This window comes from Oryzias latipes, chromosome 1 (assembly GCF_002234675.1).
Source record: "Oryzias latipes chromosome 1, ASM223467v1".
Lineage (NCBI taxonomy): Eukaryota > Metazoa > Chordata > Actinopteri > Beloniformes > Adrianichthyidae > Oryzias > Oryzias latipes.
In genome coordinates this window covers 17,739,607-17,793,253 of record NC_019859.2, presented here as the reverse complement: position 1 = coordinate 17,793,253, position 53,647 = coordinate 17,739,607, and the positions used below count along the sequence as shown (strand labels likewise).

At 38.6% G+C, this 53,647-nt stretch overlaps 4 protein-coding genes across 6 annotated transcripts; 3 read left to right on the top strand and 1 right to left on the bottom strand.

Annotated features, from left to right (window-relative positions):
• The first annotated feature begins 7,178 nt into the window (after positions 1 to 7,178).
• Positions 7,179 to 28,994, top strand: tbc1d9 (TBC1 domain family member 9). Its single transcript, XM_023957501.1, has 21 exons — positions 7,179 to 7,814; positions 15,080 to 15,190; positions 16,729 to 16,847; positions 17,089 to 17,317; positions 17,606 to 17,867; positions 17,956 to 18,163; positions 18,350 to 18,556; positions 18,643 to 18,807; positions 18,890 to 19,040; positions 21,364 to 21,578; positions 21,666 to 21,783; positions 21,855 to 22,140; positions 22,233 to 22,362; positions 23,191 to 23,289; positions 23,384 to 23,452; positions 23,534 to 23,774; positions 23,863 to 23,928; positions 25,354 to 25,437; positions 26,024 to 26,092; positions 27,251 to 27,354; positions 27,437 to 28,994. The coding sequence occupies exons 1-21, from the start codon at positions 7,694 to 7,696 to the stop codon at positions 28,205 to 28,207; spliced, it is 3,825 nt and encodes a 1,274-aa protein (XP_023813269.1). The 5' UTR covers positions 7,179 to 7,693; the 3' UTR covers positions 28,208 to 28,994.
• A 2,793-nt stretch (positions 28,995 to 31,787) lies between these two features.
• LOC101167272 (mitochondrial uncoupling protein 2) lies at positions 31,788 to 34,361 on the top strand. Of its 2 annotated transcripts, none has more exons than XM_023957492.1 (7): positions 31,788 to 31,921; positions 32,039 to 32,175; positions 32,267 to 32,465; positions 32,793 to 32,990; positions 33,067 to 33,168; positions 33,778 to 33,958; positions 34,037 to 34,361. In XM_023957492.1, the coding sequence occupies exons 2-7, from the start codon at positions 32,050 to 32,052 to the stop codon at positions 34,149 to 34,151; spliced, it is 921 nt and encodes a 306-aa protein (XP_023813260.1). In that variant the 5' UTR covers positions 31,788 to 31,921; positions 32,039 to 32,049; the 3' UTR covers positions 34,152 to 34,361. The 2 variants fall into 2 exon arrangements, with proteins under 2 accessions (XP_023813260.1, XP_023813263.1); XM_023957495.1 differs by having other exon boundaries at positions 31,810 to 31,895.
• A 45-nt stretch (positions 34,362 to 34,406) lies between these two features.
• elmod2 (ELMO domain containing 2) lies at positions 34,407 to 41,940 on the bottom strand. 2 transcript variants are annotated; one of them, XM_023957498.1, is made up of 9 exons: positions 41,813 to 41,940; positions 38,894 to 39,038; positions 38,783 to 38,811; positions 38,046 to 38,143; positions 37,815 to 37,944; positions 37,570 to 37,703; positions 35,445 to 35,513; positions 35,236 to 35,369; positions 34,407 to 35,153 (listed from the first exon to the last, which is right to left on the bottom strand). In XM_023957498.1, exons 2-9 carry the CDS (start codon positions 39,036 to 39,038, stop codon positions 34,999 to 35,001), a joined length of 894 nt encoding a protein of 297 aa, XP_023813266.1. In that variant the 5' UTR covers positions 41,813 to 41,940; the 3' UTR covers positions 34,407 to 34,998. The 2 variants fall into 2 exon arrangements, with proteins under 2 accessions (XP_023813266.1, XP_023813265.1); XM_023957497.1 differs by lacking the exon at positions 41,813 to 41,940 and adding an exon at positions 41,272 to 41,357.
• Positions 41,941 to 45,939: 3,999 nt separating this feature from the next.
• LOC105354446 (G protein-regulated inducer of neurite outgrowth 3-like) lies at positions 45,940 to 50,856 on the top strand. Its single transcript, XM_011477611.3, has 2 exons — positions 45,940 to 46,495; positions 48,005 to 50,856. Exon 2 carries the CDS (start codon positions 48,089 to 48,091, stop codon positions 50,168 to 50,170), a length of 2,082 nt encoding a protein of 693 aa, XP_011475913.1. The 5' UTR covers positions 45,940 to 46,495; positions 48,005 to 48,088; the 3' UTR covers positions 50,171 to 50,856.
• Positions 50,857 to 53,647: the final 2,791 nt, after the last annotated feature.

Sequence of the window (53,647 nt, the reverse complement as noted above, 5' to 3'; positions counted from 1 at the left end):
AATGATTGTACATTTTCCAAATTAATACTTTTGGTTATTTTATAGCAAATAGTCTACATGGAATTTTAAGTTGTCTTAAATTTCCAAGGAGCACTGCTTTGTTCAAATTTTTCCTTTTTTGAGTGTGTCTTCAAAACTCCATCCTCACATCTTTGGAGAAGAAAGCTTACATTCGATTTTGTGATTCTTAAGAAACTTTATGAATGAGGACCAGAGTACTGAACACAGTATGAGTCCTAAGTTGAACTGTTCAAGATGCCAGTCAAATGTATAACCAGCGGAAAGGACAAGTTGTTTTCTTATATAAAAACGTGATCAACACTTTATAGTTTCGCTTTGTTAACTCATAATGCATGTGTTTGTCTATATGCGTATGACAATAAAGTTGAATCTATTTTTTTTCAACATTTGAATTTGTTGCTTTGTTGCAAGTTTTGTCATGTTTGATTGTGTAAGTGTTACGCTATGTATATACCAGGGGTGTGATAAGCGTTCAAGAAAGCGCCAACTGCGTACAGTGCACACAGTGTTCACACTGGACTGTCATGGGTTGGGTTAATAAAATCAATTAATCTATCTGAATCGATCCAAGCTTAATAGAACAATAATTAATCCATTAAAGTAGAGATCACTCTTTTATGGCTTTGCTTTTCCGGTGAACTTCTTCTTCTTCTTTGGATACTTTATTTATCCCTCAATGGGGAAATTCTTCTCCGCATTTGACCCATTCCCTGGGGGAGCGGTGAGCTGCAGCTGAACTGCGCTCGGGAGGCAGTAGCGTTAAGGGCCTTGCCTAAGTGATGTTAACTGCTCGCCATTGATATGGTAATTGCCCCCAGTATAATTGTTTCTTCCCCTCCGGGAATCAAACCCTGGATTCCTGCATGTTAGCCGCTCACCTAACCGGGAATCGAACCCTGGATTCCTGTTGCATGGTAGCCGCTCACCTAACGCATAACAGTGGTAAATCCAAAGTACGTCAGTTTAATAACGTATAATAGAATTTCCCATTGGACAACTAAGTCCTCACAGTTGAAAGAGGCTTCCGTGTGAAATGTCGAAATGTTGCAAATCTCACAAATAGAATGTTGTTGTTTTTTTTGTATCACTCCTTTGTCTTGTTTGACCCTTTCTTGCTGCTGACCAAGTCTTAGAATATCTATTCAAGAAGAAAAAGCATCATATGGTTAAGTTTTAGTGCAGGGGTGTCAAACTCATTTTCCCTGAGGGCCACATCAGCATAGTGGCTGTCCTCAAAGGGCCAGATATAACTTATACATGTAACCAAATGTAATGAAAAGTAAATGCACCTACTCCTTGATGTTAAATAAGTACCGGTGATTGTTTGTTTTTTATAACTAAGTGACAATTACAGTTTGCTAATTACTCTAGCATAAATCCTTTTACATTTGATTCTGTCAGGTTAGGTTATATGGACAGTGTTTAAGTCTGTTTGTGTATGTTAGAGCACTGGGCTACCAGTTGTTTGGCAGTTAGCCTTGTATTGAAGCATCCATTCATTCCGCATTCTCTGCATGTAACCCCTCTGGGTGGGATTACTTGAGTAGTAGCATTCTAACAGCACCTTGTTCTCATGGGGTTCATTGTCTCTCAAGTTGTGAGGTAGGCTTTAGCGTTAAGGGTCTCGCCCAAGGTTTCCATTACCATTAATTGTTTGTTCCGCCCTGGGAATCGAACCCGGGTTTCCTGCATGACAGTCCTGCACCTTACCAACCGAGCTACCGGTATTCAAAAATAAACACTTTATTTCTTATGGAGTAAAAAGAGGGAAATTTGAAGCTTAATATAGTCACAGGAAATTTGAAATCGCTTATTTTTTCACTACTTTTTTGCGTTCTTTCGTCATTTTCTTTGACTAATTCTTGTAAAGAATGAATACAGTTAGTTGAACCTCCACAAAATAAGAATCATATAAAAAGGGTAGAATTGTCATTTTTTCTAATTAGATCTTATAAAAAAAACTACCTGATACAGTCAGTTAAACATTCACAAAATAAGCAAATGAGCATTTAAAATAAACGAGTTTGTGGCGTGAGAAGAATGTTTGGCACTTAAGTGCAACAAAATCAGGGGTAAATTAATTATTTGTCATTTTAAAACACCAACATTCATATCTGGTTAAAATACTTTAAAATAGAAAAGACAAACAGGACCTTGCCCTGGTTTTTTTTTATCTGTGCAAAACTTCACTAATTTATAAAAGAAAATATAATTAAAAGATTTTAAGAGTAACTAATTACAATTTTTCTGCAACTTGGACATAGCGGACAAACAACGTATTAATTATTTTCAAATATTAGAGAAGCTGTGACTTGTGGGGTGTTTCCTTCTCAAGTCAAGTCAAGAGTTTGGGTTTTTGCTAGAAACTGCCTTTCGTTTCACAAGTTACCACCATTTCTTAAGGTTTTGCATTTTTAGGACAGACTGTTGTCTTACTAAATGATCAACTAAAGTGTTCTTTAGGAAATGATCATTTAAATTTATTGAAGATTTGATGTCCCCACAGACCTATTTATAGTATCATGAGAGACTGTCCTTAAAGTAACGTATCATATTTACCCAATTAAACCTCCAGAGTTTTGATAAACCTTTTGGAAGTTACGAAATAGCTGATTAAAATAGGACTGGTTACTAATGTATTGTCTTTTTCAAATTGTAATTAATTACACTTACATTGTTTACATCAGACAGGGAAGTAAACCCCCTCTCAAAAGAGGGGCAAAAATCTAGGGGGATTTCAGAACAGATCATAAAATCTTCAAACTACACTCTCCAGAAATGTGGTGCAAATGTGTCTCCAAAGAATGAATGTCCACATACTTTAATTATTGCATCTACCGCACAGACTTAAAAACAACTTGCTTTTCATCCAAAGTGAAAAAGTAAAACTTGTTTCGATTATGACCTGCAGGGGGCGCTTGTTGTTGCACTTTGTTGTGTGCTGTTTTGATGAGCTCAAAAACAGTGTGGAGAACATTATTTACCATAGTAATAATGAAAAGGGAAGTCCTTTCAAGGAGCCCCAACGTCTGGAAAATTTCTGGTAAAATTTCTTGGTAAAGTGTTAATATTCTCCCGAAAGACAGTGATTTCATTTCCACTTAAGTTTGGACAAAACTTACTTTAAGCCCCTGTTAAAAGGAATGTTTTTTTACATTAATTATTGAATTTGGTCTCTTAAAATTGTAAATTTTAAACATAATGATGACATTTTCAGTAATTTTTGAAGTTACATTTTTGTTTTTTAACCCATAAAGCTCACAACATCAAAGAACTGACAGAAAATTCAATTGTGGGAGGGAGTCTGACCCTTTGATGAAATCCACAAAAAAAACAGCAATATAATTTTTTTCAGTGAGTTTAAGAGAGTATAAATTATGATACGTTGGATGATTTGGTAAGTTTTTGTTCAAAACAATATTAGTTTAAAATTCAAAAATATTCACGCGTCTTCAGAAAAAAAACACCTTCTTTTGCCCACTGACTCAAATTTGATCCAGATACAGATTTTGAGGCAGCAAGTGGTTATTTACAAAAACGAATAACAATAGATTAGTTACTCTCATCAAAAGGTTTAGCAACTCAGCATAACTTTTCCCGCTAAAAGAGCTTTTTACGTTTAAGGGAAGCAGCCGTTTTGAAATAAGCAGGAAGACCCCTTCTACTGCCTCTAGAGGAATGATGATGAACTACGGGGAAGAAAGCATGGACCAAGTTATTTATAATGTTTTCAGAGAAGTTTGGATTATACTAAAAAGAAAGGGGTTTCCGAAATTAGTGTATCAAACATCAGCCTCTTTGGAATATTTCATGACTTAGATTCTTTTGTCTTTTAAATCTTTTCTTTTTATATCTACTCTGTTTTTAGGGGGTGTTTTTTTATAGTTTTGGACTTTTATTATTAATAATTTTATTTTATTATGACCTAATACTGGGTTTTTTGGCTCTCTTTATGTTTAGAATGACCAGGAAGCGTGGGAAGAGAAAAAGAAGATAAAGTCGTTTTTGAAACGCACACTCTGCCCTGGGTTAAATCAATAAAATTAAACAAGAGTGGGAGGTTTTTCTTCCCTTTTCTAGTAACAGAATTCCTCCAGTGCATGCAAAGAAAGAGGATGTGTTTGAGGAACTAACATGTGGGACAAGTTGTCTACACTGTTTGTGTTGTTTTTGTTAAAGAGTACAGGATGTCCAATAGGGGATGTCAGACATTTGATGAAGAAGACGTCAGTCTGTTATATTTCAAGGAATACGATGGAGGGAAGTTCCCATCCCAAACCTTATTTTTCACACTGTTTTAAACTGGGACGTTTTCTTTTACTCTCTTAATTGTGTCTGTAGAAATCCATAAAAGCTCTTAACTTAAAGATTTTGTAAAGTGTAGCAGCACTGAAAGAATTTTCTTATCTTTTACTTCAGCTTTTTTACATTTTTGCAACTAAGTATAACAAAACAATTTGACCTGTCAAAGATTAAAAGGTCAAAGAGGGGTATAAATGTTGCCCCTGCTCACCCTGCAGCATAGATTAGTCCAACTCCTCAATGTGGGGGAAACCAAAATCAATGTAAATAAAGAAGTTCATAAGTCATTTCTGCCCCAGCCTTTGCGGTAAAGTGCAGTAAACAAGCCGCCTCTGACAGTGTGCAACACATTGAAACTGTGTTTCACTGCAAGGGAAAGTTTGCAATCAACCACCTGAAACCAAAGCTGAGTAAGGCTGTGAAAGTCATGCTGCTAAACCACTTTCTGTATCCTATTTTTGAAGGCTACAGACGACTGGAAACACTGTAGAAACATCATTGTAGAGGCGTCAACATAATTTCAGTTCTTGTGGGATGTTTGTGTGTGTCTTCCCCTAACATCCTGTGTTTTTCAGTACTGTTACAGTCATTTTCAATCTAATTTAAACTGTATGTCCACATATGAAAGGAAAAGGGGGAGTTCAAGGCCTGCAAATTACCCAAAAAGACACATTTGTTGGTACTTCCCTTGTTAATAGAAGAAAATCCCACTCTCTCCCTAATTTTAATGACCCACAAGGGGTTGTGTAAAACTGATGAAACTAATAATAAATAGGCTGTGTAAGAAAAATACTGGGAATCAACTAATTCAAAACGTTTACTTTGGCTGTACGTATTGTACAACCAACTTGATGAAACAGGCCTAGTTTAAAAATCTTACCATATCAACATTAATATCTAAAAAGCATCAAGAGTGTCTTCAACTTTATTTTTTGAATAACAATAGTAGTCACGGTGCAGTTCAGTGACACTGAAAGAGAACCACTCTGCACATGCGGCACTACAGAAAGAGAAGAGTTTTCAGGAGAATGAGAAGAAATTTAATGTATAAAAAAAACCCTGCATAACCCCAAAAAACCTCCAAAGACATTAAAGAGATGTCAATCAGTGCCAGATCACTCCCTCCAGTGCCTTTGAGTCGCAGTGGACTTCATGAGACCACCAAAGAGAACAATCAAGTTGAAAGCAATTTGTCAAAAAAAAACAACAACTGTGATTTACCACAGTACCTCCTGCAGACCTTTTTCCTTTTCATGTCTTTCTTCTCCATTTTTATTCCCCAATTAATGTTCTTGGTCATATCAGCATGAATTATTGTAACCCACAATGTGCAGAATAAGATGTAGAATGTTTACTAACTTCAACATGCTCTTTATTTTTAATGCATCAAACATTTAGCTCTGGTTAGTGTGACCCTGAGTTCTGGCTGGATGTTTAACAGACTCCCTTTTCTTATCTCTTTTTGTATTTTAGCTCTATTACTGCACCAGGCAATCTTGATCATGCTAGATATCCCCAGCTCCAGGTCTGTGTGTTATTTAACGGCTTTTACATGTTTAACTACCAATTTGTTAATGAAGGCAGAATCTCGACGCGTTAGATGATGTGTATCATTTGACGTTATTTTTGGTTATGAAGTTCTTGTAGACCAATGTCCTTTATGCTGTTGCTCAATGAACAATAATTCAGACCCACACGTCTATTTTAGGACTGATTTCCTCTTTTTGTCTACTTAATCGAAATCAGCACAGCCTGCTTTCTCTGGCAAACCAAGTTCTAAGACTGAAGAATGACTGTTTTATGGGTCTTTGTAGGTAATGTTTAACCAAAAAGAAACTCATCTTTACTCTTTTCTTTGTCTCACACATATTTAAGTACAGTTGATCTACATAATACATTTGTTTGTATGTAAATTCTATGCACCACTTTCTTGAGTTTACGGAAAAAAATAAAGGCAACATTGATATTTAACATGAATGGGTGGTTGTTGAGAAACAGGCACAAGATCTGTTTATGCAAGAGCTCTTTTTCTGTCTTTTTTCTACTGTCCTTAGAGGCATTTCAAAGAAAGCTTGGATCAACAATTAAGCAAGAAGACCCACTCAGATGAAAATCCTGTTGTTTGGTGTTTGTAACATCTTGTGGCATTTTTCTGATGATGGAGGGCATGTGTAAAGAAAATTAAGCTTAAAACTGCGTTTTTTGCGTGTACACAACATGCATCTACTCTGATGTATCTCATAGATGACAAGATCCATGTATGTCTTTGTTTTCCTCGTCCGAAATGGCATTTATCTGGCTTAAACCCCGTTTTCTATTGCACCGACAATGTTACGTTATCTAAGCAAGAGATTGTGTAAACAGAGAGCTCTCAGCAACAGAGAGGGGAAAGGGAGTGGGGTTGCGCCCACATTTAAAAGGGCAGATCTTAATGAACCACTGCAGCTATCCAAAAACCAAGCTATGTCCTAGAAAACAACACAGATTTGGGGGATTTGACTAAAATGGCAAAATCATAATTAATTAAGACCACTGTGGAAACACTTTACAATAGATCGAAAAATGATCAGAGTGGATGGATGGATGGATTTGATTTAAGCACAAAAATACCCAAACAGTTTCCGACGTCCCTGTAGATAAATACAAATATTGGTGATTCATAAAAAATAATTTCTAAAATAAAAATAAAATCACGCAAACATAAACATGTTATGGATGAGACAGGTGTTTTTTTATGGTAAAACAAATGCGGGGGAGCGAGGACCGACTCCACACAAAGTCCCCCCCCCCCCCCCCCGCGCTCCCGCGCCTCCACTGTCTGACGCGCTGACGTCACAAGCCTTACGTGGTTTATTTTTGCATGCGGCAGCAGGAGAGGCGCTTCTGCTGGAGCGAAGGAGGCGTCCGAAGCGTGTTTATCGGCTGTCAGTGTGTCATATGCGGCTACGGCGCGGGTTCAGCAACACCTTTGACCGCGCGAGCTCACCTGCGGTGCGGCTGCGTTGAACAGCGACCCCAACGAGCGTGACGGACGTCGTCGCACCTGCCGGTGGATCATGAACAAAGACGCCGTCTCCTGCATCGTTGTGTGCCGCAGCGAACCGAACCAAGCCGCGTGCGGTTCCGCTCCCAAACGGGGGGGCTGTTTCTAAAGCTTGCGGTGCTAACAGAAGCGTTACTGAAACGCAGGGCATTTGGACTTGTCTGTTACGGACCGAACCGAACCTTCCTTCATTTTTTACTTATTTATTTGTGTTATCGGACAATAAAAAAAAAAAACAATAGGCAAACGCACTTCCAATTATAGCCATGATGAATATTAAAATGTTTATGTGAGAACATTCCCATTGGAGCAGCGTTAAAACGAAAGATGTGGGTCAGTCCTGAAGATGTGCTGCTGGCAGGCGCGTTATGGATCACCGAGAGAGCGAATCCATACTTTATCCTCCAGAAACGGAAGGGGCACGGGGATGGAGGCGGGGGGCTGGCTGGTGAGTCCTGCTGTTTGTTTTTTAAATAATATTCTGTGATAAAAAAAAAAAAAAAAGTTATGTCTCAGAAAAACCTGGAAGGTGAAAGTCACGTGACCAGTTCATTGCAATGGCCTTTCACCTTTATTACTTTTGCAAATTGATTTAGTCACACTTTGACATCAAGCCAATCTGCTCAAAGGCCAAAGAGCAGGCGCGCAGCAACTGCCTGATGAAATGACACGGATGAGGCCGGCCTAGAAGAAGTATTGGTTGTATTCTCTGCTTTGGATTTCAGCCTGCAGACAATGCCAGTTGCTTGCTGCTGCTGACAGGCCAGTGTGTTTCTCCTCCAACCAGAAATGCTCTCTTGTTTGCTTGTTCATGCTGAATCATTCCCCTTCCTCCTCCTCCTCTCCGTCCTTCCTCCTTACTCTGGCCTGCTCCTTCTAAAATGGGTCGAGCAGTTGGAAGAAGATGAGGAGGGCGATGGAACTGAAATGGCTGGCCAAGGTTCTAGCTGTAAAGCCTCAAACCCCCACCAACCCCTCTTTAATTTGGTGAAATTTAGTTTATTTTTGACCTGAATTGCACAAACCGGTGCTGAACAGGTAGCTGAACATCTGACAGATAATGAGTTTATCATACTGATGAGATTAGAGCGGTACAACATTAACATGATTTCTCTTCCTGGCTGTTTTATTCATATAAATTGCATTGTCTTTTTGTTGAGATTCATATGAGCCAGACCTCTGTCTGTGCTTTTTTTTTTTTTAAAGATCACACTCAGTCTTTTGTTATGAATACTTAGACTAAAGCTCAAGTTTTGATTTGATGGAGAACAAGTTTGGAACCTTTGGCACAGGTTAAGTTAAAGACCCACTCCAATGAAAATGTTTTTTTTGGTGTTTTTTAACTTGTTCTTGTGGCTTTTTTTTTTTTTAACGTCTGCGGATATTAAAGGAAGCAAAATTTATAATTGTATTTTCTAGTGTTTCTTTATTCAGTTCATTTTGAAACAGGAGCAGACAAAAAAAATGCTGTTTGAAAAAGATGGCTGTTGGTCGTGCCCTCAACTTGGCAAATTTCTAATGACCTACTGCTGCACTGCAGACACTATGTCCTAGAAAACAACGCAGGCTTTTGAGTTGGGCTAAAAACAGCATAATCATAATTAAAAGACCACTAGGAACAATTAAAATAAACTAAAAGATGATGTCTTTAAACCCAAAAATGTAGGATTAGTCACTAAGAACCTACTTAGACTTGGTCCAAACGTTTTGTTTTGCTCTTTTTCAGAGTTTGTGTAGGACTACAATCTGCTGTCCTCTTAAGATGAATAAGGAGATGCGTTTCAGACCTGACATTTTCCAGACATGACACTGGGATGTGTGGCATTTGAGAAAACAGATGTCTTCAACAGTCAAAACACAACATTGTCCATGCTGACTCCAGAATGTAAAATCCAGATAACAAACAGCTTAGCTTGAGGGCTAAAGAGCTTGTGCCTTCTCTTCAGCTTGTTGGACCTCCATCTGACATAATAATGGCGCTTATAGTAACATATATTTATATTGTCTTCATTGTTAAAAATGAACAGTCTAATATGGGTAGGCTTATTTAATGGAATAAAATCCAAGTGATCTCATCTTGGAAAATACAATTTGGAATAATTCAACCATGAATCGATTTACATACAAACAAATTTAATATTTTCAGCCAAAAGCTACGTTTTTGTCTTTTTTTAATAGAAGAGTTCAACATTTTTCCCTTTTTTGTTTTGGTTTGTTTGAGGCACATTTGGAAGAAAATCGGACGAATCTATTTTATTCAGCTAATTGATGCCGAATCAAAAGTTTGTTACAATTGTGATTGATGCTTGTCAATGTGACACCCAGCCCTACCTTTGAGAGGGAAGTTTTGACATTATATCATGGTGTGTTTGTTTGACACTGAAGAAACTCAGTCTCCGTAGAATCTGCAGGAGCTCGCAAGGTATGAATTTTTTGCAGTTTGCGTTTATCTATGTTGCAGTCTAAAGGGTACAGATCCTTGCAATTTTCACAAATGTGTGTATATCGCTATTTACCTTCTGCTCCTCCGTCTCTGCTGAGTTAGTTGCAGTGGGGAAACAAAGTGTGCTTAGTACTGTTGGGGGTGATGTCATTGTTATGTAAAAAGCTAAGCTTGCTGACTTGCCTTATGTGCCAGTTGGCACTAAACTGGTGCTGCCTCCCTGCATCCCAGAAGGGTTGCCACCATGGGAACCATGATGGAGGTGGTTCTACTGTCCTATGGATTCTGAAGTGACAAAAATGTAACATTTATTTTGCTGGATGTAGAACAGCCGTGGAACACTTTTGCAGCAGCTTTCAGGTCGTCATTTAACGCGATACCTATAAACTATTCTATTTTAAATGTTGGTTGTAAAGAGAACAGACATTTTGCGTCACTTCCATACATTTGAGTATATACGTCTGGTTTATAGATCATTTTTTCCAACATTCCATGACAGAAATGTGAAGTCTTCTCAACGGTTTTTGTATAATTAGCTGCTGCTAGGTTTGCTTATCTTTCTGTGGTGTTTACTTTAACGTTATGTTGTTGAACCACAGTTTTTGTTGCTGTTGTTTTGTGCCCAAAGTATTAAAATATTCCTGATTGAATAGAGATGCACAACAACCCAACAAACCCTCTATTCATGTGACTATAAATATCAGACAAGAGTCAGGCGGATTTCTCTTTTTGCAAAGAGTAAGACAAGTTATTTTATGGGGTTAAATAAGGCAATAATGTGTTATGTAGAAATGGAGAGTTGTGTTTTAAAGTCTTTTTATAGGCTTTATCTCATGCGTAAATATCCGCTGTAAATGGTTGAGTGCTGTTGGGATGAAGAGTTTATTGTACACTCGCTGGTGATGATCACCATCAGGCTTCCTCTGGAATTCCTTCTCCATATTTTCTTTTTTCGTGGGAAGCATCTTGTTATTGCTCATGCTGATTGATTGTGAGAAGGGGGAGAGCATCACATCGGCATGAAGATTGTCTGCTTTCTCATTCAACCACCTAATGGAAAAAACTCTTAATAAGCTCAGAGAACGAGATCTGTTCTGCTCTAACAATGGAGATGCCTGTTGTCATTGTTTTGGAGGGGAAACGCACAAAACATCATCACATGATTTCGCAGCTTGTCAGCAGCTGATGGCTCACTGTGACAAACTTTCCACCCTTTCAAAGTTGTTATGTGGAACTTGTGTTCTTTGAAACGCTTTGTAAGTTGTCTATTGTTGTTATAAATGGCACAGCCACTCAAGTTTAGCAGGAAAAGGCCTTTGCTGAGGGGAACGCTGAAACAAATGCCTGCATGTCTAGGGTTGCAGGGTCCCATCTGTTGGTACCGTATTTTTCAGACTATCAGCTGCGTTTGATTATAAATCACCGCAGCCAAAAAATGCATAATAAAGAAGAAAAAAATTATAGTTAAGTCACATTTTTGGGACAAAAGTGCAAAGCTTCTGAAGAAAGGCCAGTTTCATGCTGCTCTCACACCGAACGTCCAGTTGACATCCGCTCCATCTTCATTGATGCTCGTCCAAAAATCGTGTTTATAAACTTGACATTCCTGCCGTGTGTGGGAGAAACTAGCCTCAAGTTTTAGCCACATCGCTCCATAGAAGCATTGGCTGTATATCGCATTTACGATACATGGAAGACACGGATGATGTTGGGAGATCAGATTTATTGTAAAAGAACAGATTCTCTTCCTTGTTTGTTTTGGATGGCGCTTTTTCTGCACTGCTGTCATTTGTTTGTAGGAAAATAATGACTATATGAGGCATTTTTTTTCTTTATTCACAAATAAGTCCATCCTAAGTATAAGTCACACCCCTTGCCAAATGATGTAAAAAAACGCGACTTCTACTCAGAAAAACAGTAATTATTATTTCCTAATTTGTCAATACACCCCAACCTGCATCTTTTGTTCTGCTTTGGATTCACAGCTGTCACATTTGACTAAACTGTTGAGCCAAACTGTCCTTGTGTGAATCCTCTTCAACATGGTTTAATGCTTGACTTGTTTTATCTTTATTTTAATAAAATAATGCTTTTGAAGTAGAATTACAGCCTTGAATGTGAACTGTCTGGCAATCTATAAAACAAGTACTTTGGTTCTCTTACAAATGGTCACATGTATAACAGTCACACCACATATCATGCTCTCTTGGGTAATAGTTGACTAGACGAAATTATCTGAAGTCTGAATCTTCCAAAAGTGCTTGCTAGTGGACATGTTTGTGATTTTGGGGGGGGGGGGGGGGGGGGGGGGGTTTGTTGCCAACTTTCTCATGTGGGGTTTTACCTAATGCTGGGTGACGACGACAGGGAGGTGGTACATAAAACAGACGGGGCTAGCCAGTTCCTGTGTGAAACCGCAACAAACAGGTATAAAATACACCCACACAAAGCTCTGCAATCCAAACATCTGTACCACGATGCCGTCATGGATCAGTCTTTACACTCTTGGTCTTTCTTTTGCTGTGGAGGATCAATAGATGATCATCTTTTCATCTCACCTTTTAAGCTTTTGTTTGTTGTTGTTTCAGATCTTGTGACTATATTTCGTCAATGAGAAAGTTTCATATTCACAACTGATGGTTGTTGTCAAAGTGCTAAAACAAGAGAGTAAAATGTTGTTTTATAACTATGTTTGTCAAATCCAAAATGAACTATTTTTTATTTTATTTTGAAAAATGGATGCAATGGATACAGTAAATGCATTTATATGAGCACTAACGGGTCATTGTAGCAATTAACGTGACAACAGTTTTCTACTTCTGCTGTCACAAACTTTCACAGCTTTATTATTTTATACATAAGTTCCATTAATGCTTAATTTTTATTCCCTGCATTCATCCAGCATTGTTTATAGCCTTACTACATATTACAAAGCAAAGCTTGTTCAGTGACTATGGATTTATGAAGACAACAGGCAGCAACAATTAAAATAAACAAGAAAATAATGCTTTTCTTTGCAGATCTCATAGAGAATAAGAAAATACTTGAGTTTCTACTACTTGTCTTGTCTCGTCTTTCTCTTTTTACCCCCCACCCCCACTTTTGGGGTGAGTCACACTGTTTACTGCAAAGAGCTGCAGAACTAAAATAACCTGTCTCCAGTGGCAGTAGCCTGAATGTATTCCTGATGCAAGGCGGGAAGAGAAGATTGGATCTTATATCTGATATTCAACGTGAATTTGCCCTGACATGGATACGCTGAAATAGCCACAAATATCCCTCTTTTGTGCAAAAAATAAAATAAAATTGGATGTTCTCATTCAATCATTAGTTTTATAGGTTTATGCCAAGAATATAAAAACAGAATTATCCATATTTTGTTTGCACGGAAAATTCCTAAAATGAATGCTTAAAGTTTTATTTTAAAAAACCAAGTTAATCTTCCTTATTAAACTACTAATGAGGTTTATAATGAAAAATGTAGTATTTAACAAATCAAATAAATCCATTTATTCATTTAACCAATCCGATGGACTCCTTTACATAATTGTCCAATCAGATGGAGCCCCTTTATGCCTCCCATGTAGACAAGGGGCATTTGAAGTATAATTTAAGTTATGTTTACTCTTTTTAGATTTTAAATTAAACTGTTGCAGTGAAACGGAAAAATTGTTTTTAGTTGTTTTGCTATTTTTTTCATGTATCGCAAATTATATCATCATCGCAATATTAATCACTAATGTCCCAAATCGCAAGTTTTCCTCATATCGTGCTGCCCTAATAAGTAATAATAAATATACCGGTAAGTGGGTATTTTAATTACAATAATGCAGTTTTTAGCTAAAAGCGGCAGGAGTTATTTAGAACATTGCCTCTGAGTTATGGGCAGGACTCTTGGTGTTGAAGTAAGCCTTCCCTCTTTTCCTATCATCCCTTTTTCTATACTCTCCCACTAGCTTACATCCCCTCACATCCACAACCTAACATTAGCGGTGCAAATGCAAGAATCATGCACAATATCAGATGTACTCAGCGATAGTTTTAAGCCAGATGTCCAAATGAGGACAATAAATCTATGGAATTATTTGTGTGCAAGTGGAGGCATCAAACGGGAGTCTCGGAGGCCCGTCGATTGCAGTTTGTGCGTGATAACTACAATCTATTTGAAACTGGGTTTTTTTGTTTGCTCCTGATTATTGACAATTTAGATGAAGAGAGATACTCAAAAATGCAGTTTTGATCTTAATTTTCTTTGTCTCCTCCATCATGAGAAAATGGCTGCAAGAAAACAACAAAAACAGGGTTTTCTTCTACGTGGGTATTTAAGGACATTTCTTTTCTTTCTTTTTTTTCCCCTCAGTCAAACTTTGTTGTCCTTGGGAAACATAGTTGCTGGTTCCCTATGCAACCAAGCTGTGTTTGAAATATAAGCTTAAATCAAAAGCTCAAAACATTATAAATGAGAGAATACAAAATTGTCTTTGACATTTGCGTATAGCCATGTTTGTGTCTCTACACACCGTCCGTGTAAGTGGGGCAGACTATGGCCTGAAAAGGTTTACTCAGAAGAAGTGAAATTACGTTGGTCTGGATTACCATCTTTTGGTTTGAACACAATTTCCGATTTTTAAGATACCTGCTTTGTGAATATGAAACTGTCTGAATAACAGAAGCAGATAAGAGACGATTGTAGAAGCCCTCCTGGTTTGCACTTTAAACCAGAAAAACACTTTGAGAGCCAAAAATGAAATGTTGTAAATAAAAATATACATTTTGCAAAAGCATTTTGTACTTTTGTAGTTATATTGTAGTTAGTTTATTAAAAAAAACTACTTTACATGTTGCATCCATTTTTCAAACAGTTTAGACCCAAATTAAACGTTTTAAAACAGAAAAACATCTATTTAATCACCTCAATAGAAACATGGTACTAGATGACTATACCAGTTTATTTGTAATAACCCTGGTATTTAATTTATTTGGACAAAGATGAGTACATTTTTACTCCATGAGCTGTATGGAAGTGAGTAGCATAGCACAGCATACAATATTTATTAACCTGCTGCCTTTTTCCCCTTATTATTATTAATCCTATTATCAAACATGTAAACATCAGTTTACAAAATGCGACCATGGAGCAAATAGGTGCTTAGCAATAACTTCAAATCTCTTTCTTCAAAACCTTTCTTCATGTAAAGTGTTTTTTTTTCCTCTTAAAAACACTTCTATTCCTTTAACATACCTAATTTTTGTCTTTTCTGTTGCGCCAGGTTTGCTGGTGGGAACCCTGGATGTGGTTCTGGACTCAAGCGCTCGGGTGGCCCCCTACAGGATCCTCTATCAGACTCCTGACTCCTTGTCATACTGGATCATTGCTCACGGTGTGTGGTCTTCAAATTGATGGCATGGGGAATGTTTTTGAAAGCAAGAACTGAAATGAACCACCTTATAAACGTTTTACTGTATTTGTGCGGCTTAAGAAGCTGTATTGTTTGGAATAATAAAAGCAGGCCCCCGTCCCCCTCCCTGCTTCCTCATATGAGGTTGCTACATCCTTGTTTTTGTATGTTAATCGCATTACATCATGCCTCAGTGGATTTAGAGAGTAGTGTTAGAGGAAAGCTGCTGCACGGATCAATGAATTTTTTATTTGTTCTTTTTAAATTACTTAACCACATAAAGAAGCTCAATCGAGGATTAGGCCTTGAGATAAAATGAATACAATTTTGAGATGTATTCATTATTTTGTGTTTTATTGTTAAAAGGCTGCCTGGAAAAGGTAGGCCAGTTGTTTTTTTTTCCATTTAATTGTTGCATGAATATTCCACTTAAAGGATCCAAGTGTCAAACTAACATTACACATCAGTCATATTACGCTAACTTGAATTAAAAAAAAAGGTAAGTGCAGATAGGAAAATGTTACAAATGAAGTAAAACAAAGGAAAAGTATGTGGTATTTCTTTAAAAAAGCTTAAAATCTATCATTTTATACTCAACCTAAATAAGATGATTATCCTAGAAATGCTTTTTATAGATCAGTTTGGCACATCACAACTGTATTCATTCCCTTTACCATAACGTGTCCTGTAGCTCTCAGGGGGTTTCTCTGAACTATAAAGCAAAGCCAGACTTGGATGGAGGGAAGCATATTGATTAAGACATAATGTGACGGCAGTGGATTTAGTTCTTGTTTAATAAAGTGACAGATCAACGGAAAACTATTGGACTCACTTTGAAGACCTTAATGTGCATTTAACTGATATTTTCTTATTTTTCTTTGTTCAGCATGTCTTTAGTTTGCTTGTTTCGTTTTAAGTGTTTTCTTCCTCTTTGGTTTTTCGCATGCTTACGTTTTTAAAAATGCATATGAACACATCCCCACTGTGTTCACTATTTAGGATTTACAATAGAGTTTTGAAAATTTACCCATTTGTTGAAATGGAGGCTAGAAAACAGTAATGGGCTTTCTTCCCCCCGCCTCCTTCTTAGTGTTTTCATCCGTCCCTGGAAAGATGGAGAAAGGGGCAGTCGCAGCTAATGCTGCCAGTGGTGCTCCTCTAGCAGGACGCCTCTTTGCAGGAGTGATGAAGGATGATGCGTTCACATGCCCAGACATTACTTTTGTGCAATCTGCTTCAGTCGATAAGAGAAAAAGATTGTATTTTTGATGTTTCGAGGTAAAATCATGATGTGCATTGGCCTTTTTGATCTTTAATGCATTTTTTGGTTCTGTTTCTCTTTATAAAAACAACTTTAAACCAAATTTACCTTTGAAAAAAATGAAAAAAGTCTGGATGACTTCATATTTTAAGCCAAACTTTGTCTGTTCACATAGTTTCAACACAAATATATTCCCCTTTTGAAAGCTGTATGCATTTCTGTTTCTCATGTGACTTTGTTTCTTCGATCTCTTCCACAGGAACCTCCCGTAAGGAGATCACAGAGCACTGGGAGTGGCTAGAGCACAATCTTCTGCAGACACTCTCCATTTTTGAGAATGAGAATGACATCACTACCTTTGTCAAAGGGAAAGTGCAGGTCAGTACTCTGGACATCAGGTTTATGCTGGGATTTTTGGATTATAGCCTCTATCTGGCCTGTCGGGTAACAGAAAAGAAGCAATGTAAGTGAAGCATGTTTAACAGAAAATAGTTTAAAGTAGTCTGTTAGAATGTTAGTTTTAGGTTTGGTTCGTTGACAGCTCTCTTTTGATCATTGCAGTTTACTTCCCATGTTCTAGCTTGTTGTCTGACGCTGTTCCTTTTGGACTTTGTTCTAGGGGATTATAGCGGAGTACAGCAAGAACCAGGACATTAAAGACGATGACGACACTGACAAGTTCAAGGAGGTCAGCGCCAAGTTTCGGAAGCTGTTTGGAATGCCTGAAGAAGAGAAGCTGGTCAACTATTACTCCTGCAGCTACTGGAAGGGGAAGGTCCCCCGGCAGGGATGGCTCTACCTCAGCATCAACCACCTCTGCTTTTATTCACATTTGTTAGGAAAAGAAGGTGATTCTGGAAACCCCCTGATCTTTTATTATTCACTGTTAAGTTTTTAAACATATTCTTATTATTCTGTAAATTCACAATGCAATTTAAAGTCATAACAGATTTAAAGCAAAATAAGAAAATCCCCACGTCATTAAACTTTAGCAATATTATCCGATATCAAACAGGCTCAGGAAGCAAAATGTAAAGAAAAATGCCACCAAAAAAAAAATATATATACACATACATACTTTGTTTAAAGTTCGAAGTTGAGTTGGTTTCACTCTGCCTTTTTGTTTCCACCTTCAGTCAAACTGGTGGTGCGCTGGGCTGATATCACCCAGTTGGAGAAGAGTGCCACCCTCCTCCTGCCTGATGTGATCAAAGTGAGCACGCGCTCCAACGAGCATGTCTTCTCCGTCTTTCTGAACATCAATGAGACCTTCAAGCTGGCAGAGCAGCTGGCCAACATCGCCATGCGCCAGCTGCTCGACAACAAAGGCTTCGAACAGGACCGATCGCTGCCCAAGCTCAAGAAGAAGTCGCCCAAAAAGGTGTCCGCATTAAAGAGGCAAGAAGTTTATCTATCCAATAAATCAGCGTATATAACTATTCAAAATACATTGTCTGCTTTCTAACCGAAGGTTTGAATGTTTCAGGGATCTGGATGCGAGAGCCAAGAGTGAGCGTTACCGGGCGCTCTTCCGACTCCCCAAAGATGAAAAGCTGGACGGACACACAGACTGCACCCTGTGGACTCCTTTTAACAAGATGCACATTTTAGGTCAAATGTTTGTTTCCACCAACTACATCTGCTTTACCAGCAAGGAGGAGACTCTGTGCAGCCTCATCATTCCTCTGCGGGAGGTGAGCCCTTGAAGTCAAATACTGGTTCCTGGGTCTGATATTCATATATTAGATCTATAACAAATAAAATACCCCTCAATGGTTCAATTTTGCATATTTGAGGGAACTTACAGCTACATATTTGGTTATTGTGATGTTTATCTTTCAATCCTCTGAGGTTGTATGGTGGTTTCTGGTGTCTTGAAGGTGACGATAGTGGAAAAAGCGGACAGCTCCAATGTGTTGCCCAGCCCGCTTTCAATCAGCACCAAGAACCGCATGACCTTTTTGTTTGCCAACCTGAAGGACAGAGACTTCCTGGTGCAGAGGATCTCTGATTTCCTGCAGCAAACCACCTCCAAAATCTGCCTGGAGAAAGAGTTGAACGGCAGCTTCAACAGCTCAGATGACGAGGTAAAATTTCTGTTTATATCAGCAGAGGCGTGACATATTCTTGAAGTATGTGTGACATCAACACCTGAGTGGGGGGCTGTCTCCAGGTGTACTCCCAGCATGGCTCTGTGCTCTCTAGCAGTCCTCAACACAGCTCCGGTTCAGAGACTGAGCGAACGTTCAACCTGAATGACACCAGCGTGCCCACAGCAACAGAGGCGCTCATGACCATGTACCGACGCCGCTCACCTGAGGAATTCAATCCCAAACTGGTGAGCTAACTTACTGGTAGTGATATGTGACTCTATCACAATCTGAGCCACCTTCTATATTAGTCTGCTTCTGTCTGCTCAGGCAAAAGAGTTCTTGAAAGAACAGGGGTGGAAGAACCACTTTGCAGAGTATGGAGAGGGGGTGTGCATGTACCGCACAGAGAAGACCAAGGAGCTGGTTCTCAAAGGGATTCCTGAGAGCATGAGAGGAGAGCTGTGGCTGCTCTTCTCTGGTGAGTCTAACACACATGAGTGCATGTCCTACACTGGAGCTGAGAAGCCACAGCTTGCAGACAACTCTTGGTCTAGCATGATACACTTTTCACACAGGGTTTCATCGCCTTAAAGACCCACTCCGATCATCTTTTGATCTATTCTAAAAGCCTTCCCAGTGGTCTTTTAATTACTTTTTTGCTGTTTTTAGTTGAAATTATATAAAAATATTCTATTTCTCATATTTTAGGAGATAGACCTTTTAGCCAAAATGAAGAAACTAGGACATTTCTGCAGAGCGGTGGGAGTTCATTGAAAATCACTCTCCAAAATGTGGGCAGGACTGTTGACAGGGTAGTAAGCCTGTCTCCATTTCCCATCATCCCTTTTTTTATACTCTCTCCCCTCATACCCCCAACCTAACATTACTGGTGCAACAAAAATGGCAAACAAAATTGGAACTGTCCAGCCTTACAGTTGTGATCCAGATGCCAGTTCAAACAAGGAAAACAAAGATGTTTGTGGATCTATTTGCTGCATGCAACAGAATGGAACGGAGCAGTGTGGTTTCTGTTTTTTTCAAATGACTTTTTTGTCTCTGCTCTTGATTTGCGATTTGAATAAAGAAATACTCAGATATGCAATTTTGAAGTTAATTTTTCTTTATGTCCTCCGTCATGAGAAAAATGCTACAAGAACCTGTTAAAACACCAAAAACACCTTTTTTTATTGGAGTGGGTTTTTGACGTTTCCCTCAAACCGAAGGCATGTGGTGATATAGCATCTCCAATATACCAAATTAAACTTTAAAATGTTTTATCTGCATTAAAAGTGTCAAAGTACTATTTTATGTAATTTGCAAACTAAAATTAGATAATCATTGTGAAGCGTCATCAGCTCTGAGCATTCTGCAGTAGCGTACAGGTGATCAAGAAGTGCCTGTTTGCATCAACATTCCTTTGCTGTGCAGCAGCGTGCATTCATCCTCACCTAAGCACAGCACATAGTTTAAAAAACAACACTGACCTATTTCTTCCTCCTCCGGTCTGTTTGTTGTCACACCTGCTGCAGGTTTACTGTTAGCACCTGAGAAAAGTGTTCACCGCACTAACCACTTCTTCAAGAAAAAAGTGTCAACCACACTTGACTCAAAGGTGCAATTTCACAATGAAAGTTGTTGACATAACCCGACCTGCAAGCCTGGAACTGGTGTGAAAATCTAACTTCAGTGTTATTTTCGTGATCAAGTGCAGCTGAAAATATAAAGACAAAAAACAAATAATTTTCAGACTTGAAAATATAAGAGACCTGTTAAAAAGCAGACAGTCAGATGCCGTAAAAACAGTTTTTTTCCTTTCCTTACGTCAAAAGTTTATTTATTTTATTTTATATAAAATATCAAATTGAATATTACCTTGCGTGGGTCCCTTCGCTGGGTGTGCTCTGGTTCCGGGGGTCTCCTGCCCCCTCTCTCCTGGTCTGGCCGGTCGGGCTAGGGAGGATCTAGTCCCCCTAATGATCACATGGTACAGTTTGGCAACATGCTTGCATCTCCACCCCCACGTGCACACTGTCACACTGCTCCCTGTCTGCTTCATCCCTCGCTTCTAACCCACAGTGTATTGATGGACAGATATCTTCCGCTTATCTTAGGGTCAGAATTTCACTCTTGGATGTAACATTTGTCTTTCCAGCTGAGCTAGCATAAAAAGCTGTAAAGCTTAAAATCATAACCCACTCAAATTAGCAGCTTGGCACTTGTATCCCCTTACTTTCTCCCCCCTCTCTTTTTCTTCTATTCCCCCCCTTCACACTTTTCCCCTCTCTCTTTCCTCTGTAAAAAAATAAAATAAAGGATTTTATATATATATATATATATATATATATATATATATATATTATTAAAAAAAACATCAACCTTTATTGTACTGGTAAAACCAGGACAAGTTAGAAAACAAAAAGGATATTTACCAAAAACTGCTGTTGTTTTGTAGAAGTAATTTTGAATATTATAAAATATATATCAAATAGGCCCTTTTGAAACATCCGAACTGCATATGTAAATGTATATTTATTTTAATAACATTTATTTTCTTTTAAGATGCATATGTTGGACGTATAGACAGAAGTTTACTTTGCCTTACATGCAAAATGCAATGCATAATTGTTAAAAGAACTAAAATATTTAGTTTATTTGTGCATAGTTGTGTACTTATATTAGATGTTAAGGGTTTTTTCAGGTTTCGTGAATCTGTTAAAAGCCGTTATTGATTTGATTGAACTTTTAGCCTTTTTTTTAATCAGGCAGCTCTCAGCTTTTAAATCGTTTTTTTTCTTTTTCAGGGGCCATCAATGAAATGACCACTCACCCTGGTTACTATGAAGACCTAGTGGAGAAATCGATGGGAAAGTACAACCTTGCTACTGAGGAGATTGAGCGGGACCTGCACCGCTCCCTGCCCGAGCACCCAGCTTTTCAGAATGAAATGGGAATCGCTGCTCTCCGCCGCGTTCTCACAGCGTATGCTTTCAGAAACCCCAACATCGGCTACTGTCAGGTAAACTGATGTTTTTTCTTTTTTAATGCTCAAGGAAACTTGACAGTTCTTGATATCATTAAAAAAATGTTTTAACCTTGATTCTAGGCTATGAATATTGTGACATCTGTGCTGCTGCTTTATGCTAAAGAAGAGGAGGCTTTCTGGCTGCTGGTGGTGCTCTGTGAGAGGATGCTCCCCGACTACTACAACACTCGGGTTGTAGGTCCGTATCTGATGTTGTATTTGCTTGTTTTTTCTGTTTTACCTTTAAGCGAAACTCCGTTTCTTTTCCAGGAGCCCTTGTTGATCAGGGGGTGTTTGAGGAGCTCGCCCGTGAGTACGTTCCTCAGCTGTACGACTGCATGCAGGACCTCGGTGTGATCTCCACCATTTCCCTCTCCTGGTTCCTCACTCTCTTCCTATCTGTGATGCCGTTTGAGAGCGCAGTGGTGGTTGTAGACTGTTTTTTCTACGATGGCATCAAGGTCATTTTTCAGTTGGCGCTCTCTGTGCTGCACGCCAACATCCACCAGCTGCTGGGCTGCAAAGACGACGGAGAAGCCATGACTGTTCTGGGCAGGTAAAGAGATTGGCTAGCTCTCTGGTTTTTTTTTCTATGTCGCAGTGCCAGTGCTCCTGCTTTTTTTCGCTGATTCCTCTCGTCTGCTGCAGGTACCTGGACAGTGTGACCAACAAAGACAGCACCCTCCCTCCCATCCCCCACCTGCACTCTTTACTGACCGACAACGGAGAGCCACATCCAGAAGTCGACATCTTCAAACTGGTCTGCAATTCCTATGAGGTATTACACCGGGAAGGATGTCGTTTTGTAAAATAGTATTACATTCAGCTGCAATCAATACACCAAGATTTTGAAACAAGAACTTTCATTTTACAATCTTTAAACGTGAAAATTGTTGCCAAAAATTGACTTGGTGTATAAAAATGTGTGAAAAACCAGCATCTTTTGGCAAATATTTGAAGACTGTCTATAATCGTTTTAGTAGACTGAAAAAATCGGTTTGATCTGCCTTTAAATAGCTGCATAATATACAGCATGGCAACGTGCAGGCCCTAGTTATCGTGTTTTTTTTGCTTAGTATGTGAATTTTATGTGATCTTTTTTTTTAAATGAATAAAGAGCAACAACCACTAGAGGGCGTGTTCTGTCTGTCATGATTAACAGAATAATTGTTCATATGTTGCACTAATACACTAGATAAACTAGTTATTTTGATCTAAACGAACAAATAACAAGAATAAAGTATTAAAAACTGGTTAAATATTTATTTCTTTTGTAAGTGACCATGGTATAAGCGGGTTAATGGCCTTCGAATTTTGCATTATCAGAAATCAACGCACTTTGCAACGGACAGTTCAGACTTCCACGGCGTGCGTTAATTTCTGATAATGCACACTTTGTCTGCCATTAACCCTTACCTAGTCTGTTATTATGATTTACCTTTCAAGATGAAATATCTGTTCCTCTTCCTGTATTTTGTTAAGAGTGACTCATAGTCCAAAAAATAGTTATGTCAGGACTCAGAGAAATTTCTCCAGTTAACTTTAATTTCCCTTCTGAAGATCTAAACTGACCTATTTGTTGTTGTTGTTTGTCTTTCTGTGTCAGAAATTTGGCTCCATTCGAGCAGATGTGATTGAACAGATGCGATTCAAACAGAGATTGAGGGTCATTCAAACTATTGAGGATACAACAAAACGCAACGTGGTAGGAGCCTTGTCTTTCATCGTTGGCCAGCCTTCGTATTGAGCTTTATTATTATTTGACCATGTGTTCTAGATTCCTACTCCTGTTGTTTCAGGTCAGAACGATTGTAACTGAGACGGCTTTCAGTATTGATGAGTTGGAGGAGCTTTTTGTTCTCTTTAAGGTATTTCCATATTTCTGGAAGACTCAAATTTGTTGAGGAATTTTTGCGTTATTTATTGATGCCCTCGTATTTGTTCTTCAGACTGAACACCTAACCAGCTGTTACTGGGGCGGCAGCAGTAACCCTACAGAGCGTCATGACCCCAGTTTACCATACCTGGAGCAGTACCGCATTGATGTGGAGCAGTTCAAGGGTCTGTTCAACCTGCTGTTCCCCTGGGCAAACGGAGCCCACTCGGACCCCCTGGCTGCTCGCGTCTTCCGTCTGCTGGATGAGAACGCAGATGGGCTCCTCAACTTCCGGGAGTTCATCAATGGACTGGGTAAGAATAGAAATGTTGGTTTTGTGTGTTTGAAGCTTGTTTGTTTCTGTTAAAATGCTTTCTTTCTTTCTGAAACACGTATTTGTAGGGGTTCTTTATCATGGAGATCTCACCGAGAAGCTGAAGCTCCTCTACCAGATGCATGTGTTACCTGGTGAGTTTGCATTGGTTGGTTTATGGTTCCACAGAAAACTTTTATATGGTCTTTACAGAAACTGTTTCCAGATGTTCCTGTCTTGGTATTTTTATTATAATGTCTGCAAATTCTGGATGGTGTTGCAAGCAAAACAACAACCAAAGAACAAAAATATAATGCCATGAAAACACCAAACCTTCTGTCAATTCAAATGCTACCTTAATTGTTCAACCAAATGTGACAAAAACGAGATTCTCTTTATGTTTATTGATGAGATTTTAACGGGAGAAAGTCAGATGGTTTTATTGATGGAGGGTTGGAGGAAAGCCCTGATTGTTAACGTTATTAAAAAAACAGAATAAAGACCAACAGCGAGGAAAATTGTAGCGTCAAAATTGCTCACCATTTTTTTGTACCTGTAATGTTAAGTTGGTACATACAAAAACGGATGAATGATGGGAAGAGGGGGAGGCATACTACGCACCAACAGTCCTGCTCACAAGTCAAATTTCTAATGAACTACTGCTGCTCTGCAGAAACTTTGTCTTGGAAAACAACACAGGTTTTGTATTTGTGCTAAAAACAGCATAATTATGGTTAATTATAATTAAAAGACTACTAGGAGCTATTTTAGGGATAGATCAAAGGTTGATTTGATTTGAATATTTTGGGGCTGCCTTGCTTTTAAATTCTTACCAAGTTTTACACTTTCTCCCAAATAGCTTACAGCCCCTGACACCCCCAGCCTAACATTACCGGTGCAACAAGAATGCCAAACAAAATTGGAACTATTTATGTCCTCCATCATGAGAAAATGCTGCAAGACATGTTAAGAACACCCAAAACATTTTTTTTATTGGTGTTGGTCTTTGAGGTTTCATCCAAACCAAAGGCATGTTTTAAAGCCACAATGGGCTAAAGTCCATGTTCTACCTTTGTAGGCATTGGCTGGTGATATAGCATCTCCCATGAACAAAATGAAACTTTAAAATGTTTTATCTGCATTCAAAGTCTCAAAATACTATTTTATGTACTTTGCAAACTAAAATTAGATGATCATTTTGAACTCTTAACTTCTTAAATGTGCTTTAGCAAGCCAGTGAAAATGAATGTATGTCCTGGAGTTTTGGTGGTATTCAAGCTGTTAAACCTTTTACAAATCTGCTGATGGTATCAAAGAAATGCTAGACCAAGTACTCGTGACAACGTAGAAAAGACTTATTAGATCTAATTTATCAACACTTTTGGGTTCTTAAAGTTGCGCTAAAATCTTCTAGATCTTTTATAACTTGTTTTTCTTTTCACTGTTAAAAAGAGTTAATAAATATAGAATTAAAAGAATTTGCAGTTTATAGAATTTTGTTTTTGAATGAGATTCAGATCTTTACATTTCAGAGGAATAAATCTCACCATTGCTCACAATTCTAAATTGTTTTTTCCCAGAGTTCTCTCCTGAACAGGAGCCTGACTCTGCCTTTGAAGCCACCCAGTATTTTTTTGAAGACATCACTCCAGAAACCTCCATTGGTAAGATGAGTTCCTTTTTTTTTGTTTGAAGTTATGCACTATGAGAACGGGAAGCAATATTTTATATATTACAAAGCATGTGTCTCTTTACCTATTTTTTTTTTCAATAAAGTGATGGGGAAATGTACAAAGACTATAATACTGTTAGTAAAATGTTGCTTTGAACAGCTATGACATTTTTACAGGAAATATCTTTTCTGAAAAACAACATGGTTCTGCACTAAACATGCAGGAAAAGAAAATTACTCAACAGTGAGAAATTGCAAAAGTGAAATCCAATTTTAGTGGGAATGGGATTTACGCCGTAGCTTCAATTACTATGAGTTCACCACAAAAGCGTCATTGTCCACTTAGGGGTGAGAATGAATGCGCTGCTTGGTCTCATCTCTCAGTTCAATATTTTTCACAAATGTCTTGGATCACAGTTTTTGGAAATTACCCGATCCCAGTCGGCTTTTTTTTTTGTTTTGGGTGTTTTCACTCAAATGTAACGAATGCAGCCAGATGCTTGAAGACAACCGCACAGACTCTAGTTTATATAACTGGATCATTTAATGTGTTTAATATAAGTTGAGTTTCTTCTCAGGTCACGACTCCAAGTGCAGAAGTGAGAAAGATGACGGATTTGTCCGCGTCACATTCAAGACTGAAAAAGGTCGGAAATCTGTTATTTTCAGGATGTTTGATGATGCTCTTGTATTGTTAATTATTAAATAAGAAGTTTTTAAGTTTTGTGTTAATGTTAACTGCAGTTATTCTGTAACCTGTGCTGCTTAGAGTATGTTCGGCTACTCAATAATTTTACAACTTCTTTTTTTATTCTAAGTCTGCATAGCCCCCACAGCTTAAAGCTAAACACCTGCAGGGTGAAAGGTGTGAAGCCATTTATAGCAAAGCTTATTGCTCCAAGTATGTTTGTTCACTCACTATTCCAAAGATGAATGAAGCATAGCAGGATAAGCCTCTAGGTTATATTTAATATACAAATGCATTCACTTCATGCTTTGACATTGAATTTAGGGGAATAAACATGAGAGCAATTTAACCTACTGCAGGTGTTTAGCTTTTGCTGGTTTAGCTCTATTATTACCTCTAATAAAGCAAACAGGTGCTTACGTTAGGCCTAACATATAGGTTAAAGCAAAGCTTTAGAAGGGCAACGTTTAGACGGTTATCGTTTTTTAATTTATTTTGCTGTGATTCAGACTTACCCTGAATGTGTGCATTCATCTTCAAAGAATCCCCAACCCCACCACCTAAATAAAAATACTGGTTCCAAATTCTGATGGTTAGTTGCCAAGACCCACGCCGACCATCTTTTGATCTGTTGTGAAAGCATTCCCAGTGATATTTTAAGTATGATTGTCCAAAAAATGTTGATGATGGCTAAAATAGTTTTTGCAGAGCTGCATTAGTTTATCATAAATCAGTCCATAGTTAAGGGCAGGACCACTGGCATGGACCAACCCCACCCCCTCTTCCCCTCCCCGTTGTGGAGTGGAGAGGAGCAAAGAGGCTGTGACCCACCCAGTGTATTTTCTAAATCACAAATGCCATCTTTTTCAAACGGCGTTTTTCATCTTCTCCTGATTTACAACAATTTGTAGAAAGAAGTACTCCGAAATGCTATTTTAGTCTTGGCTATCTTTTATATGTGTCCTCTATCATTTGAAAAATGCCACAAGAACACGTTAAAAACACCAAAAACACGATTTTCATCGGAGTGGGTCCCTAAGGGATTGAGTTTATGCTGGTAACAAAATCATCTAACATATGCTTTGAGATTATGATCAACCTTTTGTTAATTTCACAGTGAAGAAACTGAACACTCCAGATTACCGTCACTACCTGAAACTGTGGAACCAGGAGACAAAACCTAAACGAGAAAACACCAAAGACCTCCCAAAGCTGAATCAGGTAGGACTTTGTCTCCTTGCTGCGTTAGTGTTCAGGTCAAGGGGCTCAGCTGTCACTGACATTCATCCTTTTTGTCTTTCAGAGTCAGTTTATTGAACTTTGCAAGACCCTCTACAGCATGTTCAGTGAGGATGCAGCTGAACAAGAGCTGTATCACGCCACAGCAACAGTCACCAGTTTGCTGCTGGAAATGGGGGAAGTAGGGAAACTTTTCACCTCCTGCACCAGAAAGGAACGCAGCCACGCGGGCAAAACCGAGATGAGCACGTCCACGAGACGTTTCTCTGATCTCAAACCCAGCCAGGAGGGCCAAGATGTGGGAGACGCGTTTCTCCCGACTGGTCATGGGAACAAATCGAGCCCCTGCGAGGAGGAAAAAGCTGGTAGTGACCAGCTGCCGCCCATGCAAGATATCAAGCTGGAAGAATCCCCTAAAGACACAGGCACGTCCTCTGCCATGCTCATCTCCGACGACGAAACCAGAGATGACACCTCCATGTCCTCTTACTCCGTGCTCAGCGCAGGCTCTCATGAACTGGAGGAAAAGCTTCAGTGTGAAGACATTGCGGATGACACCGTGCTGATCCGCAGCGGCGCCGGCGGTGACCGGGTCAGTGGAGCTCACAGCAGCAGACTGCCGGACAGAGGCCTGCCGCACAGCACAAGCATAGACAAAGACTGGGCCATCACATTCGAGCAATTCCTGGCCTCTGTCCTCACCGAGCAGGCCCTGGTGCAGTATTTTGAGAGGCCAGTGGAGGTGGCTGCCTCCATAACTAATGCCAAGAACAAGAGGAAAATTAGGCGCCCCCTGCTGTCAGCGAGTGACTATGAGATCTCTCTTTCCGGATAAGACTCCAGTCTAAGGAACTGTGCTGTCCTGAAAGGAGGGGAGGAATTTTTAAGAATGAAAGTAAATGTGGGAGTAAATGTAAACACAGCAGCTTCTTTTATAGGAAATGTAAGAGTTTTATTGTAACAATCATTAGAGTCTGTCCAGCACAGAGAAAGCAACACATTAATTTATCAATAGCTCAGATAAAGTCAGTGTGATCGTATAGCATCTGTACATTAAAAGACAATATGCATTCAATGTTCGTATAATAATCTCTTGTACTTTCAGATGTATAATCCATAGACACTATATCACATTTATCACATTTAGTCAGATTGTTGCGTTACTTTACATCTTAATGCTGTCAAAAGCTTTTTGCTATATACAGCAAATTTAAACTACTAAAACAAAAAAGTTCAACAGTGAAGTGAATTTTTACATGTTTCTATGTCACCTGTGCTGTTCGCCACAAACTCAACTGTGACCTGCTGAGTTTGAAAGTGATAGTGGTCATTCCTGTTTTTCTTTTGCTATAAATCCTCACTGGTAATTTATGCTGGATTAAGGAAATATGATCTGGTTTTTAATCTTGAAGATATACTGTAGGAATTTATTACACTAAAATGTTTTTTTTTCTCCCTTGATTCATTTTTTGTTTTCTACACAATTGTTTTTATAAATCTGTCTACTCTGTGCATTTTTTCTTTTTTTTAAACATTTTTTGTTATGTCGGTGGGTTTATTTTTATTTGATTATTGCTCTGGATGTTGATGTATCACTAATTAAAATTACATCATTTATTCAGTCCAAGTTTATTCCTACAAGAACTTTGTCTATAAAAAAAATCAAGTTAAACCTGCTTTCTGCATCTTCTATCAACATAATTTGATGTAATACAGAGTAGAAAGTAGAATTTTGCTGGTATTTTTGTTTTTAGATTTTTTTAACAGATGATTAGGGATAAATTTAACCCTTGTGCTATCTTAGATGACCCCACCCTTACATCGACGTGTTCTCCCTACCATGACAAAGGTGGATAAAGGTGGAAAGATTTCATGTAATCCAGACACCAGTGAAGATCACAAATCATTGAAGAAAAAAGGTTCAGCGCACCGTCTAGTGGGTCTAGATGACCCAACGTTAAAGTCCCTAGGATAGCACAAGGGTTAAAGCACATTTCTGCTGTTGGATTAAACACAGGCCCCACTGCCATCTGGTGGAGGAGAGTGACCCACTTCTACTATAAGGTTAAGTAGGAGTTTTTTTGAAATTGTGCTTTAATAGTGCACATTTAGGTTGTTAAAGAAATGTTTTTAACAAAACTTTGATTTTGCAGATATTTACAGATAATGAAATCTGCTGAGCTTTAACTTCTACTATCTCTGAATCTTGGTGAATAGACATTTCATAGATAGAACAATGTCTCACAGAGTAAATGTTTGTTCGCCTGCAAGGTGACTTCAGAATTACATCATAATAATGCTTTCTAAATGCTTTCTAAACTTGCACAATTTTTTTTCAGCCATGCTTGCAATATTAATAGCCAGAGAAGGGGTTAGATTCATAGTTTCTGAGCTTTACAAGTAAAAAAAAAAACACAGTTGAAGGGAACAAACTGAATGAAAAGAAGTGATGTTTATTGAAGATTCCTGTTAAGTTTGATTCATATCGCTGTCTAAGTCAGAGTACAACCGAGACGGTTTGTCAATTCACTACAGAGACGAAAAAGCAGACGGGCTCTTCAAAATCGATCTGGAATCACCAGCTGACCTAAAGTAAATACTTTTGAACTGATAAAAAGCTGGATGGAGCCCACACAGACAGCTTCCAGTTGGGATTGAAACCAGTATCTTTTTCTAACCTAGTGGTCATTAAACCAGTACGCTTACAATTATGTTTATGAACTTTTAAGGAGACTCACTCTTGCAGAATTTCATTTCTAAAGATTGATCCATACTGATTTGTTACTATGCATACAATAACAAAAATACAATGTATAAAGCAGTTAAATACTTCCAACCATCCATCCATGTTCTTCTAGGTCACGAGGACAGCAGTCTAAGCAAAGATGCCCAGACTTCCCTCTCTCTGGCCACTTCCTCTAGCACTCCTGGGGGGGGACCCAATGCGTTTCCATATCTTTGCTGGCCTGGGACTTCTTATAATTTTAAAAACTGTTCTTTTTTCCCAAGAAATCTGTTTATATTTTACTCGGTATCAGACCCAGTAAAAATACTTTAATATTTAAAATAAACAGAAATTTGGAGAAAAAAAAAATCAATGAATAAATAGATACCACATTAAGATAATCCTAAAAGTAAATGAAAAAAAAATAGCCCTCAAGAAGAAAAGACCCAGCAGAAATCATTCCAGCTGGCTGGAATAAAATGAAAAGTGAAAATGTTCTACATTATTAAATGATATAGTAAACATTTTTGCTATCATCTAACTGGGGAAGTGGCAGAAGGCAGCCAATCACAGCTCATGCAGCTTCCTTAGAAGCTGACATCTCAAATAGGTCGTTGCTGTTTACATTTAAACTCTTATTTCTACACGGTTAGCTTTGTAACATTCAGTTGGATTGATGATTTAAAGAAATAGGCTTTACAAGGCGGTTTTATAGTTTGCATTGAATCATGCAGGGGAAATTGTTTCAAATAAATCCAAAAATGACAGTGAATTGAGGGTGAGGGTGAATTAAATATAAAACATTTCTGTGAACTTTGACACACTTTTCCATTATGTTGGTCAAAATCAGGAGGATGTTGTAAAAAGCTGCTATACTGGAAAGTCTGCTTGCAACGTTTTTTAATACTCAATCCACTGATTTGCTTTTTCCACAAGTTTCAGTCTGAACAGGTTCCAAGGTTGCAGCTCAGCTGCTGCCAAAATGCTGGGATGCCAAACAAGATGGATTACAGAGCTCTTATCTTCTTTACAGTGAACTTCAGCCACCAGTTTACGTCACAGCCGTCCCACCTCTGTTCGCCCCTCTGGTTTGCTTTCGCAGAAAAAGAAAAAGGGAAGAATGTTGCATCTTTTACAAATAGGAAGTTTGGGCTGTGTTTTACTAACAACTCAGCATATATGCTGTGAAAAGACTTTTCATTTAAAAAAACTTTGATTTGCAGTGATGTTCTCCTGCAAACCCAGTTGTTCACACACCTGTGTTCTCATTGGCTGAGAGCATGGACAAGCCTCCAGTGAAACAACCTGATAATACTCTGTTATCACTGATGATCGGGACAGAAGATTTGCTTACTGTAGTAAACCAAATCTGCTAATTTTATGAAAGATAAATAAATCAAAACTGTTTATATATTTTATTCAATCTTAATGCTTTTTTAGCAACAAATAATTTAAAATTTACTGTGGTAAACATTGAAAGTATGACTTATTTTGGATGTGAGATAATACTTTCTCAGAAAGGAAAAAAAAAATCAATAACATGTTTTCCTCAGCAGTGCCTGCGCTGTAAACTAAATTGTCTATGAACTATCTGACAGTCAATGGACTTTGATTTGGCCAAGGCGTACAGAAGGCGTACAGCACACACAGCAACGCCTCTTTCTAGGTGTCATAACAAAAAGATTATATAAATACAGGGCAAATCATGCTTCTGTCCCTTCAGTGCACTGGGAACCTTCATGGATTATAATCTGGCTAATTCCACCTTCCTCTGAAACTAACAACTGAAGAGCAAAAGGACCACTAAATTAAAGCTAAAACAATGTAAGTCTATTTGATGTCTTAATTGGATCACTTTGGAAATCAAATAAAAATTGTGATTTTAGAGTCTCAGTTTATAAAAAGAAAATCTAACAACACTTTGGTTCTGTGTCCAAACAGTAGAAGGAAACATGGTCGGATTTAAACCCTCAGATGTTCCTCCACCTTTGGGGGTGAAGATGGTGAGCGCTGGGGCGGCAGCTTGTGTGGCAGACATCGTCACATTTCCTTTGGACACAGCCAAAGTCAGGTTACAGGTATCTGATTGATTCTCTTTTACGGGGATGTTGTCTCTGCATGTGCAGCGGGATGTTTGGTTCTAACCTTGCATGTCATGGGTGACCCCAGATTCAGGGTGAGAAGAAAGCAGTGGAAGGCATTCGCTACAGGGGGGTGTTTGGGACCATCAGCACCATGATCCGAACAGAGGGGCCCAGGTCGTTGTACAACGGGCTGGTGGCCGGCTTACAAAGACAGGTCTGCTTCGCCTCCATCAGAATCGGTCTCTATGACAACGTCAAAAACTTCTACACAGGTGGAAAAGACAGTAAGTAGTTGCTCCTAATGTAAAGTATACATAAAATGAAGGGAAAAAGCATGCCAGCCTAAGATAGCTATGTCTGGAAAGAGATATGGCTGTCAGGCTTTTACAATCTGTGTCTGTAATGTTCAGTTCAGATAAGCATGCTTGAATTTTCAATCTACCTGACATGATGGAAAGCTCCCCTTTTATCTGAATGCCTAAAAAAATATTTTATTTTGAATATGTCATTGAAACCTTCTAGAAATGAACGTGAGTTTCTGAATGTAATAAGAAAGTTTTGCATTTTAATCTATCATTAAAAAGCACCTTTTGTCTTGTGCTATGCTCCAGATCCAAATGTTTTGATCCGGATATTGGCCGGCTGCACAACAGGCGCCATGGCAGTGTCCTTTGCACAACCCACAGATGTAGTCAAGGTTCGATTCCAGGCCCAGATGAACCTGAACGGTGTGGCCCGCCGATACAGCGGCACGATGCAGGCCTACAGGCAGATCTTCCAGAACGAGGGCATGCGTGGCCTCTGGAAAGGTGCTACTTCTGTCTTGAGCATCGGAACAGAACGCAACCCAAAAATCCTTTTGTCACCAGCACGTCTGTCTTCTAGGAACGCTACCCAACATCACGAGAAATGCACTGGTCAACTGCACGGAGCTGGTCACATATGACCTGATCAAGGAGGCCATCCTCAGACACCAGCTGCTGTCAGGTCAGAATGAGTTACTTTGTTTGTTTGTTTTGTAAGTTATGCACTATGAGAAAGGGAAGCAAAATTTGCTTTTGGGGTTAAAGACTGCAAACCAAATGCCAACCTGGAGCTGATTGGTCTCTGCTTTCCACATTTTTTAACTTCCTTACAGCTGACACACATCACTGAGGCTTGATTTTTTTCTGGAAATTATTATTGTGTTGTGATTCATCTTCTTGACCATTTTTCCCTTTCGGGGTCACGGGGTTGCCGGAGCCTATCCCGGCCACTTGGGCGTAGGCAAGGGATGCCCTGGACTGGTCGCCAGTCTGTCGCAGGGTGGAATATCCTCAATCACACATCCATTCACTCTCACACCTATGGGAGGAAGCCGGAGATCCCGGAGAAAACCCACGCATGCACGGGGAGAACATGCAAACTCCACACAGAAAGGTCCCCCATTGATATTGTGTTTTTCATGTCCCCCAGCCGGGACTTGAACCGAGGGCTTTCTTGCTGTGAGGCAAGAGCGCTAACCACTGCGCCACCGTGCAGCCTATTATTGTGTTGTAATTCATCAAACTCCACTCCAAAGATTGTGTTTGACGTTGGTTTGAACTCTCCCCATAGACAACCTGCCGTGCCACTTTGTGTCTGCGTTCGGTGCTGGCTTTGTTACCACGGTGATCGCTTCGCCAGTAGATGTGGTGAAAACGCGATACATGAACTCTCCTCCAGGACAGTACAGGAGTGCCATAAACTGCGCATGGACCATGTTGACCAAAGAGGGACCAACAGCTTTTTACAAGGGGTAAGCTCATCCAAATGTCACATTTTGGGTTTTCTCACGCTCCGCATCCTGACGTCACACATTATTTTGTCCTTTTAGGTTTGTACCTTCATTTCTGAGGTTGGGATCGTGGAACGTTGTGATGTTTGTGACATTTGAGCAAATAAAGCGCGCCATGATGGTCTCAAGACAAAGGATTGAGGTGGTAAACTAAGACCCTCCCCCTTCGCTTCCATTTTCAACCTTCATCTGCCCTCTGGACGCCCTCTGGACACACGTTTGCACTTTAGAGCCAGCACATCAAGTGAAATCTGCCAGTTATACATTCCATGAAGTGAAAACCAGTGCACATTCTATTGCTTTTTAACAAAATGTTAAAACAGCTTTCTATAAATCCTAAATATATTTGACTTGTTTTACAGATGCTGGGCTAATTTCTTGATTTCTTTCTTTGACACACGAAACAGAATTTCTTGTTTTCATTTTTAATTTCACTTTGACAAGAACGGTGTGTAAATATAAACATTCCTCGAAAGTAAATCCAAACCAGAACATTTTCTTCTTTCAACACAGACACCATTCTTGAAAACAAACATTTTCACATTACTTCAACACATATTAGGGAAATATTAAAGTACAGACAACTTTCAAAAACAAAGGGGAGCACCACAAAGAAGCAGGAACGCTTCAATAGTGAGTTCCAAACATAAATCTGTAGTACCTGAGCAGGACAACAACATTTCTGTCACAATGGAAAACTTTGATCACTAAAAGTGCTTAGAAGTTAAGGAATAATTAACCACCAGCTTCTAATTTAACCAACGAACCACTGGAATGGTCATTTTTAAGGTACAACGTTCACAAGCACTGTAAAAAAAAAAAAAAAAGAACTCCACGTGTAAAATGGGAAACTTTATCCCAGGAAAAAGGGGACTTGTTTGTTTGAACAAGGGCAGTTTTCGTTTGTTTCCACATCTCAATCTCCCCATGAACATTAGAACGCTTCCTTCTAAGCAAATAAAAAAAAAAAACCCTGACAGGGGAGAAGAAGGTCCAACGTGCTAATGTGAACTGACAGCCAGTGTCAGATCCACGTCCGGCTCTTGTAGATGAGCCTTGACTGAGTCGTGAAACTTCTCCCTGTACTGGTTGAAATGCATGATGCTCTCAGGTTCTTCCGCCACCCAGAATTTATCGAACTCGTACGCCAAAAAACCTGAGACGAAAAAGACAAAAACGTACATATTTAGAGAGTAAGAGCAGAGAGAGCAGAGAAGTGGTGGGATTTCATGACTCACAGTAGAGCTGATGGAAGTGTCTGAGCTCCGGCGGGCCCTGCACTGTGTTGTAGAAATGTGGCTTCAAAGCACCGCTCTTCAGAAGGCTGTAGGCCATCTCTGTCAGGTTTATCCCCACTATGGCATAGGAATACCTGAAACCCAAACACCAGATGAATAAAAATGGGGGCTGGGAAGGATTGAAACATGTGGGTTTAAATTTCACTTACCCTAACTTGGGATGATTTGCATGGGACAAAGCCTGACGAGCTTCCTTTGTGTAATTTTCACTGAAAAACCTGGAAGAAAGATTTTAAAATCCCTTAATAGAGCAACATGGCTCTGAAGGAGATAACATTAGTCATCTAAGTACTGAAAGGTGGTTAAATGCTAACTCTGATCTAACTTTGATCTATTCTAAAATCGCTGCTAGTGGTCCTTTTATTACGATCGTGCCGTTTTTAGCTAAAATAAAAAAAAAGACTGTTTTCTAGGGCATACTTTCTGCAGAGCAGCAGTAGTTAATCAAAAAATTTGCCTCTCAGTTAACTGTTGGCGCAGATCAACCCCGCCCCCTTTCCCCTCCCCATTGCTGAGGGCTCTCTGTTTGCAGCCAGGGGTGTCAGACTGTAGGCTTCGAGGGCTGAACTCCTGCTGGTTTTTCAGAAACCCTGCCTTCCTTCTGTGCAGTTGATTACCAAGATCAGGGGCGTTTTGCCATTAAAGACCTACAATAGCAGGTTAGTTGGGTAAAATGTAGGACATCGGCCCATGAGGCCTGGAGTTTGACATGTGGTTAACACGAAGCAGGGAGCTTGTGACCCCCCTAGAGTACTTTCTATATCACAAATAAGCTATCTTTTTCATCTGTTCCTGATTCACGATTTTTTAGAAAAAGAAACGCTATTTTATTCCTACTTTTCTTTATACGTATTTGGTATATACATGTATATGCACCCATCATCAGAAAAATGCCACAAAAACATTTTCATTGTAGTGGGTCTTTACCAAATTTGTTTAAGACTTGTGAACATGTCTGATGCTTTTACTATAATTTTTATAGCAAAATAAAAAAAAAGAGTTTGAATATAGTCATTTTTATAGTATAATCAAAGCCAGGCCATTTTGTACTCCATATGCACCTTCACTCAGCTGGTCCAAATGAATTTTAGAATGTTCCATCTATTGGAGCAAAACTGAAATGAAAAGGTCATTTGTAAGGAGATTAAATTCATTATTTAGGGGTAAAATGTTCAATAATCTGTTGATTTGGTTCATAAAATATACCACAATGTTATCTAAATTATAATTGTATTAAAACAACCAAAGTTTTGTGAATTATTTATCAGTAACATTTTTTTTTACCTGCAGGCTCGTAATACACTCTTATGGCTCCCTCCATTGAAAATTGTGTTTTTGTATCTTTAACATGTTCTTAAAATTGCATTTCTGAGTATTTCCTTATTCAAATTGTTGTGAATCAGGAGCAGACCAAAAAAATACAGTTTTTGAAAAGGATTTGTATTTGTGACGTAGGAAATGTGCTTGCTAGGGCACAAGCTCCAATATTGCTCACCACATTTGCTAGCCGGTAATGACAGAACACATGAACAGGGAGCTCTCAGCAACAGGGAGGGGAAGGGAACAGGGTTGCTCCACAACTCTGAGGCAAATTTCTAATGAACTATTGCTGCTCTGCACAAATGATGTCTCAGAAATCAACAGCTTTTTTTTTTTTCAATTTTTAAATTTGGGCTAAAAACGTCATGATCATAATTAAAAGACCACTGGGAACCCTTTTACAATAGATCAAAAGATGATCGGAGTGGGTCTTTAAACATTCACATTTACAGATTGAGAACTGGTGGATTTACTTGTTACTACTTTTGTCAAAGATCAAGACCAGAACTCCCCAACCCTGGTCCTCATGATCAACCTCCCTGCTTGTGTTCCATCTCTCCCTCCTTGCTGCTGATTAGCTGACTCAGGTGTTTCCTCCTTCGGATTGACTTGAACACACAGATGTGTAGGGAGAACTGGAAAACAGGCGGGGTGGTAGAGCTTGAAGTTCAGGATTGGGCAGACTCTCCGATCTTCTCATCTCGCCCTGATAATGTAAGCCTTTGTTGTAAAGTAACTTTGCCGCGGCATTAAGGTGAGTCTAGGTTTCCCTTTAGCTATTAATTTAAAACAACGGTCAAATTTAAGTTATTAGATGCCAAAACATGCAATTTTCCCAGACAGCAAGGAGGTTTTCTCTAAAATGTTACATTTCAAAGTGAATGCTGTTCATTTGAAATTAATAAAACACAAACTTAACCTTAAATCACTTTGAACATGTAAAGAAAAACTCACACAAGGTTGATCAGACCCAGTAAACCCATTCCTCTGAAGTCAGTCTTAGGGTCATCGCCCTGGAAACCAATGTCTCCCCACTGCTTGGTTACTCTAGATTCCAGTTTGACGCTTGGCATCAACAGATCCCATAGCTGGAGAACAAAAAATAATATAAAAATTTGAATATTTTATCAGCTGCTGCATTTTTTGCTGATACACCTGTAACATTATTGCTGTTTGGACGCAGAAGCAGGTATGCGAACCTTTAGAAGCATGGTCTCATGCTCGGGGTTCTCTGAGCTAAAGGGTTCCTTCCTCAAGTCTTCCACCGACACATACAAGCTTCTGTAGCCCGTTATCTGGAGCAAACATATCTGCAGATTTCCCTTAAACCTAAAAACAGTCACAAGACATTGAGGTCATCCACGGAGCAAAACCATCAAGTTGGGAGCATTTCATTGCCACTGCATCCAGAATAACAGAGGTGACCTTACAGCGGATCTTTTTGCAGCTTAACGTTCTTCTCTTTCATTATTTGGTCCACACATTGCTCCAAATTACTTTTTTTAGCTTCCAAAGCTCCTCTTAACACCTAAAGACAAAGAAGAATTGAAAAAAAAAAAAATCAAACAGACATAAAGGCTGGTTTGATTACCTGTATCTATAGAAAAATATGATAATCTCCTGGACAGGAAATGATGAGGCAGTACTTCGGACCGAACCCAGTTGATTGGAAAGTGCTTACAGAGCTACATTTCAATTGCGTGTGGGATCAATTCATGTTCACTTGGCAAGTTTAGAGAAAGATAAGAAGTGATTGAACTCGGATATCATGTTCCGACATTTTACACACTCAACAGCCCTAAAGATAATGAGGAGCTCTGCAAGAAAGCAGTGCCACTTTAATATGGCTGTAGACTAGCATAGTTCAATTTAATCCAGTTTTTTTCTTTTTTACTGCAGACAGATTATCATCCATGGTTCTATTATCTGTAAGCATGACAATGTACATCTATAAGTACTAAATTATTCTAAATGACCCTAAACGTTTGTGTTTTTGGTTTTATGTTTTAAAATAATTTAAGAGAATTAAAAAAATGATGAATTTAAATGACAAAAAGGTGTATTGCTCCGGGGCTATCAGTAGCATTAAACTTGTGAATACTCTGATAAGTATTACAAAAGCAGCAGCTGCAGTCTATTGGGCTTCATCATGAATGTTTATTTCTACCTTGTTCTTTGATGACTGCAGAGAGTATTCTAGAAGAAGATACAAAGACAAAAAATTAGTATAAAAAGGTGATAACACGCAGCAGGAAAAGGGTAAAAAGATGAAGCTTACCAGCTTTTGCGGTCCGTAAGGCGCCTGCTTTGTAGCCGGAGCATATTCTCTGCAGTTCGCAGGTCCCCGTCACCTGCCTGATGAGCCACTTCAACCAGTACCTCAGGTAAAAGGTGTAGACATACTGCCAGATGTAGCCAAACATCTGCACGACAAAAAGAAAAATTCAAAGAAAAAGAAAAACCTATCAGCACATTGAAGTAACTTTATGTCCCAATCAGACAAACCAATGTGCTTCTATTTTACTACAAATCCTTTTTTTGTTTGAACATTCATTAACAGCAAGACACAGAAATCTGTAGCCTTTGATTTGCAATCAACTGCTAAAGATTTGACCTCTCACTTCGTTGTTTTGATTTTAGTTTATGCAGAAATGTAAAAAACAAAAGAAAAGAAAACAGGAATAAGGTTAGAAGAAGAAGACAGATTTGACAAAGAGTTTGGCCTGGATCGGACAGGAACATAAAATAATAAAGTGAGGTAGATGTCTAACATTCATGCCAAACACAGACAGTTTGGTCTTGAATCTAAGCAGGCTACGATGACACTTTCAAGATTTTTGAGGTATTCTGGAGTAACATTAGTGCACAGAGCCAGAAAGCCTGGTGTTGCTTCTGCAGGAAGGGGCCTCACTTTCTCAGGGAGGCCAACACAATTGCACACAACATTTGCGGAATGCTGCTGCGGATGCTGTGGTCTCCTTGAGGAGCAGAACCAAAACAAAGGCAACACTGACAGGTTCAGTAAAACAATAAACCATGCAGGGCAGAAAACCCGACGTTCCCTCTTTAATCAGCATTTACTCAAGGGGCCACATTCAGCAGCAGGCCACGGACAGACTAAGAAAACCTTTTGTCCCCCATCCGAAATTTCTGGGAGATTAAAATAGAAATATAAAGGGAAAAAAAGGGGAAAAAAACTGACAACTTTTTTTATTATTATTGAATGTATTCTCCGTCTTTATTGATTTGAACTTTTTGTTTATTGGAATTGATTATATTTATTGTAGGAAAGTCAGGATTGTGTGCTGAAAGAGTTGATATGCACAAAACTTCCTTTGTGAATTGATAACATTTATCTCATCTTATCTTTTTAAAGGGCTTCCAACAGGATAATGACAAAAAAAAAACACAGTAAAAAAAAACAACAAAGAATGAATATAGGAGCAAAACACTGAACTAATCTGATGTGAACTTTAGAACATCAGTTAGGATGTATCTGCACTGACTCCCTGTCAGCTCTAGGATTAAATCTTAGTGCATAAATGTCTTGTTGGTTTTGGGTTTTCTTGAGGATGTGAGAACTTCATCTACTATGGGCATTTTTTTTTTTTTTAAAACTCAATTTTCAACCGGTCATTTTGTTGAATCACTTATTTGTTACATTTACATTTAAGTATTTTTTGAGTCCAGTTTAAAAAAAAACAAGTTGATGCTTTTAGCTTTTTTTTGTTGCTATATATTAGCTTTATTATCATTACATATGAATTTTCCTCTTGTTTTAATCTAATATTTAATGGCTTAATTTAATTAATGCTATGATTGCTTTTAATTCTTAAAAAAATATATCTTTTTTGTATTAATTTACTTTCACCTATTTTAAACTCTAGTAACTCCTGAAGTCTGACAGGACAATGGGTGTCTCCTTTTTTAAATGCTTATTTTACTACTATTGAGTTGTCTGTGCGCATAAATTTAATTTTAGACTAGTTCTAATCAAGCACTTTGAGATGCAGCCTAGAAAGAAATGTGCTATGCGAATAAAGTTGATTTGATTCTGAGAGGCTTTATTTGAATTTTAATGAAATCCATGGAAGGGGCTGAAACGAGTCATCTAGAAAAGACTCTTCTCAAACCTGACACAATCAGAGCAAAGCTGCCTCATCCACAGACACAGACATCATAGAAATCCCTTAAGTAATTCTCACAAAAGGTTTTGAAACTTAAATGTTAACTTATACTTCATCAGGATCATGTTTCTGTTGATCCCAAATTAAACATTAACGCTTGATTTTTCATTATTTTTTTTATATTTTGTAAAAATGTATTTTATGAGTCACTACGAGTCAGCTATTAATCAAAATTGATATAAATTACCACAGGACTAAATCCCTGACCTATTACCGGTAGTGTGTCATATATATATATATATATATATATATATATATATATATATATATATATATATATATATATATATATATATATATATATATATATATATATATATATATATATATATATATATATATATATATTTGAAAAGAAAAGCATGCATACATTCACTTAAGAATTTTCCGAATCATATCACTTTGTCCTTTCTCTCTTTCCGTAGGTGATATAAAAATGATTTATCGGTTTAAAAGAAAACTTCCTCACTGAAGAAGTGGGCCAAATCATCATGCGGCCGCCGCCTCGATCCGTGTCTTCGGCCACCAAATGCCATTAGGCTGAGCAGACACATCATGTCAAGCAACAACAACATTTTACTGCTATTCTGAGCTCTTAAGCACAGAGAAACACCAAACATAAAGCATTTCATCTATAATATACTAGTAAGACTGGGATAGGTGCTATAGACACAAAACAAAGTGCATCGAATGGGAGTTTAGCCGGTGCTAATGCTAACTACAAGTAAACGTGGACGCTCATTTTAGTCACAAGTCCTAGTTAAGCAGCTGCTTAGGAGCAGTGATTGCAAATGTTGGCAGCCAATGTCTTGGTAATATGAGCAAAATTAAACTACCATAACTCAGCATGACAGGTCACAACAGGTTGTCTTTCCAAACTGTTAGCTAGCGAAAATCTTAGGTTTAGGATCGACAAGCATATTGTTTTTATTGTATCAATTGTGAATAAGCAGCCACGGCTCGCCAAACCTGCCATCGCTGGGAAATGATGGGAACCTAAGTAACCTTACCTCCACTTTGAAGTTACCCCGTGGTGGAAGGTTAGCAACGTTTCTCTTGACAACAGATTCTGTTCCGATGCGTTTAGGTTCCGACGAGGCACAAAGCCACAAAGTACCACGCACACAAAAAACTGTACAAATAAATGTATATTAGAGTGAAGTTGATTTTTAAAAATAACTCATAACCAAAAAAGGTGACTCTTGAAAAAACATAGAAATAATAATTGCTATTTTTACAAACTTCAATCAACTTAGTTTTTTTCCAGTGTAAATGTAAAACGCATAATACACCTGAACGTAACATTTCATTTGAGAGATTTTAGCGCCCCCTAAAGGTATTGAAGGGTCATCATTTTATATTATATTATATTATATTATATTATATTATATTATATTATATTATATTATATTATATTATATTATATTATATTATATTATATTATATTATATTATATTATATTATATTATATTATAAGAAGATATATTAATGGAGTATCTATAAAGATAAGCTCGTGGTAGATAATTATCAAAAGCTCAGACTTCAATTTATTTTCTACCTAGTTTATACCAAATTTGTATTTATTATGGTGACAAAAAACACACGAAAACACTCATTTTGGCTGCTCTCCAGCCAAAACATTAAGATGTTATCAGGTCAATAATGTACGCAGACAGTTCTGAACTGCTTGTGCTTACCAAGGATAAACATGAGTTCATTAAGTCACAGTCCAATATCTGTCCTAATAAGTCTCACTGGGGTTAGGCTGTATCCAGAACAACTACTCTATTTCGAGAAGGACCCTGTTGGACAGTCATATAAAAACAAAAATCCTTTTGAGGTACCGCTCAAGACTAGTTTGAAAGATTTGCCAAGGATGGGCTAGAAAGCTGTTTACAATTGTTTGGAACACAAAAAAATTATGACAATGGTGATAATCCAGCATTGTCACCATTGTCTAATTGTCACTATTGTCACCATACATTCCAAATGTTCTGTTGAGGTATTTCCACACAAGACAAGTACAGCCTTAGAGAAAATGACACAATAAACTGTTGCTGCTCATTGAGAAAAACTGAAAAAAGTATAGTCTTTGCCATAATAATAATAATAACCCACTTTCTGTTTCATGGAAACTAGGCCGAGACTGGTTGTAGATAAGTTAGGGGACACCAGTGAGCTCTAAGTGTTTAGAAATTTGCTTTGCAAAAATATCACTATTATCGGATGAGAGCTCTCACTAGGCAACAATTGAGAAAAAATTGAAAAAACATTTTTGCAAGAAAAGTTCTAAAATATTTGAAATTGTATTTCATACATTTTGTGTCAGTAACACCAAACTAATGTTATGGTTCAGTTAAATACAAAAAGGCAGATCCATTTTATCCCTTATCCCTTTGATGCCTGTTGATGGAAATCAAACTGCTCCAAACTTACCTTAATTTAGCATCAACTTGAAAACAAAAACACAAGTGATTTTTCTAATAGCTGGAAATAAATGCAGGCATCAAGGGACTTAAAAAAAAAAGAATTATAAAACTATGTTTTTTTAATTTTTAGTGCCTCGGCTAAGAAATATACACAAGAAATGTTTTTAAAAATACTACTCAACCACTTGAATTTGATTTTCTTCTATTTTCAAACACAAAATTAAACAGCTAAATATCAGGATAAACATGATAAACAGAAAGTGATAAAGAACTTGAAAAAGGAATAACTGGAAGAAAAATTATATAAATTCCAACCTCTATCTTACAATATTTTATGCATACATTTGTCCATGCTGAACATGTAATACATTAGACTCGACAGGAAGTTAAAGGTCTAAAATAACATTCAAGTAGCTTGATGATAAAGCTTAACTTTGTACATAGCACTGGGTTCAGTCAAGATGAGTGAGTTACAGCTTTTTCCTCATTATGGGGTAAGACATCCTGGTAACAAAATTCACTTTTTTATCAGTTTAACAGTCAGGCAAGCTCAGAAAAAAAAAGTCACTAAGATTTTCCAACTCCATGGATCCCAACGGTTGTTTTATAAGTTAATCTAGCAGGACTGTTGTTTAATTCTTAATGAAGCATTCAGCTGAAACTTTTTTTTTTTAAATTTATGAGTAAAGAAAGAAACCTGAATGACCCCTGCAGTGAAGGGACCAGGTGGCTGTGTCAGGTTCGTATGCTTGATGGTTGGCATCCACTTGTACCCTAAGTCTCTTATCCATCAAACAGCAGAGGGGAAGGTCTCATTTCACTGCCTCTTTCCAATAGCTTTAGGTAAAAATGTCCTTTAGGGCCATTAAAAAGGAGTCCTGGGATGTTCTGAGCTACCATTTTATGTTCCATACATTTTTCTATCCTAATGATAGCGCTCTCCTTCACTACGACCCACCCAATGAAAATGAGCTCAATCAAAGCCGTGTCCTTCAGGTAACATTAAACCTGTGGAATTCCTGAGGCAGACATTTGACTGAAGGGATAATTCCACCATGATCATTAAAACTCCCTTTGAATTAATTTTACACATAATGAAAACCTGTACAAAAGTTAAAATTAGGTAAAAACTCTTTAGATGATGGATATCATGAGATCACTCCATCCTAATCAGGTAAAATCTGAGAGCAAACATCTACGACACACGTTGACACAACTATTTAAATGTAAAAATGTTATTGATTGTTTGTGAAATGAGCTTTAATTTTTGTCATGGACCGATTTTTCAAATGTTAACTCGAGATTAAGCCTAATACCTGCTCACTTTGATGTTTTATATTTTATGTGTAATAACCATATGATAACTGGACTAACTGACCCCTCCCCATCCATATCCCAAACAGAAAGTACCTGCTGGTTCTAAGAAACCAAAAGAAACAAACAGCTATATTTCTGTCACATTTGTCAGAACCATTCTTGCTCTGATATCCTTCTAAACACGTTCTTGCTAACCCCTTTCTTCTTATATTTTTCTGTATTGCAAGTTATTCAACCTATAAACTGGCCAATCAGATGCTTCAATAAAAGTATTTGGTCTCACGTTGAAGGTTCCAAATGTTAGATTGACAATTTCACCCGAGCCCACTTTCACGAGGAAGGGATGTGGCCTTCCAACAATCTCACTCCTGATTGGCGAGAGTGTTTGCTATGGAAACGATGACTCAGATAGACTTTTACCAATCACTGTTTACTGATGTCATCAGGTTCCAACATGGCGACGTCCGTATCGTGAAAAAGAATTGTGACTAAATTGACTTAATTTTCTTGTAGCCAGAAGTAAATCATTTTCTATGGGTGATGTCACACTCACTCAGTCCAGTTCTCATATGCAGTCAATGGTAATATCGTTTCTGACCCCTTTGTCCCTTTATCTGTGGTATTTTCACCAATGTGCACATATCTGACACCTGTTTGGCTCTCAGTCCGCCTTTGTCACTCTGTCCCTCTACACCATCTCCTTGGCCCTGGTTTATGAATTTTCAATACTAATCTTCAGTTTTTGGATTATAGGTTCACAAGCCTTGTAATAAATTCATTTTGATTAGTAGGTTGCAGGTTTGCTTTCTGCCCTTGCCCTCCATATGTCAAAGTGTCCTTGAGCAAGACACTGAACCTGAATTACTCCTGGTGGTTATGGGTTGGCACCAGTGTTCGGCATCAGTGTGTGAATATGTGTGTGCATGGGTAAATGGGTCTGTGAGGTACCATTTTAGCATTAAAGTCCTTGGGAGGTATACCTCGTCTCAGACTGACATTTTGGACTGCCTTCATTACTTTTTAACAAGATCATTATCATGAATTGACAAGCAGAGTTTTGTAGGAGGTCCTGCCACCACCCTGTTTGCACGTTTCATGAAGACTTCAGTTCATCGCAAGTGCAGTCATTTTTAAAGCTAATGCATTGAATGCAAAACATCCCCTAATCATCACTCCTCCACCACCATGCTCATAAATTAGAATATAACGTTGGAGGCTATTTTGTTGTATGTCCTTCCAGTAAAATCAAGGTAAATAAATAGTAAACAAAATGAAATCTGCTTTGAATTTTTGCTGAATTCAATTTAGAAAATACATTACACCACTTTGTTCTCTAGAAAAGTGTTTTAAGCAGTCCTTATAGGGAAACTCTTATAGGTTAATCCGACTAAGAATAAACATAAAACTCATTTTTAAATTAAACATTTCTGTTAGAATTTTTTTAAATCCTTATTTTAGTAGTTAGGCCTCGAAAAGACACAGCTGAAAACCCTGTATCCTGGAAAAAATATGGCTTCACTCATCAGGCATTGGCAGCACCAGGATATAAAAGTCATCAATCTCAAGTATAAGTGACCCTCCTGTGATGCCTGCGGCTCCTCTCTGGCTCCATCCTCATTCCTTCTTTTATTCATCCACCCATCTGCTGCACTGAGCAGCCTGGACCAGCTCACCCTGGGATGGCACCAAGCAAAGCGCGCCTCTCCCTGCAGACTCAGCCAGTCGGTCAGCGGTGACTCATTGCGCACGGTCAGCCAGCCGCTCGGAGCGCGTAGGTTTGGTACCCAGGCTGCGCGGGATCGATCGCTCCAAGACTTCTGTTGCGCTGGAAGGCGTGGCTTTTTGTCAGCGACGCACGGTTGTTTTTTTCCTTTTTATTTTTGGGGGGTTCGGCGTCTCTCTCCGGCACGGATGCTTAAACGGCTTCCCAGGGCGCGGGACATCAAGGTAAACCGCCGTCGTCCTGTTGATCTGTTTCCTTAAACGTTAAGTTCGTCTGCAAGGTCAAATCAGCAGAACATTCGGTGGCATTTGTGGAATGAATCGGATCTAAGAGGATCTAGTGTATGACACAGATCTGAATTGGCCTGGATAGGTCGAGTGCATCACCTACATGCAGCCTGTTATTTATTTTGCATGTTCCATACTGCTGATGCCCCCCTTTTCTCCTTGCCAATGCTGCAGAAACAGAAAGAAGAAAGCAGAGAGAGGAGCACTGACAGTTGTAGTTGCTTTGCATCAATGTACTCTTTAGGACAAACAACAGGCTTGTGCACGGAGGCAGAGCAAAAGTAATTTAATGTTTTGTGTTGATCAATTACAAATAAAAATCGCACTTGTGAAAGACTAAAGCTTCAAATCTGTCACAGTTTGAGAACAGCGATGTGATGATGTTATTAAGGTGAAATCGCATTGAACTCTTGCTTTTCGATTACAAAGATGTTTATTTCAGGTGTATTCACCGTTCAGGGAACTTTACTATAATTGAGGACATTTCAGATGTCAGCTGAGTGATGATGGCACAGGACTTGCAGAATTGACCATAATGCACCCACAGGCTCAGGAGACAGACCTGGATTAGGTCCTTCATCATGCCAACGAGAGGGAAAAATGAGGAACTGCAGGTCGAATATATACTAAACTGTAAGACTAAAAATGCCAAAGATTTTCTGGCCTTAATGTGTTTTTGTTTTTTCTTTAAAACAGACTTAAGGAAACAGATTACATTATGTAAACTATGGGAGTTAGGGTAAAAAAAACTGAGACCAATATCAATATACAGTCTAAAAAAAATTAGACAATGTGTGTTTTTTAAAGAAATGTAAATATAAAACAATTTTGAATAGTGTAATCTTGAATACATTTTTGGCTGTTTTTTATTCATTTTAAGGGCTGTTTTTTTAATGTCAGCCAATCTTTATTATTGGAATTTTAGGGATGAGTGAAGTACATTGGACTGATGTACTGCCATGTGGAAGTTTTAAGCATATTACTTAAGGAAAAGCTAAACAGAGAATTTCTGCAGTAAAAAAAAAAGTCACGTTAGTACAAGAAACCCATGCAGACTCTGTGCACTCAAATGTGTTCTTTCCTAGACAAAATTGAGAAAAGTAAAAATCATTGTCATAATCAGCGTTCATTCAACGGTAAGAATATAAACCATTTTCCAAGACGGTGACATAAAAATTGTATTTTGCAAAAAAAGTGGCTGGAAGATTAGTTTAAAAGTTGCATATAAACAATATCCACAAAAGTATCAATATGTCATTTGATTGGTGATTTAAACTCTAAAATCTTGCAAAATCTTGTTCCATTCGGTTGATTAATGGATGTTTAGCATCCATTTGCATGCCATATTTGCATATAAACCTTTTCTGCTTATATGTATTTGGTTCTTAATGCTTAAGGTTTTTACATTTTGTGTACAAACCATCTATGTCTACTTACTTCCCTCAGGGAGCTACATAAAGAGGCAGACAGCGCATCTGTGTCCATCTTTGCACTACAACAGTATTTACAGACGGAAACGGAGACTTCAACATGGGAACTAACCCAAAAAGGACAATGACGATCCATACAGTGCCACAGCTGGCTGCGGTGGATTCTCTGGGAAATAAGGAGTCTAATGCCAACTGGGGAAATGAGGCCCATCTCAAACTCTCTCAGGTTTGTCCAGAGGACTCACTCCCACCTGCTGGACAGCGGGATAACCTCTGTCAAACAACTGTTCTTGCCAACCCCATTCCCCAAGCAACAGCTTCGCAGGGAACTGAAATGGTTGACAGCTCTGTAAGTGACAAACCAGCGCTGGGCAATGTGAACCAAACTAAATCTGTGACAGGTGGAGAGCAGCACTTGCTAAACCTGTCACTGACAGGTCAATGTGCAGGAGAGACGGGAGGCAACCAGGGGGATTCTAATGCTAACACGAAAATGTTAAGCCCGGCCACTGAAAAAGATGTTTGTAAGGCCGGGTTGTCAGCTGTTGTTACATCAGCTTCAAAGGTCGACATGCAAAACAATGGATTTCAAAGAAAAGAGCCAAGCAAGGCAAAGGAAGAGAAGTGGACATCTTCAGCTGAAGCCACTGTGCAAATGACCAGTGAAAAAAATGTTTCCGCAAATGAAAAAAATGAACTGAACAATGCAGCTGTTGCTCCCCAACAAGAGTTTAAGAGCATTTTAGTTCCAGATAGTGCTACACCACAGAAAACTGAAGAACCTGTTCACTTTCAGAGTGACTCATTTGCAAAACCAACACCCCTGCATGGGTCTGAATCTTTAACTCCTCACACGTCCACTAATCCTCTGTGCACCAGTGAAAACAAAGACTCCACGTCTACAAGCAACACTTCATGTTCAGCACATTCAGCAGGGAATTTCCCTCCGGTAAAGGGAGCACAAGTCTCCTCAGATAAACATCAGCTCGTCTCTTCACAGATAGATGTGTCCACTCTACCCCGGGCTACACAAACCACGCCGAAGTGTGGGCAGGTGGCTGAGGCAACCAGCCAAACTGTCACCAGTGTGGAGGAACACAACAAACTCTACAGAGAGGCTTCGACCATGACCTGCCCTCTATCACCAGTCAAGCAGTATCATGATATGGAGGTTCAGGCCGTGGCAAACGTGTCCAACAAGGCGGTGTCCACAAGTCCCAGTCTGCTGTCCTTCGCTGTGACCCGTAAGCTGAGCAGTGGTGCAGTCCACAGGGAGGAGCTGCAGAGCCTGGCTGTGGTCTATCAGGCTGACAACGTAGGTCTCCACCAAATTTACACAACGTCCATACCCAGCACTAATCGCACTTCAGAGAGAGTCACCATCGAGGCAGAGATGTGCCCCGACCAGACTTACAGTTCCAGCTCAGAAACCTTGCCCCAGCTTAACTCCAAGCTCGGAGCCAAGCCCAAAGAGACTGGTCTGGCTCCGTGCAACATTCAGCCAGTTTATCAAATCAACATCGAACACAGCAACCACAAGAAGGAAGGTGAAGAAATTGACTTGAATTTTAAAAAAGGTATTCAGGCATCTGCAGAGGGAACGGCCTCTGCTGATGCTCTGAATGTCAAATCAGGGGCTCCCACAGGGACAGCCAGGGCTTCACAGTCCGGATCTGCTGACAGAAACAACGTTGGGCTTTCTCAGGCTGCTGTCACAACCAAGGCTGAGCAGGCCCCGCCTACCAAAACAGCAGGAAACACTGCAACAAAGTCAGACCCAACTAAGAAAAAGGCTCTGCTAAAGGCGGCACAATCTAAGAAGGAGAAGACAGAACCAGAGGGAAACACTGATGAGGAGGATCAGTCAGAGAAGGAAAAAGGAAAAGGTGTCCATGATGTTGTATGGGATGAACAAGGCATGACATGGGAGGTCTATGGTGCCTCAGTGGATCCAGAATCCCTTGGTTTTGCCATACAGAGCCACCTGCAGTGCAAGATTAAAGAGCAAGAGAGGAAACTGATAGTGCAGACATCCATACGAAAGTCAATTTCTGGCGTTGATTCTCCGCGACATGATAAAAAGAACAAAAGGAGGCAACAGAACATTTTCAGGTCAATGCTGCAAAATGTCAGAAGACCAAACTGCTGTGTGCGCCCCCCTCCCTCCTCTGTTCTGGAGTAGCATGGCGCAGAGGTACCCAATGACAGACTCCTGCCTTTCCTCGAGGTCACAGCGTTCGCCCTCCTCTCATCATAATTGCAGCGCCACAAGAAACATTAACAGGACATTGATCCCTGGAACGTTGTAGCATAAAGAGTAATGTGTGATGTATGAAAATCAACATGGTAGCATATAGAGGCAAAACACGAGTATTTCCAAACTTCATTTCTAGAAATAAATGTTAGAGAGAAGCAATTTTAAGAGCTGCAATAATAATAAAGCGCATGTGTTTTGTTTAAAAGGTAGCTGTACTGATGTTCATAGAAGGAAGTGGTGATGATGACGATGGATGACTTGTGTTCAAACATTTGCATAAATATATTAAGCTGATGTCCTATTATATTTGGTGCAGCTAGAGTATGTTTTGAGGCGCTGCATTTATAAGACTGCTGTTTTTGTTTTTTAACGTCTCGGTTTATTTTAAACATGTGGGTGGAAAAGCAAAAAAGAAAACTGCAGGTACACATATTTGCATTGATTAATCTATACCATTTGATTTTCTATTAAAATTCCAAAAAACAAACAGTGCTGACTTTCACATCTTTTCCTTGATGATGCTTTCAGTTGCGTTGTGTCGTTGAAATGGCAATAAAACCTTTTGATAATGCTTATTAATCTACTGTGCAATAAAAAATATGGATTTGTTACTTTTATTCCTAAGTAGCTCTCTAACCAGTCAACACTTTTCTCTAACCATCAGAAACAATGCCATAGCTGTTTTTTTAATATACATTAATGCCTCTGCTATAAATTGTTTTTAGCCTGGTTATCACAGCTCAAGGCCCAACATGTCACACAAAGGAAAGGGTCAAATGTAGAGGGCAAACTCCTAAGGAAATCCAATTTCTAAAAGGGTTCAAAATGCAGCAGGCCAAGAGACTGAGAGGAACGAATCTTTTCATCGCATCTTTTGAATTTTTTTTAATACATATTCCAAAACCATTATTTTCATTCTTTGTAAAAATCTGTTTTTCACAATTTGACGGATTTATAAATTACAGTATAATATAACTACCTTTTTTGCTTATGTTTTTTTGCAAGTCCTAAATTCATTTTTGCAGAGCCCTGGGCATAACAAATAAAGGAAATCGCTCCCTCAAGTTAATAATTAGTGGCCACAAAGAAGTATTTATTGCACTAAAATTAGCATTTTGCGGGCGCAAGTAAGCATTTTGTTAGCATTTTGTGTGCACAAGGTAGCAGTATGTGTGCACAAATGTGGGTACAAATGATTATTTTGTTAGCATTTTGTGGATACACAATTAGTATTTTAGTATCAACTATTCCTACTACTTATTCGTAACCACAAATGCTAATTTGTGGCTACAAAATACTAATTTCTGGCCTCAAAATACTAATTCATGGCCACAAAAAAATAATGTGTGAACAAAAGAGGCTAATTTGTGTGCACAAAATACAAAGTACTTTTGTCATTTTCAGGGTTTCATACATTTCTATTAAATGTAATTATTTTCTAATTTGCTCAAATAATGCTTTTTTTTATGGCAATTTCATTGACACCCCCTATTCTCTTTTTTTATGAATACGAAAAATTGCTTTCGATGATTTTGTGCTTGTCTTTATTTAGAAAATCTAACTGTGAGGCCAAGCTGAAATGCAACATTTTCACTTAACTTCTATATATATCCATTTCTAAATATAATATATACAGTATTTTGTAAATGAACAAATAACACTGTTGAAACACTGTTCTGGCCTGAAACAAAGCGACAGGTTGTACGCTGTTCTGTGTCAGGGGAAAGCCAATTTTATCAATGATGGGAAATACTGCAGCAACTCTGTGACCTCAAAGCATTGCATATCTTTATGAATGAATAAATAAGTCTGTGTCCTAATTATTCTAAAACTAAAGCCAGCTTTCTTTCTGCAGTCAGTGTTCCTGTCCGGTGCATTTAGAAACGTTCAAAAAACAATCCAAACAGTTTGTAGAAAAGTCACGAAAAGGTTGTAACATCCAGCAGTAACAAACTTTTCATCTATGAGGGCAGTGCAACCAGTAACTCGAAAAGGGATTTATAATTATAATAATAATAATAATACATTTTATTTAGAAAGACATGCGCTTTACATTTTGTTTCCAGATGGCAAGCTCTGTTTGAATCAGTACAATCCAAATTGGAAAAAAAAGAGTCGCATAAATAATGAAAAAGATTCTAGATGGACAGTTTGTGTTAGTGGCAAAGGATTTTGGCTTAGAAAAGTAAATAAGAAGTCATTTTTTTAGCATTTCAAACATTTTACTGAATTCCTTTAGACTTAACTTAAATTGTTTCAAAGAATCCTAGTTAACAGAAAGGTGGCAGTTCATCTATTTATCCATTTTCTTCATCCAACTCACCATATCTCTTTCGGGGTCAAAGGTCAGGCAAAGGCAGGGTACACCCTGAACAGGTCATCAGTCTGTCACAGGTCACACAATCCCTCCCACACAGACCTAGTGATACTCTAGTCTAGAGTAACCAATAAACCTATCAAGCATGTTTTTGGACTGTGGAAGGAACCTGGAAGGCCGGGAGAAAACCCACACATGAACGGGTAGAACGTGCAAACTCCACATCCAGGACTTTCTCACCGTGAGGCAAGAGTGCTAACCGCTGGGAGTAGTCATCCCTCACATTTAAGCTGATAGTCAATGTGACCGTTCCTTACTGTTTTTATCACCACTTAAATGATATTTCATAAAAATAGTTTTGTAAAAAAAAAACTATTTTCTGTGGAGTGATTGCAGTGTGCTGCTGGGCTGCTGACAGTCCGCTCGTTTAATTGAGGCAGACTGGTGGGATCTATTGGTAGGACGCCAGGCAAAGAGGCAGAAAACAGCATGCTGAGCAGAGTTGGTTCAAGGACTTCACCATCCCTATTTAACCTTTGCTGACTGTGAGAGTTGGACACAAAAATTCCCATTGTGATAGTTAAATTGTGGTAAGTCACAAATACCTAATAATTTATTTGATTTTTTTGGATGTTTTACTTTGAAGGATATAAATGTATTCTGTATTTGAACATCAGTGGTCTTTCTAAAATGACACGAACCCTTCTTTCATCCAGTCGACATGAATTATAAATCATCCCACGTAAAATTACCCTTTAAAATGGACTGCAGAAAATTAAGCTGCCTCATTTATTAGAAACAACATTACCAGTGTGCAAAAATAAAAGTGAAGCCCAATTAAACTTAATTAGAACAGCAAATTGAGTGCGATTGAGTGTGATTAACCCCGTCACACCAACAGAAAAAGTGCTGAAATAGTTCCATTTCCAAAGAAAGCCCAGATTGTGCTGTTTTGAAATAAAAGGTTCCCAAAAGAAGTCCGAGGCTGAACAAAAGCTTTTATGGAGAGTTATCTTCTGGAAATTATGAAGTGCTTTCTGCTGCCGTTTGATTAGCTCTCTGTCCTGAAGAGAGGCAACAAAGAG

Coding starts and splice junctions, on each gene's coding strand:
- tbc1d9 (XM_023957501.1), top strand. CDS start 7,694: ATGTGGGTCAGTCCTGAAGATGTGCTGCTGGCAGGCGCGTTATGGATC. Junction 19,041..21,363: donor GCTGTGGCTGCTCTTCTCTG/GTGAGTCTAACA, acceptor TTTCTTTTTCAG/GGGCCATCAATGAAATGACC. Junction 27,355..27,436: donor ACCTCCCAAAGCTGAATCAG/GTAGGACTTTGT, acceptor TTTGTCTTTCAG/AGTCAGTTTATTGAACTTTG.
- LOC101167272 (XM_023957492.1), top strand. CDS start 32,050: ATGGTCGGATTTAAACCCTCAGATGTTCCTCCACCTTTGGGGGTGAAG. Junction 32,466..32,792: donor CTACACAGGTGGAAAAGACA/GTAAGTAGTTGC, acceptor GCTATGCTCCAG/ATCCAAATGTTTTGATCCGG. Junction 33,169..33,777: donor CAGACACCAGCTGCTGTCAG/GTCAGAATGAGT, acceptor CTCTCCCCATAG/ACAACCTGCCGTGCCACTTT.
- elmod2 (XM_023957497.1), bottom strand. CDS start 41,295: ATGATGATTTGGCCCACTTCTTCA. Junction 39,039..41,271: donor TGATTTGGCCCACTTCTTCA/GTGAGGAAGTTT, acceptor TTTGTCGTGCAG/ATGTTTGGCTACATCTGGCA. Junction 35,154..35,235: donor ACACTTCCATCAGCTCTACT/GTGAGTCATGAA, acceptor TTTTCGTCTCAG/GTTTTTTGGCGTACGAGTTC.
- LOC105354446 (XM_011477611.3), top strand. CDS start 48,089: ATGGGAACTAACCCAAAAAGGACAATGACGATCCATACAGTGCCACAG.